The sequence below is a fragment of the Arachis stenosperma genome, chromosome 7, assembly GCF_014773155.1.
Source record: "Arachis stenosperma cultivar V10309 chromosome 7, arast.V10309.gnm1.PFL2, whole genome shotgun sequence".
In the NCBI taxonomy this organism is placed as follows: Eukaryota; Viridiplantae; Streptophyta; class Magnoliopsida; order Fabales; family Fabaceae; genus Arachis; species Arachis stenosperma.
This window is the reverse complement of record NC_080383.1, coordinates 40234482-40306570: the sequence shown is the minus strand read 5'-3', so window position 1 is coordinate 40306570 and position 72089 is coordinate 40234482. Positions and strand designations below refer to the sequence as shown.

At 36.0% G+C, this 72089-nt stretch overlaps 1 long non-coding RNA gene and 1 other non-coding gene across 2 annotated transcripts; both read right to left on the bottom strand.

The window, feature by feature from the left end:
- Positions 1-15051: 15051 nt before the first annotated feature.
- Positions 15052-17420, bottom strand: LOC130942021 (uncharacterized). The gene is made up of 3 exons (XR_009070756.1): positions 17117-17420; positions 15681-15813; positions 15052-15276 (listed from the first exon to the last, which is right to left on the bottom strand). It is a non-coding gene; the product is annotated as an uncharacterized LOC130942021 (long non-coding RNA).
- A 19371-nt stretch (positions 17421-36791) lies between these two features.
- On the bottom strand, positions 36792-36899 carry LOC130942615 (small nucleolar RNA R71). The gene has a single exon (XR_009071181.1). It is a non-coding gene; the product is annotated as a small nucleolar RNA R71 (small nucleolar RNA).
- Between the last annotated feature and the right edge of the window lie 35190 nt (positions 36900-72089).

The following is a 72089-nucleotide window of genomic DNA, read 5'->3' as shown; positions in this document are numbered from 1 at the left end:
GTTAGAGACTTCAGCTTGCCCATTTGTCTGTGGATGATACGGAGTTGCCACTTTGTGGCTAATTCCATATCTGACCATAGCAGAGTATAGCTGTCTATTGCAGAAATGAGTGCCCCCATCACTGATTAGTACTCTGGGAACACCAAACCTGTTGAAGATGTGTTTCTGGAGGAATTTCAGCACGGTCTTGGTATCATTAGTGGGTGTAGCAATTGCTTCTACCCACTTAGATACATAGTCCATTGCTACCAGAATGTAAGTGTTTGAGTATGATGGTGGGAATGGACCCATGAAGTCAATTCCCCATACATCAAACAATTCTATCTCTAATATCCCTTGTTCAGGCATGGCATATCCGTGAGGCAAGTTACCAGCTCTTTGGCAACTGTCACAGTTACGCACAAACTCTCGGGCATCTTTATAGAGAGTAGGCCAGTAGAAGCCACATTGGAGAACTTTAGTGGCTGTTCGCTCACTTTCAAAATGTCCTCCATACTGTGATCCATGGCAGTGCCATAGGATCCTTTGTGCTTCTTCTCTGGGTACACATCTACGGATCATTCCGTCTGCACACCTCTTAAAGAGATACGGCTCATCCCATAGGTAGTACTTGGCATCTGAAATTAATTTCTTTCTTTGCACTCTGCTGTACTCCTGTGGTATGAACCTCACAGCTTTATAATTTGCAATATCTGCAAACCATGGAGCTTCCTGGATGGCAAAGAGTTGCTCATTTGGGAAAGTCTCAGAAATCTCAGTAGAAGGGAGGGACGCCCCAGCTACTGGTTCTATTCGGGACAGATGATCAGCTACCTGGTTCTCTGTCCCTTTTCTGTCTCTTATTTCTATATCAAACTCTTGCAGAAGCAACACCCATCTTATAAGCCTGGGTTTTGAATCCTGCTTTGTGAGTAAGTATTTAAGAGCAGCATGGTCAGTGTACACAATCACTTTGGATCCCACTAGATAGGATCTAAATTTGTCAATGGCATAGACCACTGCAAGTAACTCTTTTTCTGTGGTTGTGTAATTCTTCTGTGCATCATTTAGAACACGGCTGGCATAATAAATGTCGTGCAGAAGCTTGTTATGCCTCTGTCCCAACACTGCACCAATGGCATGGTCACTGGCATCACACATTAGTTCAAATGGTAATGTCCAATCTGGTGCAGAGATGACTGGTGCTGTGACCAGCCTGGCTTTCAGGGTCTCAAATGCCTGCAGACACTGTGTGTCAAACACAAATGGTGTGTCAGCAGCTAGCAGGTTGCTCAAAGGTTTTGCAATTTTCGAAAAATCCTTTATGAACCTTCTGTAGAATCCTGCATGCCCTAGAAAGCTTCTGATTGCCTTAACATTGGTAGGTGGTGGTAATTTTTCAATTACCTCTACCTTTGCCTTATCCACCTCTATTCCCCTGCTTGAAATTTTGTGCCCAAGGACAATTCCTTCAGTCACCATAAAGTGACATTTCTCCCAGTTTAAAACCAGGTTAGTCTCTTGGCACCTTTTCAGGACAAGTGCTAGGTGATTAAGACAGGAGCTGAATGAGTCTCCATATACTGAGAAGTCATCCATGAAGACTTCCAGGAATTTCTCCACCATATCAGAGAAGATGGATAACATGCATCTCTGAAAGGTTGCAGGAGCATTACACAGACCAAAAGGCATCCTCCTGTAGGCAAACACGCCAGAAGGGCAAGTAAATGCTGTTTTCTCTTGGTCCTGAGGATCTACTACAATTTGGTTGTAACCTGAATAGCCATCCAAAAAGCAGTAATAATCATGACCAGCTAGTCTTTCTAGCATTTGGTCTATGAATGGTAAAGGAAAATGATCCTTTCTGGTGGCTGTATTGAGCCTTTTGTAGTCAATACACATACGCCACCCTGTGACTGTTCTTGTAGGAACCAGTTCATTTTTTTCATTATGAACCACTGTCATGCCTCCCTTTTTGGGGACAACTTGGACAGGGCTCACCCAGGGGCTATCAAAAATAGGATAAATAATCCCAGCCTCTAGTAATTTAGTGACCTCTTTTTGCACCACCTCCTTCATGGCTAGATTTAGCCTCCTCTGTGGTTGGACCATTGGTTTGGCATTATCCTCCAACAGGATCTTGTGCATGCATCTAGCTGGGCTAATGCCCTTAAGATCACTTATGGACCACCCAAGAGCTGTCTTGTGTGTCCTTAGCACTTGAATCAGTGCTTCCTCTTCCTGTGGATTTAAGGCAGAGCTTATAATCATTGGAAAAGTGTCACCCTCTCCCAGAAATGCATACTTCAGGGATGGTGGTAGTGGTTTGAGTTCAGGTTTGGGAGGCTTATCCTCCTCTTGAAGAATTTTCGAAAATTCCTTTGTTTCTTCTGGTTCTTCTTGATCAGGTTGAGCATCCTTGAAGATGTCCTCAAGCTCTGATTCTAGGCTTTCAGTCATATTGATCTCTTCCACCAAAGAGTCAATAATGTCAGCGCCCATGCAGTCATTTGGTGTGTCTGGATGCTGCATAGCTTTCACAGCATTCAACTTGAACTCATCCTCATTGACTCTCAGGGTTACTTCCCCTTTTTGTACATCAATGAGAGTTCGTCCAGTTGCTAGGAAAGGTCTTCCTAGAATGAGAGTTGCACTCTTGTGCTCCTCCATTTCCAGCACCACAAAGTCAGTTGGAAAGGCGAATGGCCCAACCTTGACAATCATATCCTCTATTATACCTGATGGATGTTTAATGGAGCCATCAGCAAGTTGGAGGCATATCTGGGTTGGTTTGACTTCTCCAGTCAATCCAAGCTTTCTGATAGTGGATGCAGGTATTAGATTGATGCTTGCTCCAAGATCACATAGGGCTGTCTTGGTGCAAGCACCTTCTAATGTGCATGGTATCATAAAGCTTCCTAGATCTTGAAGCTTTTCTGGTAAGCTTTTCAGAATAACTGCACTGCATTCTTCAGTGAGAAATACTTTTTCAGTTTCTCTCCAATCCTTCTTATGACTTAAGATCTCTTTCATGAACTTAGCATAAGAAGGTATTTGCTCAAGTGCCTCTGCAAACGGAATCTTTATTTCAAGAGTCCTTAGATAATCTGCAAAGCGGGCAAATTGCTTATCCTGCTCCGCTTGGCGGAGTTTCTGAGGATAAGGCATCTTGGCTTTATATTCTTCAACCTTAGTTGCTGCAGGCTTATTCCTTACAGAAGTGGTTGAAGAATCCTTTTTAGAGGGATTACTGTCAGCACTCTCAGGTGTCTGATCCTCCCTTGGCGTCTGAACGCCAGGAATGGGTGAAGATTGGGCGTTTAACGCCAACTTCTCCCCCTTTTCTGGCGTTTGAACGCCAGAACTGGGCAAGGAATGGGCGTTTAACGCCAGCTTTCCTTCCCTTTCTGGCGTTTGAACGCCAAAAGTATTCCTCTCTGGGCTCTTATTGTCCTCAGAGGGATTTTGGGCAGTGGCTTGGTTATCCTCTGTCAATTGTTCCTTATTTGACTTTTTGCTCTTTTGAGTGGTGTTGTTCAGTGTCTTCCCACTCCTCAGTTAAACTGCTTGACACTCTCCTGTTATCTGTTTAGATATCTGCTGTTTTGCTTGATTCAACTGCAGTTCTATGTTCTTGTTAGCAACTTTAGTTTCATGGAGCATCTCTTTAAATTCTGCTAACTGTTCTGTCATCAGGAGCAATTGTTGATTAAGCTCAATCATCTGTTCTTGAGGATTAGGATCAGTGACTACTGCCATGACTTCCTCTTTTGGAGAGAACTCATTGCTAGAGTATAAATATTGGTTTCTAGCAACAGTGTCTATAAGCTCTTGAGCCTCTTCAATTATCTTCCTCATGTGTATAGATCCACCAGCTGAGTGGTCTAAAGACATTTGAGCTTTTTCTGTAAGCCCATAATAGAAGATGTCTAACTGTACCCACTCTGAAAACATTTCAGAGGGGCATTTTCTTAGCATACCTCTATACCTCTTCCAGGCATCATAAAGGGATTCATTATCCTCTTGTTTAAAGCCTTGGATGTCCAGCCTTAGCTGTGTCATCCTCTTTGGAGGGTAAAAATGATTCAGGAATTTGTCTGATAACTGTTTCCATGTCTTTATGCTTGCTGTAGGTTGGTTATTCAACCACCTTTTAGCTTGATCTTTTACAGCAAATGGAAACAGTAATAGTCTGTAGACATCCTGATCCACCTCTTTATCATGTATTGTGTCAGCAATTTGTAAGAACTGTGCCAGAAACTCAGTAGGTTCTTCCTGTGGAAGACCAGAATACTGGCAATTTTGCTGCACTATGATAATGAGTTGAGGATTTAGCTCAAAGCTGCTTGCTTTGATGAGAGGTGTACAAATGCTACTCCCATATGCAGCTGTAATGGGGTTAGCATATGACCCCAGAGTCCTTTTGGATTGATCAATCCCACTTAGGTCCATAGTGGATAAAGGGAATTGATATGGATTGCAAACAGTTAAATTTTGTTTTTTTTTTTTTTTGAATTAACCGAAAAAAATAAAATAAAATAAAACAAAAGGAGAATAAAATAAAAAAAATTCGAAAATTAAAGGAAAATAAGATCAAAGCAAATTGAAAACTGAATCAATTAGTTAATTAAAAAGATTTTGAGATTAGCAATTAGAAAGATATGATTGAAAAATTTTTATGAAAAAGATTTGATTTTTGAAATGAAGAAAGAGAAAAACAACAAAATGACACCAAACTTAAAATTTTTAGAAAATTAAACACAATTTTTTGAAAATTTTAAAGGAAAAACACAAAGAGGACACCAAACTTAGAATATGAAACTAGACTCAACTAAAAGACTCTAAACCAACAAAAATAAAACAGTCCTAATCTAAGCAACAAGATAAGCCGTCAGTTGTCCAAACTCGAACAATCCCCGGCAACGGCGCCAAAAACTTGGTGCAAGAAATTGCAATCACACTTTTGCAATCCCGCACAACTAACCAGCAAGTGCACTGGGTCGTCCAAGTAATACCTTATGTGAGTAAGGGTCGATCCCACGGAGATTGTCGGCTTGAAGCAAGCTATGGTTATCTTGTAAATCTTAGTCAGGATATCAATAATTATCAGGATTGATTGTGAAAAGCAAAAGAACATGAAATAAGTACTTGTTTTGCAGTAATGGGGAACAGGTTGAGGCTTTGGAGATGCTCCATCTTCTGAATCTCTGCTTTCCTACTGTCTTCTTCTTCAAACACACAAGGCTCCTTCCATGGCAAGCTGTATGCAAGGGTTTCACCGTTGTCAGTGGCTACCTCCCATCCTCTCAGTGGAAATGTTCAACGCACCCTGTCACGGCACGGCTATCCATCTGTCGGTTCTCAATCAGGCCGGAATAGAATCCAGTGATTCTTTTGCGTCTGTCACTAACGCCCTGCCTTCAGGAGTTTGAAGCTCGTCACAGTCATTCAATCATTGAATCCTACTCAGAATGCCACAGACAAGGTTTAGACCTTCCGGATTCTCTTGAATGCCGCCATCAGTTCTAGCTTATACCACGAAGATTCTGATTAAAGAATCCAAGAGATATCTACTTAATCTAAGGTAGAACGGAGGTGGTTGTCAGGCACATGTTCATAGTTGAGAATGATGATGAGTGTCACGGATCATCACATTCATCCAGTTTAAGAACATGTAATATCTTAGAATGGAAGCAAGCATGATTGAATGAAAAACAGTAGTAATTGCATTAATCCATCAAGACACAGCAGAGCTCCTCACCCCAACCATGGGGTTTAGAGACTCATGATGTAAGAAGTACACAAAGAAACGTGTAAAGTGTCATGAGGTACAGATACAATGTCAAAAGATCCTATTAATAGTGAACTAGTAACCTAGGGTATACAGAAATGAGTAAATAACGTAAAAATCCACTTCTGGGTCCACTTTGTGTGTGCTTGGGCTGAGCATTGAAGCTTTCATGTGTAGAGACCTTTTCTGGAGTTAAACGCCAGCTTTCATGCCAGTTTGGGCGTTTAACTCCAATTTTTATGCCAGTTCCAGCGTTAAACGCTGGAAATTCTGAGGCTGATTTGCAACGCCGGTTTGGGCCATCAAATCTCGGGCAAAGTATGGACTATTACACATTGCTGGAAAGTCCAGGATGTCTACTTTCCAACGCCGTTGAGAGCGCGCCAATTGGGCTTCTGTAGCTCCAGAAAATCCACTTCGAGTGCAGGGAGGTCAGAATCCAACAGCATCCGCAGTCCTTTTCAGTCTCTGAATCAGATTTTTGCTCAGGACCCTCAATTTCAGCCAGAAAATACCTGAAATCACAGAAAAACACACAAACTCATAGTAAAGTCCAGAAAGGTGAATTTTAACTAAAAACTAATAAAAATATACTAAAAACTAACTAGATCATACTAAAAACATACTAAAAACAATGCCAAAAAGCGTATAAATTATCCGCTCATCACTAATCCTGAGACAAAGGTGGGTAAAAACATGGTTCAGGAATTCTACTCAAATATGTGGCAAACAGAGAGGCAGAGAATGACTGGAACCACTTTCTATACCTTTCGAACCATGGTCAGAGGGAAGATTATTTACTTCCACCTTGACAAAATAAGAGAGGTCTTCAAGCTGCCTCAACTACAAGATGATCCGGAATCCTTTAATAGGAGAATGGTGTGTGATGATAAGCGCTTAAACCAAATTCTAGAGGGGATCTCAAACCAGTTGCTAGGGGCTGGCTGGATTTCATTGGGCATTCCATACTGCCTACCAGCAACCGCTCTGAAGTCACTATCAAGAGAGCAGTGATGATCCATTGTATTATGAAAGGAAACGAAGTGGTGATTTATCATCTGATTTCTTGTGAGCTCTACACAATTGCAAATAAGAACTCCAAGGACGTCAAATTGGCTTACCCAAACTTGATTTCTCTGCTATGTAAAGAGGCTGGGGTGAAGATGGGAGTAGATGAGTTCATCCCAGTCGAACATCCAATCACCAAGAAGTCAACGGAGGGACAACAAGTACAAGAAAACTCCATCAAAAGGAGGGCGCAGAAGTTCCTCCCAGAAATCCCTCAGATTGACTACTGGACCCACCTAGAAGCATCTGTCACCAAGCTACAAGAAACTATGGATCAACTCAAGAAAGAACAGCAGAATAAAAATAGTATGATCTACAAACTGCTTAAGGAATAGGAGAAGCAAGGGCGTGAACTACAGGAGCTGAAGTGCCAGAAGCTTTCTCTTGAAGGTCCAGACAACCCACAAATTGAAGGAGCATCCATCTCCCAAAATAAAGGTTGTTGAGTACTAATCTTAACTCTGTGATAACTTCTGCTATTAGAAATCTATTTTAGGAGTCATATGAGTAGTAGTAGTTAGTATTTTTATTTTTATTTTTATCATCTTCGAGTAAGCTTTAATTTATTTTTCTCATCATCATTAAACATGAATGAAATAGCAGATATTTTTAGAATAAGGAGGCAAATTTTTCGAGTTCTTAATAAGAAAAATTCAAATTATTTATATGTGGTGGCAACACTTTTTGTTTTCTGAAAGAATGTTTAAATAGTGCATATTTTTTATCTTATTGTTTATGAATGTTAAAACTGTTGGCTCTTGAAAGAATGATGAAAAAGAGAAATGTTATTGATAATCTGAAAAATCATAAAATTGATTCTTGAAGCAAGAAAAAGCAGTGAAAAAAAAAGAGAGAGAAAAAGAAAAAGCAAGTAGAAAAAGCCAATAACCCTTTAAACCAAAAGGCAAGGGTAAAAAGGTTCCAAGGCTTTGAGCATTAAGGGATAGAAGAGCCAAAGGAATAAAATCCTGGCCTCAGTGGCTGAATCAAGTTGTCCCTAACCATGTGCTTGTGGCATGCAGGTCCAAGTGAAAAGCTTGAGACTGAGTGGTTAAAGTCGTGATCCAAAGAGTGTGTTTAAGAACTCTGGACACCTATAATTGGGGACTTTAACAAAGCTGAGTCACAATCTGAAAAAGTTCACCCAGTTATGTGTCTGTGGCATTTATGTATCCGGTGGTAATATTGGAAGACAAAGTGCTTAGGGCCATGTCCAAGACTCATAAAGTAGCTATGTTCAAGAATCATCATACTAAAATAGGAGAAGTAATAACACTATCTGAATTCTGAGTTCATATGCATGCCAATCATTCTAAACATCAAAGGATGAAGTGAGATGCCAAAACTGTTCAGAAGCAAAAAGCTACTAGTCCCGCTCATCTAATTAGAATTGAGCTCTATGTAAAACTCTGAGATTGCCTCTTGATCTTTGTGCTATCATATTTTGTTTATCTAGTTGCTTGGGGACAAGCAACAGTTTAAGTTTGGTGTTGTGATTAGCGCATATTTTATACGCTTCTTAGGGGTATTTTCATATAGTTTTTAATAGGATCTAGCTACTTTTTAGTATATTTTTATTAGTTTTTATGCAAAAATCACATTTCTGGACTTTGCTATGAGTTTGTGTATTTTTCTGTGATTTCAGGTATTTTCTGGCTGAAATTGAGGGACCTGAGCAAAAATCTGATTCAAAGGCTGATAAAGGACTGCTGATGCTGTTGGATTCTGACCTCCCTGCACTCAAAATAGAATTTTTGGAGCTACAGAAACCCAAATGGTGCGTTCTTAATTGTGTTGGAAAGTAGACATCCAGGGCTTTCCAGATATCTAATAGTCCATACTTTGTCCGCATTTAGATGATGCAAACTGGCGTTCAACGCCAGCTTTCTGCCTTATTCTAGCGTCAAACGCCAAAAACAAGTTGCAAGCTAGAGTCAAACGCCAGAAACAAGTTACAAACTGGTGTTCAACTCCAAGGAAGGCCTCTACACGTGAAAGCTTTAATGCTCAGCCCCAACACATACCAAGTGGGCCCCGGAAGTGAATTTCTGTACTATCTATCTTAGTTTACTCATTTTCTGTAAACCTAGGTTACTAGTTGAGTATAAAAACTACTTTTAGAGGTTTATTTTGTACCTCATGATATTTTACATCTGAATTTGTATCTTTGATGGCATGAGTCTCTAAACCCCATGTTAGGGGGTGAGGAGCTCTGCTGTGTCTCGATGAATTAATGTAATTATTTCTGTTTTCTATTCAATCACGCTTGTTTCTATTCTAAGATATTCATTCACACTTCAACATGATGAATGTGATGATCCGTGACACTCATAACCATTCTCAACCTATGAACGCGTGCCTGACAACCACTTTCGTTCTACCTTAGATTGAATGTATGTCTCTTGGGCTCCTAGCTCACAAGTTTGATTGCCTCTCCTGACAACAGAGCATTCAAATCGTGAGATCAGAGTCTTTGTAGTATAAGCTAGAATTAATTGGTAGCATTCCTAAGATTCGGAAAGTCTAAACCTTGTTTGTGGTATTCCAAGTAGGATCCGGGAAGGGATAACTGTGACGAGCTTCAAACTCATGAATGTTGGGCGTGATGACAGACGCAAAAGGATCAACGGATCCTATTTCAACATTAGTGAGAACCAACAGATGATTAGCCATGTACATGGACCCTTTTCACTGAGAGGACGGCTGGTAGCCATTGACAACGATGATCCACCAGCATACAGCTTGCCATGGAAGGAGACCTACGTGCGTGAAGTAGAAGACAGTAAGAAAGCAAAAATTCAAAGGAAAAAGCATCTCCAAAACTCCAACCCATTCTCCATTACTGCGTAACAAGTATTCATTTCATGCTCTTTCCCTTTTCACAATTAAAACTAAGAACCACTATTGATATCCTGACTAAGAATAATAAGATAACCATAGCTTGCTTCAAGCCGGCAATCTCCGTGGGATCGACCCTTACTCACGTAAGGAATTACTTGGACGACCCAGTGTACTTGCTGGTTAGTTGTGCGGAATTACATAGTGTGAGTGTAATTTTCGTGCACCACTGCACACATGACACTGAGCTAAAGCTTACAGGAAAAGAAAATGAAGAAAAGTAATTACCAAGGATAAGTAATAATAAGAGGTCATAGCAGTGTGTTAATTGATGCTCAAGAGAGATATTCTATGCCTAAATATAAAAAAGAAGTCAGCTGTTGCATTGTCTGCATAAAACCCCATGAGCTACTAATAATGCCTTGCTGATATGAACACCCTCTTCTGTTTCATTCATTCTTCTTAATAATTCAGTGCTTGCTTGGGGACAAGCAAGGTTTAAGTTTGGTGTTGTGATGCCAGGGCATCTTAGGCTAGTTTTACTAGCCTTTTTCTTTGTTTTTGATAGTTTTTATGCACTTTCTCGAGTTATAAGTAAGCCATTTGGGTAGAAATACATGTATGTCTGTATTCATTCAACCATGAGTAATTTGATGCAATTTCATGAGGTTTTATGCTATGATTATTTATATGCTGAGATTAATAAGAAGCCTCATGATTTTAGCATAGCTTTGATGCAATTGTTGGTTGATAACAGATAAGGAAAGGCATGGAGCAAGGTTGAAGAAAAGAGACTTGGAGAAGAGAAACAGAACATAAATTTGCTGATATTCACGTTTGAGGAAGAATTGGATATCCAACGTTAACCCCAACGTGGTGATGAAGAATTCAATTCTGGAGCTAAGGAATTTTGAGTGACGCGTACGCGTGAAAAAAACAAAAATTGATTTTCACGCGAAAGCGTGCGTCACGCGCAGCGTGGAATGGCAAAATGACCATTCACGCGTACGGGTGGGTCACGCGTACGCGTCAAAAAATATGACGTTGGGGGTCCAACATTAACTCAAATGTAGCCTCTAACGTCCACGATGCTCAGCCCAGAATTGAAATTTGAAAAAGTGGAATCGACGCGCATGCACCAAAGTGCACAGTACGCGCACGCGCAACAGTGCCAACGTTGGAGGGAACGTTTGAGGTCCAACGCTGAAGCCAACGTCACCCTTCACTAGTTCAAATTGGAAAATAGAATTCATGCATCCACGTGCAAGCGCAAAATGCGCGTACGCGTGGATCGGCGGACGTTGGCCCTCCAACGTTGGGTCAAACGCCAGTGACAGCTGCAGCTTCCCTTTTTGCTGGTTATTTTTACATGGCATTTGAGTCAACGTTGACACTCAAATGTTAACTCAAACTTGAAGCACAAGCATCCAATTCTCACCCAGATCTCTTCTCAAGATCAAGAGTAATCAATTGGAGCCATCTTCGACCCAATCTCAGCAAGGCCAAAACCCCAATTCAAGGCTTGAAGATCAAAAATAGAAAGTGTATAAATAGGAGTTAGTTTGATTTAGGAAGGAGCTTCGGTCATTATTTTTAGTTTGACTTTTGGCTCATTTTTAGTTTTTCATCTTTGAATTTGGGGAATTGGGATTAGATCTGAGTTTACTTTTTATTGTTCTTGCTTCTACATTTCTTACTTTTCGTTTTGAATCTTGGATTGAGAATTGAAGGATTTCTATTTCATTCTTGATCTGAGATTTCTCTTTGTCTACTTTCTGCATAATTCAGTAAATTGAGATTTGGATCTAAGTTTCCTTTATTGCTTTTATTTACATTTCTCTGAAAGTTCATTTTCTATTGGATCAAGGAAGGAATTGAGATCTAGACTTGTTTTCTAGTCTCATTGATCCCCTGAGATCCTCACTTGTTCTTTTAGATTTTGCAATTTAATGTTCTTGATGTTCTGATTCATATTCTAGTTCTCTGATTGATTGCACTTTGTGTTCTCTTGTTTAATTTGAAATTCCAGCCCCAATTCCTTTTACTCTTCCTGCAATTTTACATTTTGTGCACTTTAAGCTTCTACCATTTACATTTCTTGCAATCTAAGTTTCAGCCATTCACATTACTTGTTCTTTAAGATTCAGTTCTTTAATTCTCCTTCACTTTAATTTATAGTCAATCATCCCTCTCCCTTTTAAATTTCATGCAATTTAGCTTCTGTTGAATACAAATTACTTAAATCAACACTTGTTTGCCTGACTAAATCAACCACCTAACTAAAATTGCTCAATCCTTCAATTCCTATGGGATCGACCTCACTCATGTGAGTGATTATTACTTGATGCGACCTGGTACACTTGCCGGTGAGATTTGTGTTGGATTGTTTTCCACACATCAGTACCAAAAATGAAAAGAAAAGCAAAAGAAAAAAGTGTAAACAAAAGATTTTTTATATTTTAAAATAATTGAGAAAATAATGTAAATAATAACTAAAAATTTTTTAAGTTAAGGAAGAGGTTACAAAACTTCAAAGAATAAAGTGATACTTGATAATATGAAATTGGCATTAATAGTTGGAGTACGTTGCAAAATGATTCATCTTTGTAAAGAAGAAAAAAAAGTATAAATTTAAAATTAAAACTATGGGAAGATCAAAAATATTAAATAGGTAGATTAACAAATTTCACATACGAATATATTAGAACTCAAAATGAAGAGAAACATTAGAAATAGGAAAAACATCAAACAATAAGAAGAACTTAACTTTTTGTTATTATCTTTTGAACTTCTCTCATATTATTATGTTACATTTTAGTATGTTACCCTAAATTTAGCTTGCTAATCAAGATGATTACCAAAATTGACTACTATCTACATCTCACAACTTGGTAACAGAAAGCATAAACAAAAACAACTTAATAAGAATGATATATTGCACTCAAGCAAGTATGAAACATGCCCTGTTCTGAAAATCAACTGTTTCTTTCTTTCGATTTAAATTGGTAGCTAAGGTTTCATTGAATGATACATGCATCTCCAAATATATGACAATATCTTATAGTGGTTGACAATAAGATTCAGCACCATGTCAGGCCAACAGAAATACTACTTTTAGGAAGAAAAAATAATTAGAAAGCATATTTGAAGTTAGCACATTCACATAAGCTTATTAACTCAATATTTTCAGAACCCAAAACTTCACTTGATGAAATTAATAAAATGAAAGCTACCAAAAGTGAAAAGAAAAGCAAAAGAAAAAAGAGTAAACAAAAGTTTTATTATTTTTTAAAATAATTGAAAAAATAATGTAAATAATAACTATATTTTTTAAGACTAATGAAGAAATTACAAAACTTGAAAGAATAAAGTCATACCTGATAAGATGAAATTGAAATTAATATTTGGAGTACGTTGCAAAATAATTGATATTTGTAAAGAAGAAAACAAAAAGTTTAAATGTAAAATTAAAACCATGGGAAGATAAAAAAAATTTAAACAGGTAGATTAACAAATCCCACATACCAATATATTTGAACTCAAAATGAAGAGAAATATTAGAAATAGAAAAAACATCAAATAATAAAAGAACTTAGCTTTTTGTTATTTTCTTTTGAATTTCTCTCATGTTATTATGTTACATTTTAGTATGTTACCTTAAATTTAGCTTGCTAATCAAGATGATTCCCAAAATTGGCTCCTATCCACATCTCACAACCTGGTAACAAAAAGCATAAACAAAAAGAAGTTAACAAGAATGAGATCTTGCAGTCAACAAAATATGAGACATGCCTTGCTCTGGAAATCAAATGCTTCTTTTTTTCGATTTAAATTGGGAGATAAGGTTTCATTGAATGATACATGCATGTCCAAGACTTCAATTTATGAAATTAACAAAAAGAAAGCTACCAAAACTGAAAAGAAAAGCAAAAGAAAAAATAGTGAACAAAAGATTGCGTTGGGAGTTCAACAATTAGGGAAAAAGCTGAACTTGATTCTTCGATTTTCAGACAATTTACCTCAACAGCACGTCCCTTGTTAGTTGGACAAAGTATATAGTCTCGATCAATCAAGAGCCGAAGGAAAAGAACAATCTGCAGAAAAACTGCCAGAGATTTTTCTATCGGACGAATCGGAGGCACCAGGAGCCACTGCAGATGACGACAGCTTCGTATGTTGTAGCAGGATATAAAATTTAATCCTGGAAAAGTTCGATGGTGGAGTTTGTGGGTTGAGCGAGGTAAGACGTCAGAGAGAGAAGTAGGTGACGTTTGCTTTTTTATTTTTTGTTGGTAATTACTTCTGATCTTGTAAAAGATGGGAAAAAAATAAAAGAAGATAAAAATAAAAAATATTTTGATTTTTTTTAAAGAAAATTACACTGGACTGTTATGAAAAATTAATTATTAAAAAAGATTTTTAATATCACAATTGTGAAGAAGGATTAATTTTTTTTTAATATTTATGATAATTAAGAAGAAGAACTAAATCTTGAGAAAAATATATCGTTAATTATTTTTTTATTTATTTATGAGTTTTTTATATTAATAAATTTTATTTCTCTTAAAGTTTAAGTAATTTTCACATTTTTTTCATTTCTTTTTTATCGTTAATGAGCTTAAAAAAAGATGAAAAATCACAAAAATCTAAAAAAACAATCAATAAATAATTAATTAATGAAAATTTTACGCGATATAAAAATGATTAACATACAAATTATGAAAATTAAATGAAAAAATAATTAAAAATATATTTATTTTTTTATAAAAAGATTTTGACTTTCTTCTTATATGATACATGTTAAAAGAAAAATTGATTGTTGTTAATAATTTTGGTATTAAAAGTCCATTTAATAGGACTTAATTAATGATCTTGAGTTCAAGTAATAAAAATTGACCTTTTCTATTTTCAAGTTATTATCCTCTCTTTTTATTTAATTTTTTTTGGTATAATCTTGCAGTAGGATAACATTGAGATATTTTTATCAAATTTTAACCAACTCAACGAAAATTAGAACCAACTAATATTCACCATAATTATAGTTTGAAAAAATTAATACTTACTTTTTAAACACAAGTTCAATTATATATAACCCAAAAAAAACAAAAAGAAATCAAATAACCCCATAAGTGGATTTAAAGAGAATGAATGAAAATGAAACTAATATTTTATTTCATATATTTATAAATAATCAAAAAATAAATAAAATGCATAAATATTAAGAAAATAATGAGTCAAAGTTTTTTAGTTTATTCGAAAGTAAAAACCTAAATTAAAAAATTAGGCCGGTTATTTTTAAATGAAAGAATAAAAATGAGAGATGTATGGACAATGAAGCTGCTGGAAAATAATTTAAAAAAAAAAAAGAAAAAAGAAATAGGAATGAATTTGATTCTAAGTAAAAAGGGAAAACTTGTAATCCAAACATTATGTTTGTTACATGTACCAGAAAAATAACATTAGAATAAAAAAAAAGCTTTTCTTCAATCTGCAAGAAAGCTTCAGAGCAAGTCTTTTCAAATAGTTTCGTGGTAGCACTATCCACCAAAACAAACACACAGGGAGAAGTACCATCTTCAATAACAATTTTAATTTTATACCTACATAATGAAAATCAAAAGAGGAAGGCAAACAATAAGAATAATGAAAAGTAAAAAAATGTACTTCAAAAGAAAAAATGCAATATTTTTTAAATTTGGTAATCTCAAAAGAGATAAGAAAGAATATTACTTGACAACATGTTCCACAAATGAGCCATATACATGACAATGATACATATCATCATTTTCAACAACAGCATGACCACATACACAAGCATAATACTACCAGTCTGAGTCATCTACAACCTCTTTAATTATACCAATGATATAGAAAACACCAGCCTGACCAATTAATATAAGTAAATATAAAGCTGGTTTTATACAAAATAAAGTAAAATGAGTACAAATGGAATACTAATAATATGAGAAAGTATATACAATTATACAGGATACATTAAGGATACCTCACTATTTTTCTTTAGATGTTCAATTGTTCTAATAGCTTTCCAATCGAAGCATTCATCCTCAATTTTTGAAACTAATGAACCATTTTCAGTTGAATTGAGTCTTGAGAATTGATAAGATGCAATTTCAAACCTAAAAGGAAAAGTAAAAGAGAAATAAAGAAATGGTAGCATTCATTAATTCAATTTAATAATAAGAAAAACCATATACATAAATCCAGAAATTATGAATAAGTAATAAGTAACCTGTTTAGAAACTGAACACTCTCATGGATGTCAGGATTGATTAGAATTTTGGATATGTTAATCACGTTTTGCAAGCATACATGATCTAGGAAAAAAAGATTTACAATGAATCTACTCTTCAGAAGATACTTATAAATAAAAACAAATACTTAAAATAGAATATTATATGGCAACAATTTCCCTTTAACCATCAAACTAACCTCCAAGTACTTTAACTTTAAATGATTGAAGAATAACAACAGGAGGTCTATGGTATTTTTTGAAGGCATATAAATAAATTTTGTGATAGCAATAGCCCAAAATATTGCACTGAATTTTCTTCTTGAAAAATTTAAATGCAGCTATAGTAATAAATAGAGGAACACTACAAATACCGATAACTCCTTTAAAAATAAGAAGGCAAAGTATAATTTGAAATCTAAGTGAAGTAACAAACTAAACAAATTAATATCAGATGTCAATTTTCAAATTCGTTAAGAAATACCGATTAGAAAAAACTTAAAGTATGAGGACTTTGATCATTTTTTCATATGATTCAATCTCTAGTAATGATTCCAATGAAATCTATACATCACAATGAAAAGTATTTTAGTTACTCTAAATAACTGTATAAAAAATTAATCATTTTGTATTAACTAATTATATATATAAGGTAGTACACCAAAGGAGAATTATTTACCTATCAGAAAATAATCATCTGTTTTCTTATGCAAGATTTCATCTATTGAAGAGAAACTTAGTCCTGAATCACTTATATTAAACAAAGAGCCATGAGAATAAGCCAATCAAAATTTATAACTTAGTTAATTGTATTATCACTCTAGTATCAGATTCAAAGGAGTTCACGTCACCTTTGTAGCTATCTATGTTCCAAAGATGGAAATGCAAATGCAAATCAAAGAGCGAAAGTTACCACATTCCCAAAATCCCATCTTTTCCCTAAAATTTAGTCCAAATTCCAAATACTCCAGAAGCTAGAGCGACACATTGATGCCATAAATGCACTGTTTTTTCAATTCCATAGAACCAGGCAACCATCAATGAACCAAAATTGCTACAAACGGAAGAGCTGGTGCGATTATGTACATTACATACTACATAAATAAAATTTTTGTTGGGATAGAGAAGAAGGGAAAAACGTGGATTTGAAGGGAAGGGTCCAGAAAAGGACAAGGACAGCAATTACAAACCTTCAAAGTCTTGCCGCAACCAAGACAACTACGGGATGATAACGTAGCGACGGCGACATGAACCATCGACCACGAGCAGAGATGAGGCAACCACCGTCATGAGCGATGCTGGCAACTGCAGAACTGGGTGATGTAGAGAAGTAGGAATCTAGGATGAGGCTAGTCCGGCAGTGACATGAGGGTTCTATGAAATGCGACAAGGACCACAGCTTCTGGTCCACCGAAAGTAGTTCGGCAATGGAGAAGGCGGGGGTGGATGGTTGCTTTCTTTTCTCTGATGTGGAGGTGAGACTGGGTTTAGGATTTCAGGGTCAGTGGGTTATTGATTTGAAAGAATTTGTTTTGTTAATTATTTATTAATGATTATTATTAATATTAATTGTTATACATATTAATATTAATATTGGTAAGAATTTTTTTAATTTAATGTTAAAAAATGTGTATTAATATTAGAAAATTAATAATAAAATATAAAAATGATTGTTAAAAAATTTGCTAAAATTAGAATTTAATAAATAAAAAAATTATTGAAGAGTATATTAAGAAAAATAATTTACCAATTAAAAAAATAAATATATTTTCGTAAAAATACAATTTAGTGAATAAAAAAATAATTTGTTAAAACGTATTTGAATAAATAAACTGAATCTTATAAAATAGGTTGACATTCTAATTTATCTTTATATTTAATACAATAAAACAATATCATTAACAAAAATAACCACCACATAAAATAACATTAATAGAAAAACAAAACAAAAAAAAATTATCAAACTTAAAACACACCATAACTTATATTAATATCTGAATAATAAAAAAAAGTAACACCATATCAAAGTAGACTCATAAGATATAAGATATAGCAATCATTCAGGATGTTAATTAACACTATAATTAAAAATAAAAACAACATATTAATTTGACTGTTAACACAAAAAGAAAAAAGATAACCATATAGTTGACATTTGCTTACAGCAATTGTTCACATCTGATATCAAAAAGTACATAGGTTAACCAAGAAGTTCACATCCCTTACATATTTTGAATTTTAGACCATGAAAAATCTAGGGTCCAAAATAAAATACATATCCCAAAACTAACACAAGAAAGTCTCCAATCAGCTGAATAATTACTTTCTAATCACAGAAACCTAAATACATGATATTCTTTTGAAACCCTGCTAAATACACATAAATATCCGGATCTAAGTTTATGCATTTTCACAAAATCTTTCCATTTATGACCAATTTTATACTCTCGTTTCCTACCTTTACTTTTCAAGACATGCATTGCAAAGGTTTCAGCAATCTCTGAGTCCATAACAATAAACTTTCAATGTTCCGATCCTCCACTATTAAGTAGTAACCTAGCAAACTCATAGGGAATATACTGTGTAAAAAAGGAAAAGTTAGAAATATTCCATAAAAAATAAAGTAACCAATAAGTATGAAACAATAATTATACAAACTTACAAATTGATCAGCTTTCACATCATACTTAGTCAACCTCTTGCTGTGATGTCCAGCAATATATCTATATATTTCAATGTTAATTTATAGGAAAAATATAAGGAAACTAAAAATGATAACAATAAAAAATGTAAGATAAGCTTATACTGAATATTGTGAAATAAAAATTGATTCGTGAAATCAATACACTTTGAATGTAACAAACTTATCAACCAATTAGGTTATATCAAGAGTGACAAAATAAATAACACATGTAACACCAATCTAATATTAAACCAGAAAAAAAAATCAACATACCTTTTTTTTGTTATTGATCTCTTCTTGACAGTAGTTTCATTGAAATTGTTCTTCCCAATTCTTTGCACACCAGAACTACAAGTGTAATTAACAAAAAAAATTGAACAAATTAAAAAACAATGAAAAAATAGATAGACAATAGAAGAAGCAAATAATAACATTATATTACACAATGAATTATAGATATATTTTGAAATAAATATGTTAATAAATACAGTAATTGAAATACAAGATGTATAAAACTAACAATAATTAAGAATAAAAAAACTGTAAACTCTAACCTTTTCATATTCCCATGGATCCCATTATCTTCTATACCATATGCAATATCATCCAATCCATCAAAGTAATTCAACCCCAACTTATCTTGGATTACTTTTTACAAAGATATACCAATAATACCTTTAATATAGTAAGATGCATAAAAATTCATATAGATTAAATTATTTTGCTTATCCATAGGAGCCACAAAAAATATGCCACTTGTGACATACATTAAACCGATCTTGACCATGCTTTTGAAATTATAGAAAGCAAATAACTTGTCTATCTCATCTGAAGGTATCCATATTTTTTTCCTTGGTTTTTTATTTTAAGCTTGATACAATTATCACAGAGATCAATTAGGACAATTTCATGTTTCAGCTCGGCACCATATCTAGCAATTATTATATTTGAAACTAACACATCATCCTAAAAACAAAAAGAGATTTATCACATACATTAAATTTTTTATCATAAATTTTATTAATTCGGTTATATATAATTTATCTATTGATCACATGGTTATTAAAAAAAAGCCACAAATTATATATTAATCTAAAGTTGTACCCGTTCTTTGTATGCGCGAAATATAATTCTTGATTCTTTATCATTTCGCCAATGCTCTCTTGTGCCAAAGAAACGCCTAAATCAACTCAATTCAGTATGTTTACAACATATATAACAAGAAATCATTAATAGAAAACAAAAACAATATAATATCGACCTTTTGCGGTCATTTCTACATGCAACAAGACTCATTGTAGGAAAATAGTGTGTAAAAAACCCGTTTCAGCTATCTGCAAACAGATACACAAAAAAAAGACTAAGAGTATTGCTTGAAAATATATAATCCTGTAGACTGGGAAGAATCAGAAAAGGGAAAAAAAATAATGATGCATGATAATAAAAAGAGTAACCAGGTATAAATCTTAAGATATTGCACAATCTTTAGTTACAAAGGTTTTGACTAATGAGCTGCCTAATAGTTCCAAATTAGTATCTTTTGTTCGTTGATAGAACATATTGTCAAGAAGGGTTATCATGAGAGATAATCAAGTACAATATATTCTATAAAGTCATCGATATGGTCAACAATATAACTAAAGTGGCTCTAGAACCTTGAAACTTTCTCCTACCTTTAGGATGATTTTATTTAGTGTTAAAAATGTATTAAATTATTTGTTCAATATTTTTTCTTTTTGGATACAATATAGTAATACCAAATTAGTGAATTTCACACGGCCAATACAACCTTAGTGAAACAGAATTAATCAACTTGGTAAAAAAATTAATAAAGAAATATCTTTTTGTTATTATCTTTTGAACTCCTCTCATCTTATTATGTTACATTTTAGTATGTTACCTTAAATCTAGCTTGCTAATCAAGATGATTACTAAAATTAGCTCATATCCACATCTCACAACCTGGTAACAAAAAGCATAAAAAAAAGTTAATAAGAATGAGATGTTGCACTCAACCAAGTATGAGACATGCCTTGTTTTGGAAATCAAATATTTCTTTCTTTCTTTTTAAATTGGGAGCAAAGTTTTCCTTGAATGATACATGTATGTCCAAATATATGATGATATCTTATATTGGTTCACATTAAGATTCAGCAACATGTCAGACCAATAGAAATGCTACTTTTAGGAAGAAAATAATCAGAATGGATACTTGAACTTAGCACATTCACATAAACTTATTAACTCAATATTTTTAGAACCCAAAACCTTACTTGATGAAATTACCGAAATAAAAACTACCAAAAATGAAAATAAAAGCAAAGGAAAAAAGAGTGAACAAAAGATTGTGTTAGGAGTGCAATGGTTAGGGCAAAAGCTTAACTTGTTCTTCAGTTTTCAGACGATTTACCTCATCATCACGTCTCTTGTTAATTGGATGAAGTATATAGTCTCGATCTCTCAAGAGCCAAAGGAAAAGGACTATCCGCCGAGAAACTGCCGGAGATTTGTCTGTTGAACGAATCAAAGGCGTCGGGAGACACTACAGATGATGATAGCTTTGTATGTTATAGGAGGATATGGGGTTTAACCCTGAAAAAGTTGGGTGGTGGGGTTTCTGGGTTGAGTGAGGTGAGACGCCAGAGAGAGATGACGGACGGTCACTGGGTTAGCTCTTGTGACGTTTTTTTTTTTTGCGTGTAGGGGGAGAGGATGGAGTGACCTTTGGTTTTTTATATGTTGTTGGTGATTCGTTCTGATCTTGTTAAAGATGGGAAAAAAATTGATAGAAGATAAAAATAAAAATTATGTGGATAGTTTTTTTAAAATAAATTACACTAAAGAACTGTTATGAAAAATTAATTATTAGAAAAGACAACTAATTACACAATTATTAAGAAGGACTAATTTTTTTTAATATTTATGATAGCTAAAAAAAGAACTAAATATTGAGAAAAATATATTATTATATAATTTTTTTATTTATTTATGAGTTTTTTATATCAGTAAATTTTATTTCTCCCAAAGTTTAAGTAATTTTCACAATTTTTTCATTTTTTTGCTATTGATAATCAGAGGGAAAATGCTGGAAAATCACAGAAAATAAATAAATAAATAAATAAATAAATAAATAAATAATGAAAATGTTAGTTAATATTAAAAAGATTAACATAAAAATTATGAAAAATAACTAAAAAAATAATTAAGAATATATTTATTTTTTATAAAAAATTTGGTCCTTCCTCTTAAATATGATACATGCTAAAAGAAAAATTAATTATTGTTAATAATTTTGGTATTAAAAGTCCTTTTTAATAATTAAATCTTCCTAATAATCTTTTAAAGTAATTTTTCATTTTTTCTTATATCTACCAGATGAATAATTTTTATAACATAAAAAAAGGTAAACTTGATCTAGATGATAATTATTTATATGTATTCTAGAATAAAGTTTCTAATTAACCCACAAACAAAAAAAAAAAGAATTAAATATATGAATTATTTAATTAACCAAACAAAAGCAATATCCACTGTTAATAACTATCACAAAGAAAAAAAATCAGCAACGCAGCAATTAATTTGAATAAATTGGTAACCATGAGGAAAGTGAACTCGTATTTACAGCACAAAAAAATCAAAAAAATTAACCTGGAAAAATAACAACTAACGTTAAGACTTAAACTGAAGAAGAAATGAAGAGGAGGCTCGATGATAACCTAAGTGACACCGGATAAGAACAGCGACAATCTAAACGCTAGTGGGGACCTGTTCTTTCGGCGATGGAGAGATCTACGGAGGGAGTTATGCCAGAAAGGGAGTGATGCAAAGGGGGAACAACCCATCCTGATGCCAAGAACAGCATAACATGGATAAATAAAGATGGACAGGGAATAACCCATGCGCTATGTGAAAGTCATATTGCAAGGGGAACAGCACCACTACCTACAACAGAGTACATCGCGTATGCAAAGAGGCGCGTGGGGAAAGAGAAAAGAGAATGGTAGGGCTCAGGTCTCCGTAAAGAAGGAGAAAGTGATGAGGAACATGAGTTCTGATGTTTCAGTGAGGAGCGAATAAGATAATTAAACCAAAATAAAGCAATACTAAATATTCCAACATTATTATAGTGGATAAGATTAATTTAATATTATTGTAATTAAAAGGAAATAAAACTAGCAACAATGAAAGTTAACTTTATATTTAAATTTCAATTTCAAATGTTATGAATTTTTAAATGAACACAAGATATATATTTTTTTAATAACAATTAAATTTAATCTTAGGTTGAATACATTTAAAAATGGCAATGAAAACCATTTTATTAACCACGATCTATATCTTTTTGCCCGATTATCTTTTTTTTTTTGGTACTGATTAACAATTAATTAATTATTGCACCAATTCATTTCAAATTGGTAAAATAAACTCGTATTTTCTTTTCTTGTAATTAAAAAGAAATTTTATTAAATACATAGATATCATAGTTATATCCACAATAGAATTCAAAACATACTAACATTGTATTACAAATCAAATAATATTTTAAAGTAGTATCTGAACATATTAAACTAAAAAGCATGCAGATCCTCCACATCCTCATGATCGCTTCCACATTGGCTGAAAGTATCTTCAACTTCAGGTATAGAATCAACCAAAACATGAATCTGAACAAATTATAAACACTATACACAAGACCTTATGCTCATTCATTTCAGCAGCAGCCTCAAAAATATTAATAACGGAGGCATCATCCCAAATTTATTGAATAATATACACTGATCGATTCATCTCATAATCCACAGGCCTAGCATCAATCATGAATACAACTTTTTTGTGCAAAAGACTTGAAATGAGTTTCAATGGAACAACTTTGCAATAAGATCCCTAAGAAAAAAAGAAAAACAAAATAGTTAACAAATAGCATAATAATAATTTATGTTTTCCTTAGGAATGTCAAAAGTTACAAACTAACTATATCTATATCTATATACTAATTAAAACCACAATTACATGATAACCTGATTCAACTCTGGGTGATTATCCAAAAAACTCGAGCATCTTGTCTTTATTATTTGCACAACCTCACGATCTTTAAGAACAAATATATTGTTGCCATTTGTATGAGACACTACAATCTTTAAGCAGAATCTTGAAAGTCGTGAGAAAATAAGGAAAATTTTAGTAAACATTGAAATAATAATTAGTTACCAAAACAGAATAAAATTAAAGAACAAAAACACCTTGGGACAGCATCAATGCATTGAAGCTGACATAGATCACATGATAAAATATTTTTATTAGCTGACACAAGAGAACCACATAAACAAGTTAAGAACCACCACTTATGATTCTTCAAAATAGATGATATAGTTCCCAGAATAAAAACGAAACCACCCTGCCAGCAAAGAAAAAATGATTACAGCATTTCAAATTTCAAATAATTTACAAAACTTTCATTTACTAACTTTTCAGGGTATCATATAACAAGAATAACAAAATTGAATGATCTAAGAGATTTTATTGGAAATGAGAAAAAGAATATACATTCTCAGCATCAGAATAGCAGTGATTGGGTGAAATAAGATCAGTAATAATATCTTTAATAGTTTCTGATTGAATAGAATTATCACACACTACTTGAGTCTTGTAATCTTCCCCAGTTGCATACTGCAAATAGGTATCATAGATTGGTGGAAAAATGGGACCGTGAAGGCTTACCTGGGATAATTTGGTTAGAATAACTATCTAATGCATTGATTGACAAAAAAATTTAAAAAAATGCATGAACATGCTCTAAAATAGGGTGAGGAATCATACATTAATATAATCATCAGTTACAGTTGGTTTCAGATTATGACTAAAGACATTTACAATTTTAAAGCACCTGGAGTAACCTCAATGAACTCCAGAATGAATTTCAACCTTGAAAATTTTCTCCACTCCAACAACATCATCAAACATATGTGAAGAATATGACCGACGGACCTTGGGATATTAATATAAAAATATCAAGAAACTTGAACACAAAAAAAATATAATAAAGATTAAATGAGGTTCACTATGAAAGAGTTCATACTGCAAACACATTAGGATCAATAGGAAATTCTTCTTCTATCCTGAGAAATGCTTCAGAACTGGTTTTTCCAAATAGTTTTGTTGCCACATTATCAAGCAGAACAAACAAAACAGCACACCCACCATCGTGAATCTTTACCCGAACCCCATATCTAACACAATTAACAACCAAGAATAACAACTAAAACTAAGAAATCTTCTTAACAACACAAAGAGTTGTGCAAAATAAAGAACTAAAAAAAATCCAAAAGATTGATACTTAATCTATTCCATAATAGAGTTACATATGAAGCTTACTTGACCATAACATGTTCAATACATGAACCACAAGAATCACAAACGTAGAGATCCTCGTGCTCAACAACGGCATGACCACATACGCATGAGTAGTACCACCAATCTGGTTCATCCATAACTTCCTTAATTGTCCCAATAACGAAGTAATGAGCACCCTGTAAAATTTTAAAAACAATGATATACTATATAATAATGATTAACAAACTAGATTACGAAAACTGACACACATGTTTAATAAATTCAAGTTTAAATATTAAATGGAGAGTTTGCCAATCTAAAATAGTACCCCGTTATCTGCATGAAGATCTTGAATATTACTGATCTCTTTGGGATTGAAATAATCATCATCAACTTTAGAAACTAAGTGTCCAAGCTCAGTGGTCATAAGTATTGACAATCCATAACTGGCAACACTAAATCTACATACAAGATACAATAACTAATCTTTATAATACAAAACATATACATGAATACATGAATACCAACAAAATAAGCATAGCAGATTGTAGCTTTACAATTTTTTTATCACAACTAACCTGCTTAGAAACTCAACAGACTCAGAAATGTCGGGATTCATGAATAACCTAGAGACATTCATCACATTCTGTAGGATTATCCCACCTACATGCAAGAATCCTATTCTATTAACCTTAAATCATATTTAAATTAAAAGGTTAAAAAATAAAAAAGTAACCATTAGAGTAAAAATTCACTGTATATGTATGAAACTAACCTTCAATTGCTTTGATTTTTAAGGACTCAAGAACAATCAGCGGAGATCTTGGATACTTTTGTAAGTTATCATATTCCAACAGATCACAAGCATTTCCAAACACATTGCATTGTACCTTTTTGCTAAACAAATAAGTTTCAAAAGATCAAAAGAACTATATATTTATTATTATAAACATAAAGGCTGGAACAAAAAAAATAGAATTAATAGAAGATAACTAATGATATGGGAGAAAGTGAGAGAGATAATACCTATCAGAAAAAACTTCTAGCACAACTGCTTTGATCATCTTGCCATATGATGCTACATCTCTTTCTTTTCGAACACAAGTAATGATCCCAACAAATTCTAATAATTTGATTGAAACATATACAAATTTGAATCAGAAACCACACTTTTTAAAACATAATACTATGTTTCTAAGAGGAAAGAGCAAGAAACTTGTACGAACCAATGAGGAAATCGTCGTCCTTTGTCCTTTGATCAATTTCATCTATTGATGTAAAACACAAACCCGAATGAGGTATCCTTACAGATACCACAGAAACAACAGAGGTCTTGTATTGGAACAAAAGTCTGAATCGATGTTTCGTCACTTTATTCAAACCAGTGTTTGGTACAATTGTAAACTGGGTCATCAAGTACACATCTCCTTCAGTTAAAGACATAGCAAAATTTGGTATAAGCTATTCTCTAATAGTTGCTTGGATCTTGTGTAACTGCAGTTGAAAAAAATGCTTCATATTTTGAGTTATTTAACTTATTTAGGTATCCAAACACCATAAAGACATTTGATTAAAAAAATAAAACAACAAAAAGATATCACTTTGCAACAAAAAAAATTCCTTTATGCATATTAAAAAAAGTTGCAACAACTTAAAGAGATGCTAGCATCAAATAAACCTGACCTTCTTATCCATTAACACCATATGCAACAGATTTTGAGATCGATTCAAAGCAGGATTCTTGTGATACCACAACTTCACAACTTTAACATGCACTTTCCATTATTCTCTCCACGGAATGATTTTCTCCACCAGATCAACACGGTTATTTATTTCCAACATATATAGAATAAGAACACCAAAAGGAGAAAATATGGAGAGAAAAATTCAGAACTAAGATGAGAAGAAAAACAGATGAGTTGGAGTTATAAACTCCTAAAGTTAACAAACGCTAAAACTTACAATGTAAGCCTCACATATGGGACAGAGATAGACTAATAGGAATATATAGACTAATATGGTTACACACATAATTTAGGAAGATATCACAAGTAACCAAATTCTCATGGGAAAAGAGCAAAAATAGTATGGGAAGAGGCATCTTTCAAATTACCAAATACCTAACACATATAGTTGACTTGTCAATTAACAATAAAGCAAAAACAAAATTTTATCAGTCAACTATACCTACCACTATAGTTAACTTCAGTCCAATAGGTTTGAATATTGGAAGAGAACAGGAGACAGAGAAAACACATCACACTGTACTCAATACTGGAAAAACCAAATTTATTAAAAATATATATAACATACATAATATATAACTTATAATCAGCAAACCCCCCAACAAAAAAAATTATTTCACACTAACATCAAGAGCACAAAGGTAGGTGATGAGCGGATATTTTATATGCTTTTTGGGGGTAATTTCATGTAGATTTTAGTATGTTTTAATTGGTTTTTAGTAGAATATTATTATTTTTTAGGCAAAAATCATATTTCTGGACTTTACTATGGGTTTGTGTGTTTTTCTGTGATTTCAGGTATTTTCTGGCTGAAATTGAGGGAGCTGAGCAGAAATCTGAGTTAGGCTGAAAAAGCACTGCTCATGCTGTTGGATCCTAACCTCCCTGCACTCGAAATGGATTTTCTGGAGCTACAGGAGTCCAATTGGCGCGCTCTCAATGGCGTTGGAAAGTAGACATCCAGGGCTTTCCAGCAATATATAATAGTCCATACTTTGCGTGAAGATAGATGACGTAAACTGGCGTTCAACGCCAGTATCATGCTGCTGTCTGGCGTCCAGCGCCAGAAACAGGTTACAAGTTGGAGTTCAACGCCAGAAACAGGTTACAGCCTGGCGTTGAACGCCCAAAACAGCCCCATGCACGTGAGAAGCTTAAGTCTCAGCCCCAGCACACACCAAGTGGGCCCCAGAAGTGGATTTCTGCATCATCTATCATAGTTTACTCATTTTCTGTAAACCTAGGTTACTAGTTTACTATTTAAACAACTTTTAGAGACTTATTTTGTATCTCATGACATTTTCAGATCTGAATTTTATACACTTTGACGGCATGAGTCTCTAAACTCCATTGTTGGGGGTGAGGAGCTCTGCAGCGTCTCGATGAATTAATGCAATTGTTTCTATTTCACTCAAACGTGTGTGTGTTCCTATCTAAGATGTTTATTCGCGCTTAATTATGAAGGAGGTGATGATCCGTGACACTCATCACCTCCCTCAATCCATGAACGTGTGCCTGACAAACACCTCCGTTCTACATCAGACTGAATAAGCTTCTCTTAGATTCCTTAATCAGAATCTCCGTGGTATAAGCTAGAATTGATGGCGGCCACTCTTGAGAATCCGGAAGGTCTAAACCTTGTCTGTGGTATTCCGAGTAGGATTCAAGGATTGAATGGCTGTGACGAGCTTCAAACTCGCGATTGCTGGGCGTGATGACAAACGCAAAAGGATCAATGGATCCTATTCCAACATGATTGAGAACCAACAGCTGATTAGCCGTGCTGTGACAGAGCATCTGGACCGTTTTCACTGAGAGGATGGGAGGTAGCCACTGACAATGGTGACACCCTACATACAGCTTGCCGTAGACGGGCTTTACAAACAATTGAGTTGAATATTACATTGCAGAAATTCAGAGGACAAAGCATCTCCAAAACTCCAACATATTCCCCATTACTGCACAACAAGTAACGATTTTATTCTCTTTTATTTTTCCAATCTAATAATTCCCATTGATAATTTTGATTGATATCCTGACTAAGAATAATAAAATAAACATAGCTTGCTTCAAACCAATAATCTCCGTGGGATCGACCCTTACTCACGTAAGGTATTACTTGGACGACCCAGTGCACTTGCTGGTTAGTTGTGCGAAATCATAAGAAATCTTGATTTTGATATTGAGATATTAATTTCGTGCACCAGTAGGAGAGAACCATTGATTTACAAAAATAAGTAACAATTACGATGATTAAATCAGAAACCAAACAATTCAAAATTAAAGGATGAATACAGAAAAAAGTTACAATTAACACAAAAAAATGAAACTGGAAAAGGAATCAAGGAAGGGATTGAAAAGCAGAAGAATGGAACGATAGCTCACATATACCTCTTGAATGGCAGTGGCAACATGTTCTATCCAAAATGGAGAAATCGAGATGGAGAATGAAGTATGATGGAGAGAGAGAGAGGCACGTTGGGGAGAAGGAACAGAGGCGACTAATCGAACAAGACCCTCATGGTGGGATCGAACAGAATCGCGGATGTACCCATAGTTTCTGTGCATATGGCCAACGCCGAGGAGAGAAGCGGAAGGATCAGTTGAGGCTAAAACTGGGGTGGCGACATGTTGGGCCAGATGGAAATTGGGTTAGGGATGGAGGAGATGGGGATGAGCTAATAACATGGTTTACCGATCCCTAATCAAGTGAAACTGATGAGTTTTGTAAAATATTTAGAATAACTCAGATTATCTCACTTTAATTACGTTTATGGTTGAATTGAGATGATTATATTAAAAAAATCCTTCAACCAAGTGTTTTTAAACTGATAGTAGAAAAAATTATCAATACTTATAGATATTTAATTTTTTAATTTTACACGGATTCAATCTATTAAAAAAACAATTTGAATTGATTTTTTTAAGAAACAAAAATTTTGTTCATCTGTTTAAAAATATACGTTTTAAATAAAAAAATAAAAAGAACAAAATCAATTGAGATCTGGATAAATTCACAAAAACTAAATTTGAAATACTAACAATATATTTTCTTTCTTTTTTTTGGAAAAAAAAATATTAGATTTAAAAAAACAAATAATCAAGTTTTTTAATAAAATTAAATATTTCCAAAAAGATATAGTCAAGTAACTTTTTTATATTGGATAAAATAACTGTATTTAAAAAATTGCTTTTTAAACGAAAAAAAAAAGAAATCAAAGAAAAATATGAAAATATAAAAATATAAACCATCAATTCTATTCACTAAAAAAGAGGATGTCTTAAATAAGCACAGCAATGATGTACTTATAGAATATGCCATATTTATATAGACCATCATATTATATTACATAGAAATCAAAGGTTAATATAAAAGAAGAACATTGATAGACTCTAATAAATACAGAATATTTTAGTACATAATTAAGTACTTTAAATGATAATACTTTAATACAAAATCTTTTAAATAGTAATATAATCTTTTATTTTGAAATAATTACATATAAAATATATAAATACAAAATATATGAGTATTTTTTATTCATTAACATTAATTATTATGGAAAAAATTTTATAATATCAAAAAATTATATTAAAATAATATTTTAAACTGTAACATAAAAATATAAAATAATTAAAATTTTATTTTATATTATTTGACAAATAATTAGATTATTATATTCAAAATTTATTAATTAACTACTTTTGTTAAAGATATTATTATATAATATAATTTTTCATCAAAATATTTTAAAAATATAATTCATTTAAAATATTAGATATAATACATGAAAATATTAACTTTTTTATTTTTTTCAACTCTTTTTAAAAAAATAGAATAAATAATGTAATTCTAAATAAATATCTATTACATTATGTATTTGAAAAATTATTAGATATTTCCTGAAAAAATGGAACATGATATTCCATGGTACTATCAGGTTACCCAGAGTATTCACAATTTAGTTGATTTTGGAGTACTGATGATTGATTGTTAGTTGTTTGAGATATCTTATACAAAAAAATATTACAAAAAAAGTTTTGGTTATTATGCTTTTCTAATACAAAGAATTTGTGTCAAATTTAAGAGTGAAATAATATTAAACTCGTCTAAAATTTTTTTGAACTAAAATAAAATATTTAAAATATTAGAGATCAAATTAAAATTTGGCCTAAATATTAAGACCAAAATAATAATAAAAAAATAAAAGACGGAAGGGACCAAGAAAAATTGATACATGTAACCTGGATGATCATTTTTAAATAATTATGATTGATGATATTTTTTCTTAACGGGTAATTATTAAATTATTTTTTAATAAATTTTTACATGTTCAATTATTAAAAATTAAATTAAAAAGGTACATTGTAACTTCTATTTTTTTATTTCTTACAAATTATGTAAACACGTGCTAAGAAAAATTGATATATGACATTATAAAAAAGTTACTACTAATATATATTATTTAAATATATATTTTAGAAATAACAAAAATAAATAAAATTTTATAGATAGAGTCTAATCCAGATTAAAATCAAATTTTTTTATGATAAATTAAAATCAAATTTGCATTGGTATCATCTGACTTTTGTTTATATAAAAACAAAAATAATTATTTTTTATTAATAAAATGCTCATATTTTATTTTTAAAATATTTTTTATTTTTATTTTTTTATATTATGATAAAATTTACCAATTACAATATTAGATGAACACTGAGAGAGTGACAAGTGATATTCCTATTATATTACCGTAAATAAGATTCTTTTTTATGTATTTCACGATCACGAAAAAAATTTTCCTTCCATGAATATAAAACATGGCTAACCCAACAAAATAGCTTGGTTTTAAACGTTACTCCTTCAAGCAGCCACCTTTCATTGCACATGAAAATATTACACATTTTTTCAAATATTATATAATAATTAATTTTGTTAAATTAATATTATATATACTATTTTGAATAAAGTGTATGTTTACAAATATATGAATAAAAAATTATGTTATATAATAATATATTTTTAATAAAGGTAACTATTAGTAAATATTTTCTAATAAATAATCTAATTATTTTTTAATAATATAAAATAATTTAATTATTTTCAAGTAATATAAAATAATTTAATTTTTTACATTATATTATTAAAAATAGTACAATATAATAATTAATTTTAATAAATAAAAAATATTTTTATATGTATTAATATGTTTTATATTTATTTCATAAATTAAAATATTATACTTGCAATTTTTTAAATATTCTGTATTAAAATGTATTTATGTATATATATACTAATATATTCTATATTTATAAATTCTATAAATACTCTTCTTTCATAACATCCTTTGATTTTCATTTAATAAATTTTAATGGTTCATAAAAGATGGTGCATCTAATGCTCATAAAATGGTTGAGATAATTTTAGACATACCCTAAAGAAGATGTCCCTCTCTAAAGAAAACGTAGACCAAAATAAAACTATAAACTACACAGATAAGATTGAAAAATATAACAAAAAATTACATTATATCTTATAAAAAACTTCCTTAAATACAACATTTTCAGTCGTGGTAGGATCTAATCCTTCATCACAAAGTAAAATCTTAAGACCATTTTTATTTCCAACTCGGGAAAGAGCTACATAAAGTTGACCGTGACAAAACACAGGACGATGCAAGAACAAACCGACTATTGATAATGTCTGACCCTGCTTTTATTGATTGTCATCACAAATGACAAAGAAACCGGAAATTGTCGGCATTGGAATTTAAATGGTATAACCGTATCACTGGGAATTAAATTCATTCTGGTGATAAAAACTTTATCCCCAACATTGCTACCAGAAACAATATCTGCACCGATCACATTTGTCCCTAGATCTCACACAATAAGTCGAGTCCCATTACACAAATCCCCAGCTAGATCAATATTCCTCAACAAAATAATAGGCACGCCTATTTTCAACTTCAACGAATGATTAAGTAGACCAGAACACCTAATCTGATTCAAGAATTCAACATTTATCCAATCAACATCAACATCAAAATAGGCATCACTACCACATATCGAATCAGCACTGAGATAATTTTTCTCCTTATTGGACAATAAGTCAACTATATAATTATTTATCTTTTCAACATTCTCGACAGTCGGAGCCAGTATTGCCCTATCCTTAAAAAAACTTGGATCACGAAAATTCTGAACCAAATTCAGATAGATTGTATTTATAATATCTTCCACTGGATTTTCCAAAACATGAATGATTAGATTAGAAGGAATATCAACAAAAAGTTTTTCATTGACCACAGTTCCACATTGACCTTCATCGATTTAAAGTATCCAATCTGAAAATGACCTTAACTCCTGAGCAGTTGATTGTTCCAATCCACTTGCTAACCTCATATTTTTTGTTAATTACAAAACTTCGCAATATTTCCAGAGGACAGAAGAATTTATGGAAGTGATGAGCGGATAATTTGTACGCTTTTTGGCATTGTTTTTAGTATGTTTTTAGTAGTTTGAGTTGAGTTTTTAATATATTTTTATTAGTTTTTAATTAAAATTCACTTTTCTGGACTTTACTATGAGTTTGTGTATTTTTCTGTGATTTTAGGTATTTTCTGGCTGAAATTGAGGGACCTGAGCAAAAATCTGATTCAGAGACTGAAAAGGACTGCAGATGCTGTTGGATTCTGACCTCTCTGCACTCGAAGTGGATTTTCTGGAGCTACAGAAGCCCAATTGGCGCGCTCTCAACGGCGTTGGAAAGTAGACATCCTGGGCTTTCCAGCAATATATGATAGTCCATACTTTGCCCAAGATTTGATGGCCCAAACCAGCGTTCAAAGTCACCTACAGAATTTCCAGCGTTAAACGCCGGAACTGGCACCAAAATGGGAGTTAAACGCCCAAACTGGCATAAAAACTGGCGCTTAACTCCAAGAAGAGTCTCTGCACGAAAATGCTTCATTGCTCAGCCCAAGCACACACCAAGTGGGCCCGGAAGTGGATTTTTATGTCATTTACTCATCTATGTACACCTTAGGCTACTAGTTTTCTATAAGTAGGACCTTTTACTATTGTATTTAAATCTTCTGATCTTTGGAACCTTTTTCTTGAGATCTTTTGATCACTTTGGGAGGCTGGCCATTCGGCCATGCCTAGACCTTGTTCTTATGTATTTTCAACGGTGGAGTTTCTACACACCATAGATTAAGGTGTGGAGCTCTGCTGTACCTCGAGTATTAATGCAATTACTATTGTTCTTCTATTCAATTCCGCTTGTTCTTTGTCCAAGATATCACTTGTTCTTCAACTTGATGAATGTGATGATCCGTGACACTCATCATCATTCTCACCCATGAACGTGTGACTGACAACCACCTCCGTTCTACCTTAGATTGGGTGAATATCTCTTGGATTCCTGATACACGATGCATGGTTGATCGCCTGACAACCGAGTGCTCGCCTGACAAACGAGCCAGCCATTCCGTGAGATCAGAGTCTTCGTGGTATAGGCAAGAACTGATGGCGGCATTCAAGAGAATCCGGAAGGTCTAACCTTGTCTGTGGTATTCTGAGTAGGATTCAATGATTGAATGACTGTGACGTGCTTCAAACTCCTAGCAGGCGGGGCGTTAGTGACAGACGCAAAAGAATCACTGGATTCTATTCCGACCTGACCGAGAACCGACAGATGGATAGCCGTGCCGTGACAGAGTGCGTTGAAAATTTCCACTGAGAGGATGGGAGGCAGCCACTGACAACGGTGAAACCCTTGCATAAGCTTGCCATGGAAAGGAGTAAGAAGGATTGGATGAAGACAGTAGGAAAGCAGAGAGACGGAAGGGAAGGCATCTTCATACGCTTATCTGAAGCTCTCACCAATGATATACATAAGTATCTCTATCTTTATCTTTATGTTTCATTCATCATCTATACCCATTTGAGTCTGCCTGACTAAGATTTACAAGGTGACCATAGCTTGCTTCATACCAACAATCTCCGTGGGATCGACCCTTACTCGCGTAAGGTTTATTACTTGGATGACCCAGTGCACTTGCTGGTTAGTTGTGCGAAGTTGTAGTGATCACGATTTCGCGCACCAAGTTTTTGGCGCCGTTGCCGGGGATTGTTTCGAGTATGGACAACTGACGGTTCATCTTGTTGCTTAGATTAGGTATTTTTCTTCAGAGTTCTTAAGAATGAATTCTAGAGTTTCATGATGATCTGCTGAAATCTGGCTGGCTGTGAAGCCATGTCTAATCTTATTGGACCGAGGTTTCAACTGATCATCACAAGAGCTTGTTGATCTCTATCAATCTTGCTATTGGAGCAATGATCTGCTAAGGCTTGGCTGGCCATTGGCCATGTCTAGTGTTTTGGACCGGAGCTTTCTTTGAAAGCTTGGCTGGCTGTGAAGCCATGTCTAATTCTTGGACCGGAGTCTTAGACTAGCATTGCAATGATTCCTGGAATCCAAACTGAGAATTCTGAAACCTTTATTTTCTTTTTTCATATAATTTTCGAAAAAAAAAGCACAAAAAAATTACAAAACCATAAAAACCAAAAAAATATTTTATGTTTCTTGTTTGAGTCTAGTGTCTAATTTTAAGTTTGGTGTCTTGCATGCATTGTTTATTTGATCTTGGTTCTATTTTCAAGTCAATAGTACAGGGAACTGAAGATTCAGAACATGCAACAGAGGAATTACACAGAAAAAGCTGGGCGTTCAAAACGCCCAGTGAAGAAGGACAGACTGGCGTTTAAACGCCAGCCAGGGTGCCTGGTTGGGCGTTTAACGCCCAAAAAGGTAGTGCATTGGGCGTTAAACGCCAGAATGTGCACCATTCTGGGCGTTTAACGCCAGGATGGCACTAGGGGGAGGATTTTGTTTTCAAAATCAATTTTTTTCAAGTTTTCAAAGTTTTTCAAAATCAAATCTTTTTCAAATCATATCTTTTCAATCAAATGTTTTCAAAATCAATTTCTTTCCTTTTTCAAAGATACTTGCTAACAATTAATGATTTGATTGAACATTTCAAGTTTGTTGCCTTTTCTGTTGAGAAAGGTTTAAATGTTTGAATCATATCTTTTCTTGTTAGGCAAGTCATCAATTTTTAAAAATCAAATCTTTTTAAAATTGTTTTCAAATCAAATCTTTTCAATCATATCTTTTTAAAACCATAACTTTTCAATCAAATCTTTTTAATCACATCTTTTTCAAAATAGTTTTCAATCATATCTTTTTGATTTCTAATTTCAAAATCTTTTTCAAAAATCACTTGATTTCTTTTCCACTTTTAGTTTTCGAAAATTATCAATCAATTTTTCAAAATGTTTTTAAAATTTTTTAATTAATTTTCGAAAATTCTCTTCCCCTCTTCTCACATCCTTCAATTTATGGAGTACCACTCCTTCTCAATGCACAATTCGAACTCTACCCCACTAAGTTCGAATTCTCTACTTCTTCCTTCTAATTTTCTTTTCCTCTGACACCTCAAGGAATCTCTATACTGTGACATAGAGGATTCCATATTTTCTTGTTCTCTTCTCTTTCATATGAGCAGGAGCAGAGACAAAGGCATTCTTGTTGAAGCTGACCCTGAACCTGAGAGGACCTTGAAGCGAAAACTAAGAGAAGCTAAGGCACAACTCTCTGTAGAGGACCTAGCAGAATTCTTCAAAGAAGAAGAACCCATGGCAGCCGAAAACAACAACAATGCCAACAATGCAAGGAAGGTGCTGGGTGACTTTACTGCACCTACTCCCGACTTCTATGGGAGAAGCATCTCTATCCCTGCCATTGGAGCAAACAACTTTGAGCTTAAGCCTCAATTAGTTTCTCTAATGCAACAGAATTGCAAGTTCCATGGACTTCCATTGGAAGATCCTCATCAGTTCTTAGCTGAATTCTTGCAAATCTGTGACACTGTTAAGACTAATGGGGTTGACCCTGAGGTCTACAGACTTATGCTATTCCCTTTTGCTGTAAGAGACAGAGCTAGGATATGGTTGGACTCACAACCTAAAGAGAGCCTGGACTCTTGGGAAAAGCTAGTCAATGCCTTCTTGGCAAAGTTCTTTCCACCTCAAAAATTGAGTAAGCTTAGAGTGGAAGTCCAAACCTTCAGACAGAAGGATGGAGAATCCCTCTATGAAGCTTGGGAAAGATACAAACAACTGATCAGAAAGTGTCCATCTGATATGCTTTCTGAATGGAGCATCATAGGTATTTTCTATGATGGTCTCTCTGAACTATCCAAGATGTCTTTGGATAGCTCTGCTGGAGGATCTCTTCATCTGAAGAAGACGCCTACAGAAGCTCAAGAGCTAATTGAAATGGTTGCAAATAACCAATTCATGTACACTTCTGAAAGGAATCCTGTGAACAATGGGACAAATCAGAAGAGAGGAGTTCTTGAGATTGATACTCTGAACGCCATATTGGCTCAGAACAAAATATTGACTCAGCAAGTCAATCTGATTTCTCAAAGTCTGTCTGGAATGCAAAATGCACCAAGCAGTACTAAGGATGCTTCATCTGAAGAAGAAGCCTATGATCCTGAGAACCCTTCAATGGAATAGGTGAATTACCTAGGAGAACCCTATGGAAACACCTATAATTCTTCATGGAGAAATCACCCAAATTTCTCATGGAAGAATCAAGAGAGGCCTCAACAAGGTTTCAACAACAATAATGGTGGAAGAAACAGGTTTAGCAATGGCAAGCCTTTTCCATCATCTTCTCAGCAACAGACAGAGAATTCTAAGCAGAACCCCTCTGACTTAGCAACCATGGTCTCTGATCTAATCAAAACCACTCAAAGTTTCATGACTGAAACAAGATCCTCCATTAGGAATTTGGAGGCACAAGTGGGACAGCTGAGCAAGAAAGTTACTGAACTCCCTCCAAGTACTCTTCCAAGCAACACAGAAGAAAATCCAAAAGGAGAGTGCAAGGCCATCAACATGGCCGAATTTGGAGAGGAAGGAGAGAAAGTGAACGCCACTGAGATGGCCGAATTTGGAGAGGAAGGAGAGAAAGTGAACGCCACTGAGGAAGACCTCAGTGGGCATGCACGGACCTCCACTGAGTTCCCCAATGAGGAACTATGGGAATCTGAGGCTCAAAATGAGACCATAGAGATTCCATTGGACTTACTTCTGCCCTTCATGAGCTCTGATGAGTATTCTTCCTCTGAAGAGGATGAGTATGTCACTGAAGAGCTAGTTGCCAAATACCTTGGAGCAATCATGAAGCTAAATGACAAGTTATTTGGAAATGAGACTTGGGAGAATGAACCTCCTTTGCTCACCAAAGAACTGGATGACTTGTCTAGGCAGAAATTACCTCAAAAGAGACAAGATCCTGGGAAGTTTTCAATACCTTGTACCATAGGCACCATGACCTTCAAGAAGGCTCTGTGTGACTTAGGGTCAAGTGTAAACCTCATGCCTCTCTCTATAATGGAGAAGCTAGGGATCTTTGAGGTGAAAGCTACAAGAATCTCATTAGAGATGTGATGAGCGGATATTTTATACGCTTTTTGGGGGTAATTTCATGTAGATTTTAGTATGTTTTAATTAGTTTTTAATAGAATTTTATTAGTTTTTAAGCAAAAATCATATTTCTGGACTTTACTATGAGTGTGTGTATTTTTCTGTGATTTCAGGTATTTTCTGACTGAAATTGAGCAAGCTGAGCAGAAATCTGACTTAGGCTGAAAAAGGACTGCTGATGCTGTTGGATCCTGACCTCCCTGCACTCGAAATGGATTTTCTGGAGCTACAGGAGTCCAATTGGCGCGCTCTCAACGGCGTTGGAAAGTAGACATCCAGGGCTTTCCAGCAATATATATAGTCCATACTTTGCGCGAAGATAGACGACGTAACTTGGCGTTGAACGCCAAGTACACGCTGCTGTTTGGAGTTAAACGCCAGAAAAACGTCACGATCCGGAGTTGAACGCCCAAAACACGTCATAACTTGGAGTTCAACTCCAAGAAAAGCCTCAACTCGTGGATAGCTTTAGTCTCAGCCCCAGCACACACCAAGTGGGCCCCAGAAGTGGATTTCTGCACCAATTATCTTAGTTTACTCATTTTCTGTAAACCTAGGTTACTAGTTTACTATTTAAACAACTTTTAAAGACTTATTTTGTACCTCATGACATTTTCAGATCTGAATTACATACTGTTTGACGGCATGAGTCTCTAAACTCCATTGTTGGGGGTGAGGAGCTCTGCAGCGTCTCGATGAATTAATACAATTCCTTTATTTTCCATTCAAACACGCTTGTTCTTATCTAAGATGTTCATTCGCGCTTAATTATGGAGAAGGTGATGATCCATGACACTCATCACCTTCCCCAACCCATGAACGTGTGCCTGACAACCACCTCCGTTCTACATCAGACTGAATGAGTATCTCTTAGATTCATTACGCAGAATCTTCGTGGTATAAGCCGGATTGATGGCGGCATTCATGAGAATCCGGAAAGTCTAAACCTTGTCTGTGGTATTCCGAGTAGGATTCTGGGATTGAATGACTGTGACGAGCTTCAAACTCCTGAAGGCTGGGCGTTAGTGACAGACGCAAAAGAATCAATGGAATCTATTCCAACCCGATTGAGAACCGACAGATGATTAGCCGTGCTGTGACAGAGCATAGGAACGTTTTCACTGAGAGGATGGGAGGTAGCCATTGACAACGGTGACACCCTACATAGAGCTTGCCATGGAAGGGACTTTTCGTGTGTTGAAGGATTTTAAGGAAGAGTTGAAGTTCGAAGGACAAAGCATCTCCAAAACTCCAACATATTTCTCATTACTGCAAAACAAGTAACGCTATTATTCTCTTTTATTTTTATAATCAAATCTAGTAATTTCACTTATAATCCTATTGGCCTCCTGACTAAGAATAATAAAATAAATATAGCTTGCTTCAAACCAATAATCTCCGTGGAATCGACCCTTACTCACGTAAGGTATTACTTGGACGTTGGCTTAGTGAAGTCACCAAGCATTCTCCTTGCATCATTATTATTATTTTCGGCCATCACCTCTTGTGCTAATGTTTCTGAAAGGTTGTTTCTCTTAAAGATGTTTTTGGATTGTTGTAATTTAGCTTCTCTTAATCTTCTCTTCAGAGTCCTTTCAGGTTCTGGATCAATTTCAACAAGAGTGCCTTTATCCTTGTTCCTGCTCATATGAAAGAGGAGAAAACAAGAAAAGAAAAAGGAATCCTCTATGTCACAGTATAGAGATTCCTTTATGTTAGTAGAAAAAGAAGGGGGGTTAGAAGAAGAATGAATTCGGTTTTATGGATGAAGAGAGGTGAAGAGAAGTGTTAGTAATTAAATAAATAAATAGAATAAGAAAAGAGAAGAGGAATTTCGAAAATAATTTTTGAAAAGGAGTTAGTGATTTTCGAAAATTAGAGATAAAATGTAATTAAAATTAAAACATGGAACAATTAATTAATTAAAAAGAATTTTTGAAAAAGAGGGAGATATTTTCGAAAATTAGAGAGGGAAAAGTAGTTAGGTGGTTTTGAAAAAGATAAGAAACAAACAAAAAGTTAGTTAGTTGATTGAAAAAGATTTGAAATCAAGTTTGAAAAAGATAAGAAGATAGTAAGTTAGATAAGATATTTTGAAATCAAATTTTGAAAAAGATAAAAATTTTTGAAAAAGATCAAATAAAAGATAAAAGATTTAATTTAAAAATAATTTGAAATTAATTACTTCACTAACAAGAAACTACAAGATAAGATTCTAGAACTTAAAGATTGAACCTTTCTTAACAAGAAAGTAACAAACTTCAAATTTTTGAACCAATCACATTAATTATTAGTGAATTTTCGAAATTACATATAAAGATAAGAAAAGATTTTGAAAATAATTTGAAAAAGATTTTTGAAATTTTCGAAAAAATAGAAAAAATTGAAAAAGATATGATTTTTGAAAAAGATTTTGAAAAGATAAGATTTTTAAAATTGAAATTTTGACTTGACTTGTAAGAAACAACTAATTTTGAAAATTTTTGACCAGTCAACCCAAAATTTCGAAATTTTGGAGGGAAATAAGGAAAAGATATTTTTTTGATTTTTGAATTTTTAAAGAAAACACAAAAATGACCCAAAACATGAAAATTTTGGATCAAGACACAAGATGCATGCAAGAATGCTATGAATGTCAAGATGAACACCAAGAACACTTGAAGATCATGATGAACATCAAGAACACATTTTGAAAAATTTTTGATGCAAAGAAATATGCAAGACACCAAACTTAGAAATTTTTTTAATGCATGAAAATATGAATGCAAAAATGCACATGAAAAACAAGAAACAACAAAAACAAAAATCATCAAGATCAAACAAGAGCACTTATCAAGAACAACTTGAAGATCATGAAGAACACTATGAATGCATGAAATTTTCGAAAAAATGCAAGAAAAATTTTAAAAGCATGCAATTGACACCAAACTTAAAAATTAACACAAGATTCAAACAAGAACACAAAATATTTTTGATTTTTATGATTTTCTAATTTTTTTTTATTTTTATTTAATATTTTCGAAAATAAAATTTTGAAAAACGAAAAATAAAAAGAAAATTTTTGAAAAAGTTTTTGAAAAGAAAAGTACCTAATCTGAGCAACAAGATGAACCGTCAGTTGTCCATACTCGAACAATCCCCGGCAACGGCGCCAAAAACTTGGTCGACGAAATTGTGATCACTGTTCTTTGATCTGATTCATTGTAATTGGATTTATTCAATAATTGTCCTTATTTGAAGTCACAACTCCGTTCAACTAACCAGCAAGTGTACTGGGTCGTCCAAGTAATAACCTTACGTGAGTAAGGGTCGAATCCACAGAGATTGTTGGTATGAAGCAAGCTATGGTCACCTTGCAGATCTCAGTTAGGGAGATTAAAATTGGATTATGGGTTTAAATAAAATAGAAAGAAGTTAATTAAAAAGGGATAGAAATACTTATGTAGATTCATAGGTGGGAATTTCAGATAAGCGGAATGGAGATGCTGTAGAGCTCTCGGACGCCTGCCTTCCTACTGCTTCTACTCAATCCTTCTTACTCCTTTCCATGGCAAGCTTTGTATAGGGGTTCACCATCAGCTGTGGCTACTTTCAATCCTCACGGGGAAATATCCTATGCAGCTGTCACTCGCATAGCTAACCAGTCTGGAGGCATCACCCATGGTTGATAGCTACATCCCATCCTCGCAGTGAAAGCTAATGCTCACGCACTCTGTCACAGTACGGCCAATCACCGGTTGGTTCCCTCCCCTACTGGAATAGAATCCCTCTTTTGCGTTTGTCACTAACGCCCAGCAGGTTACAGGTTTGAAGCACGTCACAGTCATTCATGAACGGAATCCTACTCGGAATACCACAGACAAGGTGAGACTTTCCGGATTCCCAGGATCCTACTCGGAACACCACAGACAAGGTTGGACTTTCCGGATCCAGACAAATGCCGCCATCTATCTAGCTTATACCACGAAGATTCTGTTGGGGAATCTAAGAGATACACATTCAAGCTTGTGTTGCATGTAGAACGGAAGTGGTTGTCAATCACGCGCGTTAATCAGTGAGAATGATGATGAGGGTTATTAACTCATCATCATTCATCATATTCTTGAGTACGAATGAATATCTTGGAATAAGAATAAGATAGAGAATTGAATAAAAGAAAATAGAACTTCATTAATCTTTGAGGTACAGCAGAGCTCCGCACCCTTAATCTATGGTGTGCAGAAACTCCACCGTCGAAAATACATAAGTAAAAGAAGGTTCAGGCATGGCCGAATGGCCAGCCCTCTCCCTGATCAAGTGACCGAATGAATAAAGAGTTTAAAGTGGTCAAAAGATGTCTAATACAATAGATAAATGTCCTATATATACTAGACTAGCTACTAGGGTTTACATGAGTAAGTAATTGATGCATAAATCCACTTCCGGGGCCCACTTGGTGTGTTCTTGGGCTAAGCTTGATCTCTCCACGAGCTGAGGCTTCTCTTGGAGTTGAATTTCGAGTTATGATGTGCTTTGGGCGTTCAACTCCAGATTATGACGTTTTTCTGGCGTTTAACTCCAGAAAGGAGCGTGTACTTGGCGTTCAACGCCAAGTTGCGTCGTCATTCTTCGAATAAAGTATGGACTATTATATATTGCTGGAAAGCCCTGGATGTCTACTTTCCAACGCCGTTGAGAGCGCGCCATTTAGAGTTCTGTAGCTCCAGAAAATCCATTTCGAGTGCAGGGAGGTCAGAATCCAACAGCATCAGCAGTCCTTTTTGTCAGCCTTTTTCAGAGTTTTGCTCAAATCCCTCAATTTCAGTCAGAATTTACCTGAAATCACAGAAAAACACACAAACTCATAGTAAAGTCCAGAAATGTGAACTTAACATAAAAACTAATGAAAACATCCCTAAAAGTAGCTCAAACTTACTAAAAACTATATAAAAACAATGCCAAAAAGCGTATAAAATATCTGCTCATCACAACACCAAACTTAAATTGTTGCTTGTCCCCAAGCAACTGAAAATCAAATAGGATAAAAAGAAGAGAATATACTATAAAGTCCAAAATATCAATGAATATTAATTTAATTACATGAGCGGGACTTGTAGCTTTTTGTTTCTGAACAGTTTTGGCATCTCACTTTTTCCTTTGAAATTCAGAGTGATTGGCATCTCTAGGAACTTAGAATTTTGGATAGTGTTATTGACTCTCTTAGTTAAGCATGTTGATTCTTGAACACAGTTACTTATGAGTCTTGGCTGTGGCCCTAAGCACTTTGTCTTCCAGTATTACCACCGGATACACAAATGCCACAGACACATAACTGGGTGAACCTTTTGAGATTGTGACTTAGCTTTGCTAAAGTCCCCAGTTAGTGGTGTCCAGAGCTCTTAAGCACACTCTTTTGCCTTGGATCACGACTTTAACCACTCAGTCTCAAGCTTTTCACTTGGACCTTCATGACACAAGCACATGGTTAGGGACAGCTTGGTTTAGCCGCTTAGGCCTGGATTTAATTTCCTTGGGCCCTCCTATCCATTGATGCTCAAAGCCTTGGATCCTTTTTACCCTTGCCTTTTGGTTTTAAGGGTTATTGGCTTTTTCTACTGCTTCTTCTTTTTCTATATACTCTTTTTAGATCCCCCTTTTTTTTTTCACTGCTTTTTCTTGCTTCAAGAATCAATTTCATGATGTTTTTCAGATTATCAATAACATTTCTCTTTGTTCATCATTCTTTCAAGAGCCAACAATTTTAACACTCATAAACAACAATATCCAAAGACATATGCACTGTTCATTCATTCATTCAGAAAACAAAAGCATTGTCACCACATCAATATAATTAAACTAAATTCAATAATAATTTCGAAAATTATGTACTTCTTGTTCTTTTGAATTAAAACATTTTTCTTTTAAGAGAGGAGAAGGACTAATGGATTTTATTCATAGCTTTAAGGCATGGTTACATACTAATGATCATGAAATAAAGACACAAAACATGGATAAACACAATAATTAAAAACCGAAAACAGAAAGAAAATAAAGAACAAGGAATGAATCCACCTCTAGTGGCGTCTTCTTCTTGAAGGACCAATGATGTTCTTCAACTCTTCTATGTCCCTTCCTTGCCTTTGTTGCTCCTCCCTTATTGCTCTTTGATCTTCTCTTATTTCTTGGAGAGTGAGGGCGTGTTCATGGTGTTCCACCCTTAGTTGTTCCACATTATGGCTCAAATCTTCCAAGGAGGTATTAAGTTGCTCCCAATAGTTGTTGGGAGGAAAGTGCATTTGAGGCATTTGTTGATGGTGAACCTCCTCTTGTTCTCCTTGAGGGCCGTGAGGAACTTCCCTTGTTTGCTCCATCTTTTTCTTGGTGATGGGCTTGTCTTCTTCAATGGAGACATCTCCATCTATGATAACTCCGGCTGAATAACATAGATGGCATATGAGGTGAGGGAAGGCTAGCCGTGCCATGTATGAAGGCTTGTCAGCTATTTTGTAGAGTTTATTGGATATGACTTCATGAACCTCTACTTTCTCTCCAATCATGATGCTATGAATCATGATGGCCCGATCCACAGTAACTTCAGATCGGTTGCTTGTAGGAATGATGGATCTTTGGATGAATTCCAACCATCCTCTAGCTACAGGCTTGAGGTCCAGTCTTCTTAGTTGGACTGGATTACCTTTGGAGTCAACTCTCCATTGGGCGCCTTCCACACAAATGTCCATTAGGACTTGGTCCAACCTTTGATCAAAGTTGACCCTTCTAGTGTAGGGGTGTTCATCACCTTGCATCATAGGTAAATGAAACGCCAACCTCACATTTTCCGGACTAAAATCCAAGTATTTCCCCCTAACCATTGTGATATAATTCTTTGGATTCGGGTTCATACTTTGATCATGGTTCCTAGTGATCCATGCATTGGCATAGAACTCTTGAACCATTAAAATTCCAACTTGTTGTATGGGGTTGGCTATGACTTCCCAACCTCTTCTTTGAATTTCAAGTCGGATTTCCGGATACTCATTCTTCTTGAGTTTGAAAGGGACCTCATGGATCACTTTCTTCTTTGCCACAACATCATAGAAGTGGTCTTGGTGGCTCTTGGAGATGAATCTCTCCTTCTCCCATGACTCGAAAGTGGAAGCTTTTGCCTTCCCTTTTCCTTTTCTTGAGGAAACTCCGGCCTTGGGTGCCATTGATGGTGAATGAAAAATAAAAAGCTTAGGCTTTTTACCACACCAAACTTAAAGTTTGCTCGCCCTCGAGCAAAAAAAGAAAAGAAGAGTAGAAGAAGAAGAAGAGAATAGTGGAAGAGAAGGAGAAGAGTGGTTTCGGCTATATGGGAGAGGAAGGTGTTTGTGTTGTGTGAAAATGATGAAGAATGGAGGGGTATTTATAGTGAGGGGGGAGGGTATAGGTTCGGCCAATTTGGGTGGGGATGGGTGGGAAATTGAATTTGAAAGTAGTGGGGGTAGGTGGGGTGTATGGGAAAAAGGAGGTTGATGTGAATGGTGAATGGGGTAATTGGGAAGAGGAATTGAGGTGATTGATGAAGGGTGTTGGGAGGTGTGATATTGAGAATGAGATTTGGATTAGAAGAGTGTGATTAGGATTAAAAGAAATGTGGTAGGTGGGGATCCTGTGGGGTCCACAGATCCTGTAGTGGGGATCCTGTGGGGTCCACAGATCCTGAGGTGAAAACAAATACCATTCCTTCACCATATAGGCATGTAACATGCCTTCATGCATCATTCTGGCATTTAAACGCCCATTGATGCACGTTCTGGGCGTTAAACGCCCATGTTATGCATGTTTCTGGCGTTGAACGCCAGTTTCATGCTTGTTTCTGGCGTTCAGCGCCAGATTTTCCTCTGTGTGCGCAACCTGGCGTTAAACGCCAGGTTGTTGCTTGTTTTGGGCGTTCAGCGCCAGAATGGTGCTCTGTTCTGGCGTTGAACGCCAGCCAGATGCTCCTTACTGGCGTTGAACGCCAGTCTGTGCTGCCTCCAGGGTGAAAAATTTTTTTCTTCTGTTTTTGACTCTGTTTTTAATTTTTTTGATTTTTTCGTGACTCCTCATGATCATGTACCTAATAAAACACAAAAATAACAAAGAAACAAAATAAAATAAAATTAGATAAATAAAATTGGGTTGCCTCCCAACAAGCGCTTCTTTAATGTCAATAGCTTGACAGTGGCTCTCATGGAGCCACATGGTGATCAGGTCAATTTAGTGTGTAGCATTCCCAACACCAAACTTAGAGTTTGGATATGGGGTTTGAACACCAAACTTAGAGTTTGGTTGTGGCCTCACAACACCAAACTTAGAGTTTGACTGTGGAGGCTCTTCTTGACTCTGAACTGAGAGAAGCTCTTCATGCTTACTCTCTTCTGTCACAGAGGGATGGCCATGTGCTTGAAACACAAGGTAGTCCCCATTCAATTGAAAGACTAACTCACCTCTGTTGACATCTATCACAGCTCCTGCTGTGGCTAGGAAAGGTCTTTCTAGGATGATGCATTCATCATCTTCCTTCCTAGTATCTAGGATTATGAAATCAGTAGGGATGTAAAGGCCTTCAACCTTGACTAGCACGTCCTCTACTAACCCATAAGCTTGTCTTATGGACTTATCTGCCAATTGTAATGAGAACAAGGCAGGTTGTACCTCAATGATCCCCATCTTCTCCATTACAGAGAGTGGCATAAGATTTATCCCTGACCCCAGGTCACATAGAGCTTTTTCAAAGCTCATGGTGCCAATGGTACAAGGTATTAAGAACTTGCCAGGATCTTGTTTCTTTTGAGGTAGAGTTTTCTGAATCCAAGTATCTAGTTCACTAATGAGCAAGGGAGGTTTACTTTCCCAAGTCTTATTACCAAACAGTTTGGCATTCAGCTTCATGATAGCTCCTAAATATAGAGCAGCTTGCTCTCCAATCACATCTTCATCCTCTTCAGAGGATGAATATTCTTCAGAGCTCATGAATGGCAGAAGGAGATTTAATGGGATCTCTATGGTCTCTAGATGAGCCTCAGATTCCTCTGGATCCTTAATAGGAAACTCCTTGATGCTTGAAGGACGTCCCAGGAGGTCTTCCTCACTAGGATTTCCGTCCTCCTCCTCCTTTGTGCATTCGGCCATTTTGATCACATCAATGGCCTTGCACTCTCCTTTTGGATTTTCTTCTGTATTACTTGGGAGAATACTGGGAGGAGTTTCAATGACTTTCTTACTCAGCTGGCCCACTTGTGCCTCCAGATTTCTAATGGAGGATCTTGTCTCATTCATGAAACTAAAAGTGGCCTTTGATAGATCAGAGACTATATTAGCCAAATTAGAATTATTTTGTTCAGAGTTCTCTGTCTGTTGCTGAGAAGATGATGGATATGGCTTACTATTATTCAGCCTTGCACGTCCACCATTGTTAAAACCTTGTTGAGGTTTTTGTTAATCCTTCCAGGAGAAAATTGGATGATTTCTCCATGATGAGTTATAGGTGTTTCCATAAGGTTCACCTAAGTAATTAACCTCTGCCATGGCAGGGTTTTCAGGATCATAAGCTTCTTCAGAAGCTGCCTCTCTAGTACTGTTGGATGCATGTTGCAGTCCATTCAGATTTTGAGAGATCATGTTGACCTGTTGAGTCAACACTTTGTTCTGAGCCAGTATGGCATTCAGAGCATCAATTTCAAGAACTCCTTTCTTCTGAGGTACCCCATTGTTCACGGAATTCCTCTCAGAGGTGTACATAAACTGGTTGTTTGCAACCATGTCAATGAGTTCTTGAGCCTCTTCAGGCGTTTTCTTCAGGTGAATAGATCCACCTGCAGAATGATCCAATGACATTTTCGAAAATTCAGAGAGACCATAATAGAATATATCTAATATGGTCCATTCTGAAAACATGTCAGATGGACATCTCTTGGTCAGCTGCTTGTATCTTTCCCAAGCTTCATAGAGGGATTCACCATCTTTTTGTTTGAAGGTTTGAACATCCACTCTCAGCTTGCTCAGCTTCTGAGGAGGAAAGAATTTATCCAAGAAGGCAGTGACCAGCTTATCCCATGAGTCCAGGCTATCCTTGGGTTGTGAATCCAACCATACTCTAGCTCTGTCTCTTACAGCAAAAGGGAAAAGCATGAGTCTGTAGACTTCAGGATCAACCCCATTCGTCTTTACAGTCTCACAGATCTGCAAGAACTCAGTTAAAAACTGGTAAGGATCTTCAGATGGAAGTCCATAAAACTTGCAGTTTTGTTGCATTAAAGCAACTAGTTGAGGCTTAAGCTCAAAGTTATTGGCTCCAATGGCAGGAATGGAGATGCTTCTTCCATCAAATTTGGACGTTGGCTTAGTGAAGTCACCAAGCATTCTCCTTGCATCATTATTATTATTTTCGACCATCACCTCTTGTGCTAATGTTTCTGAAAGGTTGTTTCTCTTAAAGATGTTTTTGGATTGTTGTAATTTAGCTTCTCTTAATCTTCTCTTCAGAGTCCTTTCAGGTTCTGGATCAATTTCAACAAGAGTGCCTTTATCCTTGTTCCTGCTCATATGAAAGAGGAGAAAACAAGAAAAGAAAAAGGAATCCTCTATGTCACAGTATAGAGATTCCTTTATGTTAGTAGAAAAAGAAGGGGGGTAGAAGAATGAAGAATGAATTCGGTTTTATGGATGAAGAGAGGTGAAGAGAAGTGTTAGTAATTAAATAATTAAATAGAATAAGAAAAGAGAAGAGGAATTTCGAAAATAATTTTTGAAAAGGAGTTAGTGATTTTCGAAAATTAGAGATAAAATGTAATTAAAATTAAAACATGGAACAATTAATTAATTAAAAAGAATTTTTGAAAAAGAGGGAGATATTTTCGAAAATTAGGGAGGGAAAAGTAGTTAGGTGGTTTTGAAAAAGATAAGAAACAAACAAAAAGTTAGTTAGTTGATTGAAAAAGATTTGAAATCAAGTTTGAAAAAGATAAGAAGATAGTAAGTTAGATAAGATATTTTGAAATCAAATTTTAAAAAAGATAAAAATTTTTGAAAAAGATCAAATAAAAGATAAAAAGATTTAATTTAAAAATAATTTGAAATTAATTACTTCACTAACAAGAAACTACAAGATAAGATTCTAGAACTTAAAGATTGAACCTTTCTTAACAAGAAAGTAACAAACTTCAAATTTTTGAACCAATCACATTAATTATTAGTGAATTTTCGAAAATTACATATAAAGATAAGAAAAAGATTTTGAAAATAATTTGAAAAAGATTTTTGAAATTTTCGAAAAAAATAGAAAAAATTGAAAAAGATATGATTTTTGAAAAAGATTTTGAAAAGATAAGATTTTTAAAATTGAAATTTTGACTTGACTTGTAAGAAACAACTAATTTTGAAAATTTTTGACCAAGTCAACCCAAAATTTCGAAATTTTGGAGGGAAATAAGGAAAAGATATTTTTTTGATTTTTGAATTTTTAAAGAAAAACACAAAAATGACCCAAAACATGAAAATTTTGGATCAAGACACAAGATGCATGCAAGAATGCTATGAATGTCAAGATGAACACCAAGAACACTTTGAAGATCATGATGAACATCAAGAACACATTTTTGAAAAATTTTTGATGCAAAGAAAATATGCAAGACACCAAACTTAGAAATTTTTTTAATGCATGAAAAATATGAATGCAAAAATGCACATGAAAAACAAGAAACAACAAAAAACAAGAAATCATCAAGATCAAACAAGAGCACTTATCAAGAACAACTTGAAGATCATGAAGAACACTATGAATGCATGAAGTTTTCGAAAAAATGCAAGAAAAATTTTAAAAGCATGCAATTGACACCAAACTTAAAAATTAACACAAGATTCAAACAAGAACACAAAATATTTTTGATTTTTATGATTTTCTAATTTTTTTTTATTTTTATTTAATATTTTCGAAAATAAAATTTTGAAAAACGAAAAATAAAAAGAAAATTTTTGAAAAAGTTTTTGAAAAGAAAAGTACCTAATCTGAGCAACAAGATGAACCGTCAGTTGTCCATACTCGAACAATCCCCGGCAACGGCGCCAAAAACTTGGTCGACGAAATTGTGATCACTGTTCTTTGATCTGATTCATTGTAATTGGATTTATTCAATAATTGTCCTTATTTGAAGTCACAACTCCGTTCAACTAACCAGCAAGTGTACTGGGTCGTCCAAGTAATAACCTTACGTGAGTAAGGGTCGAATCCACAGAGATTGTTGGTATGAAGCAAGCTATGGTCACCTTGCAGATCTCAGTTAGGGAGATTAAAATTGGATTATGGGTTTAAATAAAATAGAAAGAAGTTAATTAAAAGGGATAGAAATACTTATGTAGATTCATAGGTGGGAATTTCAGATAAGCGGAATGGAGATGCTGTAGAGCTCTCGGACGCCTGCCTTCCTACTGCTTCTACTCAATCCTTCTTACTCCTTTCCATGGCAAGCTTTGTATAGGGGTTCACCATCAGCTGTGGCTACTTTCAATCCTCACGGGAAATATCCTATGCGGCTGTCACTCGCATAGCTAACCAGTCTGGAGGCATCACCCATGGTTGATAGCTACATCCCATCCTCGCAGTGAAAGCTAATGCTCACGCACTCTGTCACAGTACGGCCAATCACCGGTTGGTTCCCTCCCCTACTGGAATAGAATCCCTCTTTTGCGTTTGTCACTAACGCCCAGCAGGTTAAAGGTTTGAAGCACGTCACAGTCATTCATGAACGGAATCCTACTCGGAATACCACAGACAAGGTGAGACTTTCCGGATTCCCAGGATCCTACTCGGAACACCACAGACAAGGTTGGTCTTTCCGGATCCAGACAAATGCCGCCATCTATCTAGCTTATACCACGAAGATTCTGTTGGGGAATCTAAGAGATACACATTCAAGCTTGTGTTGCATGTAGAACGGAAGTGGTTGTCAATCACGCGCGTTCATCAGTGAGAATGATGATGAGGGTTATTAACTCATCATCATTCATCATATTCTTGAGTACGAATGAATATCTTGGAATAAGAATAAGATAGAGAATTGAATAAAAGAAAATAGAACTTCATTAATCTTTGAGGTACAGCAGAGCTCCGCACCCTTAATTTATGGTGTGCAGAAACTCCACCGTCGAAAATACATAAGTAAAAGAAGGTTCAGGCATGGCCGAATGGCCAGCCCTCTCCCTGATCAAGTGACTGAATGAATAAAGAGTTTAAAGTGGTCAAAAGATGTCTAATACAATAGATAAATGTCCTATATATACTAGACTAGCTACTAGGGTTTACATGAGTAAGTAATTGATGCATAAATCCACTTCCGGGGCCCACTTGGTGTGTGCTTGGGCTAAGCTTGATCTCTCCACGAGCTGAGGCTTCTCTTGGAGTTGAATTTCGAGTTATGATGTGCTTTGGGCGTTCAACTCCAGATTATGACGTTTTTCTGGCGTTTAACTCCAAAAAGGAGCGTGTACTCGGCGTTCAACGCCAAGTTGCGTTGTCATTCTTCGAATAAAGTATGGACTATTATATATTGCTGGAAAGCCCTGGATGTCTACTTTCCAACGCCGTTGAGAGCGCGCCATTTAGAGTTCTGTAGCTCCAGAAAATCCATTTCGAGTGCAGGGAGGTCAGAATCCAACAGCATCAGCAGTCCTTTTTGTCAGCCTTTTTCAGAGTTTTGCTCAAATCCCTCAATTTCAGTCAGAATTTACCTGAAATCACAGAAAAACACACAAACTCATAGTAAAGTCCAGAAATGTGAACTTAACATAAAAACTAATGAAAACATCCCTAAAAGTAGCTCAAACTTACTAAAAACTATATAAAAACAATGCCAAAAAGCGTATAAAATATCCGCTCATCAAAGATCCTTAAGACACATGAATGAATGCATGCAATTGACACCAAACTTAAGATGAGACACTAGACTCAAGCAAGAAACATCAAATATTTTTGGTTTTTATGGTTTTTGTGAATTTTTTTTGTGATTTTCGAAAATTAAGTGGAAAAAGATATCAAAATTCTTAATGAGAATTCCAGGAATCAGTGCAATGCTAGTCTAAGACTCTGGTCCAGGAATTAGACATGGTTTCACAGCCAGCCAAGCTTTCAAAGAAAGCTTCGGTCCAAAACACTAGACATGGCCAAAGGCCATCCAAGCTTTAGCAGATCACTGCTCCAAAAGCAAGATCAACAAGCTCTTGTGATGATAAGTTGAAACCTCGGTCCAATGAAATTAGACATGGCTTTACAGCCAGCCAGATTTCAGCAAATCATCATGAAACTCTAGAATTCATCTTCAAGGATTTCGAAAAAAAATAAATGCCTAATCTAAGCAACAAGATGAACCGTCAGTTGTCCATACACAAGAACAATCCCCGGCAACGGCGCCAAAAACTTGGTGCACGAAATTGTGATCAATACTTTTTAAAACATAAACAATCCCTAGTAATGGCTCCAAAGACTTGGTGCTCAATACCATGGCATAAACACAACTTCGCACAACTAACCAGCAAGTGCACTGGGTCGTCCAAGTAATAAACCTTACGCGAGTAAGGGTCGATCCCACGGAGATTGGTGGTATGAAGCAAGCTATGGTCATCTTGTAAATCTCAGTCAGGCAGACTCAAATGGGTATAGTGGTAAACGAATAAAGCAATAAGATAAAGATAGAGATACTTATGCATATCATTGGTGAGAGCTTCAGATAAGCGTATGAAGATGCCTTCCCTTCCGTCTCTCTGCTTTCCTACTGTCTTCATCCAATCCTTCTTACTCCTTTCCATGGCAAGCTCATGTAGGGTTTCACCGTTGTCAATGGCTACCTCCCATCCTCTCATTGGAAATACGTCCCTGATGCTCTGTCACAGCATAGGCTAACCATCTGTCGGTTCTCAATCAGGCCGGAATAGAATCCAGTGATTCTTTTGCGTCTGTCACTAACGCCCCGCCCTCAGGAGTTTGAAGCACGTCACAGTCATTCAATCATTGAATCCTACTCAGAATACCACAGACAAGGTTAGACCTTCCGGATTCTCTTGAATGCCGCCATCAGTTCTTGCCTATACCACGAAGACTCTGATCTCACGGAATGGCTGGCTCGTTTGTCAGGCGAGCACTCGGTTGTCAGGCGATCAACCATGCATCATGCAATCAGAAATCCAAGAGATATTCACTAAGCCTCAAATGCTTGTAGAACAAGAATGGTTGTCAGTCACCTTGCTCATGAGTGAGAATGATGATGAGTGTCAATCATCACCTTCATCAAGTTGAAGAACAAGTGATATCTTGGACAAAGAACAAGCGGAATTGAATAGAAGAACAATAGTAATTGCATTAATACTCGAGGTACAGCAGAGCTCCACACCTTAATCTATGGTGTGTAGAAACTCCACCGTTGAAAATACATAAGAACAAGGTCTAGGCATGGCCGAATGGCCAGCCTCCCAAATGATCTAAGATAGCATACAATGAGAAGATAGCTACCAAGATGTCAAATACAATAGTAAAAGGTACTACTTATAGCAAACTAGTAGCCTAAGGTGTACAAAGATGAGTAAATGACATAAAAATCCACTTTCGGGCCCACTTGGTGTGTGCTTGGGCTGAGCAATGAAGCATTTTCGTGTAGAGACTTCTCTTGGAGTTAAACGCCAGCTTTGGTGCCAGTTTGGGCGTTTATCTCCCATTTTGGTGCCAGTTCCGGCGTTTAACGCTGGAATTTCTTGAGGTGACTTTGAACGCCGGTTTGGGCCATCAAATCTTGGGCAAAGTATGAACTATCATATATTGCTGGAAAGCCCAGGATGTCTACTTTCCAACGCCGTTGAGAGAGCGCCAATTGGGCTTCTGTAGCTCCAGAAAATCCACTTCGAGTGCAGGGAGGTCAGAATCCAACAGCATCTGCAGTCCTTTTCAGTCTCTGAATCAAATTTTTGCTCAGAACCTTCAATTTCAGCCAGAAAATACCTGAAATCACAGAAAAACATACAAACTCATAGTAAAGTCCAGAAAAGTGAATTTTAACTAAAAACTAATAAAAATATACTAAAAACTAACTAGATCATACTAAAAACATACTAAAAACAATGCCAAAAAGTGTACAAATTATCCGCTCATCACCTTACTCACGTAAGGTATTACTTGGACGACCCAGTGCACTTGCTGGTTAGTTGTGCGGATTACAAATTTGTGCACCAAGTTTTTGGCGCCGTTGCCGGGGATTATTCGAGTTTGAACAACTACAAGTTTATTTTATTTCTTAGATTAGGAATAATTTATTTTTATTTTTATTGTTATAGAGTCATTAAAGCTTGATAGGATAGTTTCTTTTCAAAAATTTCTTTTAAAAATTTATTATTTTTCTTTTAATTAATTGCTAATTTTCGTGAGTTTAGTGTCTTCTTCCAAAAAACTTAATTGGAATATTTAGAACAAGTGTTACATTTATTCCCAATTGGCTAGAGTATTGGTTTATATTCTTGATAATTGGGTATACGCTTTGGAACCTTTTTCAAAAATAATTTTTCTCGATTTAATCTTGTGCCAAACTTTAAGTTTGGTGTTTTCTTGTTAGTCTTTCATAATTTTCGAAAATTTTATTAAAGTTTTCTAAAAATTTTAAGTTTGGTGTTCTTTCTTTTGTTCTTGGTGTTCTTGTGAATCTTCAAGGTGTTCTTGAGTTTTTCTTGTGTCTTGATCTTAAAATTTTTAAGTTTGGTGTTCCTTGGTGTTTTCCCTCCAAAAATTTTCGAAAATAAGGAGCATTAGATCTAAAAATTTTTAGTCTTGTGTCTTTTGTGTGTTTCTCTCTTTCATCACAAAATTCAAAATTCAAAAAAATTTATATTTTCTAACCAATTTTGAACCTCTCTTTTCGAAAATTTTATATAAAAATTCAAATTTCAATTTCAAATATTTCCAATTTCTTTTATTTATTTCGTTTTTATTTTATTAATTTTTATAAAATAAATAATATCAACATATATACCATCTCTTTTATTCCAACATGGAACTAAGTGGGAATGAACAGTCCAAGAGGACTCTGGGGTCATATGCTAACCCCACTACTACTTCATATGGGAGTAGTATCTGTATACCCTCCATTGGAGTTAGTAGCTTTGAGTTGAATCCTCAGCTCATTATCATGGTGCAGCAAAACTGTCAGTATTCTGGTCTTCCACATGAAGAACCTACAAAGTTTCTGGCACAATTCTTGCAAATTGCTGACACAGTACATGATAAGGAAGTGGATCAGGATGTCTACAGATTATTACTGTTTCCATTTGCTGTAAGAGATCAAGCTAAGAGGTGGTTAAATAACCAGCCTAAGAACAGCATAAAAACATGGAAGCAGCTGTCAGAAAAATTCCTGAATCACTATTTCCCTCCAAAACGGATGACACAGCTAAGGCTAAGCATCCAAGGCTTCAAACAAGGGGATAATGAATCTCTTTATGATGCCTGGGAAAGATACAGAGAGATGCTGAGAAAATGCCCTTCTGAAATGTTTTCAGAATGGGTGCAATTAGACATCTTCTACTATGGGCTTACAGAAAAAGCTCAGATTTCTCTAGACCACTCAGCTGGTGGATCTATACATATGAGAAAAACAATTGAAGAGGCTCAAGAGCTTATTGACACAGTTGCCAGAAATCAACATCTGTACCTAAGCAGTGAATCTTCCATGAAAGAAGAAGCTAAAACAGTAACTGCTGAACTCAGTCCGGTGGATTAGGCTAATGAATTCAATCAGCAATTAGACTTTCTAACTCAGCAGCTAGCCAAATTCAAGGAAATATTACAGGAAACAAGAATGGCTAACAGGAACATGGAAGTACAATTAAAGCAGACAGAAAAGCAACTGTCAAAACAAATAACAGAAGAATGCCAAGCAGTTCAATTAAGAAGTGGGAAAACATTAAATACCTCACTTCAAAGCAGCAGGAAACCAAGAAATGAACAGGTGGATACTCAAAATCCCTCTGAGGACAATCAGAGCCCAGAGAGGAATAAAGCTGGCGCTGAACGCCCAGACCATGCTCATTCCTGGCGTTCAACGCCAGAAACAAGCATGAATCCGGCGTTGAACGCCCAAAGGGAGCATGGTTCTGGCGTTCAAACGCCAGTAACAAACAAGGAAGTGGCGTCTAACGCCACTCTAGCTTCCACCTCTGGCATTCAAATGCCAGTGGGGGATCAGTCACATACAAGTGCTGATAAAAATCCTTCTAAAAAGGCTTCCCAACCCACTTCTGTAGGTAATAAACCTGCAGCAACTAAGGTTGAGGAATACAAAGCCAAAATGCCTTATCCTCAAAAACTCCGCCAGGCAGAACAGGATAAGCAATTTGCCCGCTTTGCAGACTATCTCAGGACTCTTGAAATAAAGATTCCGTTTGCAGAAGCACTTGAGCAAATACCCTCTTATGCTAAGTTCATGAAAGAGATCTTAAGTCATAAGAAGGATTGGAGGGAAACTGAAAAAGTTTACTTCACTGAAGAATGCAGTGCAGTCATTCTGAAAAGCTTACCTGAGAAGCTTAAAGATCCTGGGAGCTTTATGATACCATGCACATTAGAGGGCACTTGCACCAAGCAAGCTTTATGTGATCTTGGGGCAAGTATCAACCTAATACCTGCATCTACTATCAAAAAGCTTGGTTTAACTGAAGAAATCAAACCAACCAGGATATGTCTTCAACTTGCTGATGGCTCCATTAAATACCCATCAGGCGTGATTGAGGACATGATTGTCAAGGTTGGGCCATTTGCCTTTCCTACTGACTTTGTGGTGCTGGAAATGGAGGAGCACAAGAGTGCAACTCTCATTCTAGGAAGACCTTTCCTAGCAACTGGCCGAACCCTCATTGACGTCCAAAGAGGGGAAGTAACCTTGAGAGTCAATGAGGAGGAGTTCAAGTTGAATGTTGTCAAAGCCATGCAACATCCAGACACCCCAAATGACTGCATGAGTGTTGATATTATTGACTCTCTGGTAAAAGAGGTCAATATGGCTGAGAGTCTCAAATCAGAGCTAGAGGACATCTTTAAAGATGTTCAGCCTGATCTGGAGGAGTCAGAGAAAATAGTAGAACCTCTGAAAATCCCTCAGGAAGAGGAGAAACCTCCTAAACCCGAGCTCAAACCATTACCACCTTCCCTAAAATATGCATTCTTGGGAGAAGGTGATACCTTTCCTGTAATCATAAGCTCTACCTTAGAGCCACAGGAAGAGGAAGTACTAATTCAAGTGCTAAGGACACACAAGACAGCTCTTGGGTGGTCCATCAGTGATCTCAAGGGCATTAGCCCAGCTAGATGCATGCACAAAATCTTACTGGAGGGTGACGCCAAGCCAGTGGTTCAACCACAAAGGTGGCTGAACCCAGCCATGAAGGAAGTAGTGCAGAAAGAGGTTACTAAATTACTAGAGGCTGGGATTATTTATCCTATTTCTGACAGCCCCTGGGTGAGCCCTGTCCAAGTCGTCCCTAACTAGGTGGCGTATGTGTATTGATTACAGAAGGCTCAATACAGCCACCAGAAAGGATCATTTTCCTTTACCATTCATAGACCAGATGCTAGAAAGACTAGCAGGTCATGAATACTACTGCTTCCTGGATGGATATTCAGGTTATAATCAAATTGCAGTAGACCCCCAGGATCAAGAGAAAATGGCGTTCACATGCCCATCTGGAGTGTTTGCATACAGAAGAATGCCATTTGGCCTGTGCAATGCACCTACAACCTTCCAGAGGTGCATGCTCTCAATTTTCTCTGATATGGTGGAAAAATTTCTGGAAGTCTTCATGGATGACTTTTCAGTGTTTGGAGACTCATTCAGCTCCTGCCTTAACCATTTAGCACTTGTTCTAAAGAGATGCCAAGAGACCAACCTGGTTTTAAACTGGGAAAAGTGTCACTTTATGGTAACTGAAGGAATTGTCCTTGGGCACAAAATCTCGAACAAGGGAATAGAGGTGGATCAAGCTAAAGTTGAAGTAATTGAAAAATTACCACCACCCACCAATGTTAAGGCAATCAGAAGCTTTCTGGGGCATGCAGGATTCTATAGGAGGTTTATAAAGGATTTTTCAAAAATCGCCAAACCTCTAAGCAACCTGCTAGCTGCTGACACACCATTCATCTTTGATAAAGAGTGTCTGCAGGCATTTGAGACCCTGAAAGCTAAATTGGTCTCAGCACCAATCATCTCTACACCAAACTGGGCATTGCCATTTGAATTAATGTGTGATGCCAGTGACCATGCCATTGGTGCAGTGTTGGGACAAAGGCATGACAAGCTTCTGCACATCATTTACTATGCCAGCCGTGTTTTAAATGATGCACAAAAAAATTACACAACCACAGAAAAAGAGCTACTTGCAGTGGTTTACGCCATTGACAAATTCAGATCCTATTTAGTAGGATCAAAAGTGATTGTGTATACAGATCATGCGGCTCTTAAATATCTACTCACAAAGCAGGATTCAAAACCCAGACTCATAAGATGGGTGCTGCTTCTGCAGGAGTTTGATATAGAAATAAGAGACAGAAAAGGAACAGAGAATCAAGTAGCAGATCACCTGTCCCGAATAGAACCAGTGGAAGGGGCGTCCCTCCCTCTCACTGAGATCTCTAAAACCTTTCCGGATGAGCAACTCTTTGCTATCCAGGAAGTGCCATGGTTTGCAGACATTGCAAACTACAAGGCAGTGAGATTTATACCCAAAGAGTACAGTAGACAGCAAATAAAGAAGCTGATCACGGATGCAAAGTATTATCTTTGGGATGAGCCGTATCTCTTTAAGAGATGTGCAGACGGAGTAATCCGTAGATGTGTGCCTAAGGAAGAAGCACAGAAGATCCTATGGCACTGCCATGGATCACAGTATGGAGGATATTTTGGAAGTGAGCGAACAGCCACAAGAGTCCTCCAAAGTGGCTTCTACTGGCCTACTCTCTATAAAGACTCCCGAGTGTATGTACTTAATTGTGACAGTTGCCAAAGTGGCTGTTGACCGTCTTGGAGTGAGAAACAGGAATGAGAATGAGCATGGGGAAGATAGTAGGAATGATGAGAACAACTTAGGGCATCCTGAAAGACCTATGACCCTTGCGACCTTTCTAAAGGTTAACCCGCCTAAGTTTAAAGGTACACTCGTTGCGACCGATGCTGACAACTGGTTTCGAGGTATCGAACGATCACTGCGAGCGCAACATGTTCCGGAAGGCCAACACGTGGAGTTCGCTACTTATATGCTGGAAGGAGAAGCAGAGCATTGGTGGCAGGGGATACAGCGACTACTGCAACAGAATGAAAATGACATTCCTTGGGATACCTTTAGGGATGAATTTTATAAGAAGTATTTCCCGAGAGCAGCACGTGATGCCAAGGAGATGGAGCTTATGCAGCTGAAACAAGGGGATATGACTATTGCTGAGTATGCCCGTAAATTCGATGACTTGTGTCGTTTCTCCAAGATTTGTCAAGGGAACCCAGCAGACTTTGAGGAATGGAAGTGTTTAAAGTTTGAAGAAGGACTCCGAGAAGAACTGATGAATTCTGTTGTTCCGCTAGAAATACGAAATTTTGCTGAACTAGTGAATAAAAGTAAACTAGTGGAAGAATGTTCAAAGAAGTTGGCGATAGCTCGAGCAAGTCGTAGGGAGGATTTACAAAGAGACTTTGTTCAGAATTTAGCCCCTCAAGGTCGCAACTTTAAAGCCATTGGTCAATTCCAGCATTGGAATGGAAACCACCGAGCTGTCAGCCTTCTAACTTGCAATAATGGTAGTGACAATAACCGTGACATTCGACAAGGACGAGTGTTTGCTATCACTATTGACAATGTTATGCAATCGAACACCCTCATTCAAGGTCAGGCTATGTCAAGAATCGATTTCTAACTGTACTGTATGATTCGGTTGCATCGCATTCTTTATTTCTCTAATTATTGCTCACGAGTTAGGATTATATTTCTTTAAATTGAATTTTTACTTGATTTTCCATACAACTGCATCCCAAAATGCTTTGACCAGTTTAGTGTGCCTGCAAGTACCATTCACTACTAGGAACAGAACTTTTATACATGATCTAATCTGTTTGCCTCTATGTGGTTTAGAAGTTATTCTAGGGTTAGATTGGTTATCTAAGTATCATGTTTTCCTTGATTGCTTTGAAAGAACTGCTGTTATTCCGTCTGATAGTTTAGATATTAAACCATTTTTGTCATATACCTTATATCTGAATTCTGTAAGAGTTACCTTAAACGGGAGTGATTGTGAGGGGTACGTTCTGTTAGCGGCTAGCTCAAATGACAGTGAAGTAAGCTTAGAACAAATTCGAGTGGTGAAGGAATTTCCTGATGTTTTCCCGGACGACATACCTGAGTTTCCTCCTCAGCAAGAGATAAAATTCAGCATTGATCTAGTACCTGGAACCGGACCGATTTTCATAGCACCGTACCGGATGTCACCATTGTTTGCAGAGCTGAAGCAGCTATGAGATAGGATCGTAGTGGCCTATGGAGGTACAAGAACAGAATTTGTGTGCCTAACTCTGGAGAATTGCAACAAAAGATTCTTACAGAAGCTCATCGAAGCAGACTTTCTATGCACCCTGGAGTGACAAAGATGTATTGAGACTTGAAACAAATGTTCTGGTGGCCGGGTTTAAAGAGAAAAGTAGCTGATTATGTCTCAAGATGTTTAACCTGCTGGAAGGTGAAGGTGGAACACCAAAAGCCGTCAGGAACCCTGCAACCCTTAGAAATACCACAATGGAAATGGGATACCTTCGTAAATTGTTTCAGATTGAGATCCGAGGTTTACTTCCAGATTCTGTGGAGTTTTCCAGAAAGCTTTAGGAACAGAATTGCATATGAGTACATCATACCATCCTCAGACAGACGGACAATCAGAGCGAACAATCCAAACATTGGAATACATGTTAAGATCTTGTGGGATGGATAACCAGGGCAGTTGGGATAAGTGTTTGCCATTGGTCGAGTTCGTCTACAACAACAGTTACCAACAAAGTATCGGGATGGCACCATATGAAGCTCTCTATGGAAAAAGATGTCGGACACCATTGTGTTGGAATGACGATGGAGAAGCTAGTGTCTTAGGACTAGACTTAGTGTAAGAAACTACTGAGAAGATAAAGGAGATTCGTCGGAAGATCCAGACAGCACAGAGTCGTCAAAAGAGCTATGCCAATAATAGACGTAGACCCTTAGAGTTTAGTGACGGAAACCGTGTCTTTCTAGAAGTAACTTCGATTACTGGAATAGGTAGAGCCCTTAAGACTAAAAAGCTTAACCCACGATACATAGAACCTTTCCAAATACTTAAAAGAGTCGGTCTAGTAGCTTATCAAATAGTCCTTCCTCCTTATATATCAAACCTTCATGATGTTTTTTTTATGTCTCGCAACTTAAGAAATATATTCCCGACAAGAGTCACGTTTTACAACCAGAAACAGTACAGTTACGAAATGATTTGACATATCAAGCATCACCGGCTCAGATCGTAGAAAGAAGTGATAAGCAGCTAAGAGGCAAGACTGTTCGCTTAGTCAAAGTAACATGAAAACCAAGGGGAGAAGAAGAGCACACTTGGGAACTGGAAGGTAAGATGAAAGCTAATTACCCGCATCTATTCCTAGGTAACTGAAATTTTGAGGGCAAAATTTTCTTTTAGGAGGGTAGAATGTAACAACCCTGATTTTCGAGTACGCGAGATCTTTTCTGAAAGTACGAATTTCTCCGGAAGATCAGTAAAGGGAACACCTCTGTTATATCATCAAGCATCTCAATCCTCATTGTCATTATGACATCTTTAAGCCAAAACCTCTTTTGAGGCAAACTTGACAACACAATCACGAGGAACCTATTTTTGAACCGTATCGGTTGGGAGTTTTGATTCTGATTTTCGTAAATAGTCTCTATTTGACGAACCGGACTCGATTCATGAGAGGAGAGAGATAATAGTATAATATTATCATTATATTAGTATTAGAAAATGCTTGAATGATATTATAAGGTTACCTGGTCTATTTTTGTTAAAAATAGAAAATCGGTTTAACCGGATTTACGGTTTACTGGTGCAGCTTAGCACCAGCACTCTCTGATGACTTTAGCAATGCTAAGGCCTCATTATACATGTTCTATTCTCATAATAAATATGTTACTAGTGTCATTTATGCTAGTAGCTCATAAAATAATTTTTAGAGATGTTTTTGCAAGTGTTCCAATACATCTAGTTTTAGTAGTTATACACTTGGGATATTTTAATATTATTTTAATCCACCTTCAAGCCAACCAATCACAACTCTCCTTACACCCCCAAGACACTCCAAGGCTGGTCATTTACTCCCTTTGGCCGAAAATGTGAAGAGAGAAAAGAGAGAAACTTTCATGACCCTTTAATCTTCAAAGCTTGATTTCTTCTGAACTAAAACTCAAATCAAAACTCCGATTTCACCAAAATGATCCTCTCTTCTTCCTCTACATAACCATGTGACTTATCAAGGATGGAAATAAGGTGAGATGGCTGTCTCCTTCCCTCTTCAATTCGGTTTTCAAGGAAAACCATGTAAACATGTGTTTTCTTGATGTTTTTCCTTAGGAATCATGCTTAACTTGACTTGAGGGCCAAGAAACGTGACTTTCCAGAAAGTATAAGGTTAGAAATCACTTCTTAACATGCTGAGTGAGATTTGGTTAGTTGAGGATTTTTGGATTCAAAGTTGTTCTTGATGTGATTTAGGAAGAAAAAGTGCTTAAGGACCACCTGAAAGAGTAACCGGATTTGAAGTAGCAAATCAAGGTAGGGTGTAACGAAATTAATCTTGAATAATTGTGTTTGAGTTGTGTGAATGTTGTATGATTTGGCTGTGCTAAAAAGTGGTTGCATATATGATTGATTCTTGGTGAAAATTTGGTGAAATTTTGATAAAATTTGATGAAATTCAAGCTATGAATGTGCGTTCTTGTGGCTGCTGGAAAACGAAACCCTATGCCCTAAATTGGGGTTCAATTTGTGTTAAAATCATGTAGAAAAGATGGGGTTTTAGTGGCTGGGAATTTATTTTGAATTTTGGTAAAAATCGGTTGCTGAAAAGACTGAAAAACGGGTAAAAACAGAGAAAGAATTTGAAGAATATACGAAGAACATGAAGAACACTTTGAGTGTGGTGAAGAACATTGAAGAACAGGCCTTAGATCTGAAAAAGGGCAAGGAAGTAAAATTTTTGGTGTTTTAGGGGTTGTTTAGTAATTTCTGAAAGTTAGGGTGGTTAAAGTAGAAATATTAAAAGTTACGGGTGGTAAAAAGTGAATTTTAAAGGTTAAAAGTAAAAGGTAAGTTAATTTTCGAAAATATATTAATAATATAATAAATAATAATAAAATATTAAATAATAATATTTAATTAAAAATAATATTTTAATAAAAATAATAAAATAATGCGAAAAAGGCAGTTTTCTGTAAAAGCTTTAGAAAGACAACTTTAAGTGCAGAATCTCATAATTACCTTCATAAAACACTTAGGGAGTGGTAATAGCATGTTAGTGAGGCAAAGATAAAAGAAAGATAAAAAGTTGAAGAAAAGATAAAAGTCGAAGAAAAAGTCTGTAATGTTTTAATGGCAGAAAAACAGACAGAGATTAGTGAACGAACTAGGGCAACATAGTTAGTCCTTGAGTTGCGACTAGGGTTAGGTATTGTATGAAAAGTTAAACTGTTTCAGTATAGACTTAATGAACCTATACTTGGGACAGGCAAACTATTCATACCGAGATTTACATAAGCTTTAAATACTTACGTTAAGCAGAGAAAAGAGTAACCAGAATAGAGAAAAGAGATCAAGAGAAAAGAGTAATTTGATAAAGATGGTTTGAATTAAGATGTTGTAAAAATGAAAGATGTAAAGTTTGTACAGAATGATTGAACAGAGAAAGAAAGAGGTACTGCATAAGAATGTGAGAATGATGATGAATGATGATAATGAGAATGATTATGTGATGATCTGTTGCTTGAGGCAACCCAAGATATATTTATTTGTTGCTTGAGGCAACCCAAGAGATGTGTTTATTCATTTGTTGTGTTAAGGCAACTCCAGATATACTTGTATGATCATCTGCTGCAGTGAGGCAGTCAGATAGATAATGGTGTGATCACTGAGAACGCTTTCCTACGGTACAGATCCATATTTTATTTCTGTAAGGCAGAGGGGTTATTTCCTGCTACAGAAGTACCGTGACCACCTATTCCATTTCTGTAGTGGCAGAGGGGTTATTTCCTGTATACAGAAGGTGTGTCGGCGTACATCCCTGCAATGGCAGATGTGTTATTTCCTGCGTGCAGTGGACCCTGTGGTGGCAGAGGGGTTATTTCCTGTACACAGGGGTATAGCCAATAGGAAAGCCTTATCCAGACAGAGGTTGCTGGATAACGTCGGGAGCGGGTTAGTAACCGACGGATGAGCTCATTACCTGCACTAGGGCCAGACATGCATCATACTTGGTTGCGCATTTCCTTTGTTGTGTTTGTGGTATGAATGTATGCTTTCCTTGTTTGTATTCTATTCTCTGTGTTTGTGTCTGTGTTTTACTTTCTTGTATTCTTCTGTTTGTGTTCTGCTATCTGTTTTCTCTATCTTTTCTACTTATCTGTGTTTTCTAATTACTGCTTCCTTGTATTCTGCTAATAGTCTGCTAAACAACATAGAATTAATGAACGTAACTAATAACCCCGACCCTACTAAGAACTCCCCAGTTCTTACCCCTTCTCTCTCCCTTTCCCCTTCAGATGGAAGTAAGAGTACCTTACAGAAGTTCGCTGATGACCGTTCGCAAGAAGAGGATTCTGCTCTAGATAGTTTTCTGAGTCTAGGGTGAATATCGTTCTCTGTTTATATGTATATACTGTGAAACCAGCCAACGTCTACACCCCATTCGTATACGCACTTTAACCTATATCCTGTGTACGAGACTCCTGTTGTGTGGCTATTTGACGAGGTACCAGAGGGACGTCCTATGGCAATGTCTGATCGTGCAGAGGAATAGCAGATGAGGTCCTACCTTTGGTGACGTTCACCTGACTTGAGTTTTGAAGACTTAGAACGTACTTTCCCTCGCTTTAGTAGTTTAGAGGGACTAGGTGAGTATAGAGTCTAGGCTAGCCTAGGTGCCAGCTTAGGGATCTCTTGAATAGGTCAGGACCTGGGATGTTGTATGTATATATATGTATATAGTTATTATCTAGCTATATCTAGGGGTGTTCTAACTAAAAGTCTATACTTAAATAGAAGTTGGATCACTGAATGTTGTTGACTACTTGTGATGTATTTATGTGTAGTTATTTATAACCGTTTTATCTGTTATCAGTTGTGAATTGATTATGTATGATTCTGACTATTAACCCAAATGTTTTCAAACAAAAAAAAAATAAAAATATACCTCGCAAATTAACCACGTTTTTAACAACGAATCAGGCTCATATGATAAATAATAGATAATAATTAGGAAGACAAATTGGTAGCGCTCAGTTTCCGGTATGATCTAGACATATTGAAAATTGGGTCGTTACAATTTGGTATCAGAGCAGTTCGTTCCCAGTGGAGCCTGGGGAGTGGACTGACTATGCTTCATTGCATACTCTGTTGTGTGTCTCATGCATATAGGATATCCTAGTGATATATGTTGCATGATTGTTTCTGTGTTTTCATTCTGGGAATGTTCACACTTGACTTGAAGTGTTAAGACTGATCACCTTAATAATGATTGTTTGGTGTGAACGGGACCACGATGGGTTCACAGAGACAAGGTGTACGGGAAGGAATTCCTAATGTTAACTACGAGAGGGAATAGGAAACGTTTATGGCTACCATGAACGCTGTAGCTGAGGCAGTGCGTGAGGCTGCAGTTGCAGCGGCTAGGGCTGTTGACCGTCTTGGAGTGAGAAACAGGAATGAGAATGAGCATGGGGAAGATAGTAGGAATGATGAGAACAACTTAGGGCATCCTGAAAGACCTATGACCCTTGCGACCTTTCTAAAGGTTAACCCGCCTAAGTTTAAAGGTACACTCGTTGCGACCGATGCTGACAACTGGTTTCGAGGTATCGAACGATCACTGCGAGCGCAACATGTTCCGGAAGGCCAACACGTGGAGTTCGCTACTTATATGCTGGAAGGAGAAGCGGAGCATTGGTGGCAGGGGATACAGCGACTACTGCAACAGAATGAAAATGACATTCCTTGGGATACCTTTAGGGATGAATTTTATAAGAAGTATTTCCCGAGAGCAGCACGTGATGCCAAGGAGATGGAGCTTATGCAGCTGAAACAAGGGGATATGACTATTGCTGAGTATGCCCGTAAATTCGATGACTTGTGTCGTTTCTCCAAGATTTGTCAAGGGAACCCAGCAGACTTTGAGGAATGGAAGTGTTTAAAGTTTGAAGGAGGACTCCGAGAAGAACTGATGAATTCTGTTGTTCCGCTAGAAATACGAAATTTTGCTGAACTAGTGAATAAAAGTAAACTAGTGGAAGAATGTTCAAAGAAGTTGGCGATAGCTCGAGCAAGTCGTAGGGAGGATTTACAAAGAGACTTTGTTCAGAATTTAGCCCCTCAAGGTCGCAACTTTAAAGCCATTGGTTAATTCCAGCATTGGAATGGAAACCACCGAGCTGTCAGCCTTCTAACTTGCAATAATGGTAGTGACAATAACCGTGACATTCGACAAGGACGAGTGTTTGCTATCACTATTGACAATGTTATGCAATCGAACACCCTCATTCAAGGTCAGGCTATGTCAAGAATCGATTTCTAACTGTACTGTATGATTCGGTTGCATCGCATTCTTTATTTCTCTAATTATTGCTCACGAGTTAGGATTATATTTCTTTAAATTGAATTTTTACTTGATTTTCCATACAACTGCATCCCAAAATGCTTTGACCAGTTTAGTGTGCCTGCAAGTACCATTCACTACTAGGAACAGAACTTTTATACATGATCTAATCTGTTTGCCTCTATGTGGTTTAGAAGTTATTTTAGGGTTAGATTGGTTATCTAAGTATCATGTTTTCCTTGATTGCTTTGAAAGAACTGCTGTTATTCCGTCTGATAGTTTAGATATTAAACCATTTTTGTCATATACCTTATATCTGAATTTTGTAAGAGTTACCTTAAACGGGAGTGATTGTGAGGGGTACGTTCTGTTAGCGGCTAGCTCAAATGACAGTGAAGTAAGCTTAGAACAAATCCGAGTGGTGAAGGAATTTCCTGATGTTTTCCCGGACGACATACCTGAGTTTCCTCCTCAGCAAGAGATAAAATTCAGTATTGATCTAGTACCTGGAACCGGACCGATTTTCATAGCACCGTACCGGATGTCACCATTGTTTGCAGAGCTGAAGCAGCTATGAGATAGGATCGTAGTGGCCTATGGAGGTACAAGAACAGAATTTGTGTGCCTAACTCTGGAGAATTGCAACAAAAGATTCTTACAGAAGCTCATCGAAGCAGACTTTCTATGCACCCTGGAGTGACAAAGATGTATTGAGACTTGAAACAAATGTTCTGGTGGCCGGGTTTAAAGAGAAAAGTAGCTGATTATGTCTCAAGATGTTTAACCTGCTGGATGGTGAAGGTGGAACACCAGAAGCCGTCAGGAACCCTGCAACCCTTAGAAATACCACAATGGAAATGGGATACCTTCGTAAATTGTTTCAGATTGAGATCCGAGGTTTACTTCCAGATTCTGTGGAGTTTTCCAGAAAGCTTTAGGAACAGAATTGCATATGAGTACATCATACCATCCTCAGACAGACGGACAATCAGAGCGAACAATCCAAACATTGGAATACATGTTAAGATCTTGTGGGATGGATAACCAGGGCAGTTGGGATAAGTGTTTGCCATTGGTCGAGTTCGTCTACAACAACAGTTACCAACAAAGTATCGGGATGGCACCATATGAAGCTCTCTATGGAAAAAGATGTCGGACACCATTGTGTTGGAATGACGATGGAGAAGCTAGTGTCTTAGGACTAGACTTAGTGTAAGAAACTACTGAGAAGATAAAGGAGATTCGTCGGAAGATCCAGACAGCACAGAGTCGTCAAAAGAGCTATGCCAATAATAGACGTAGACCCTTAGAGTTTAGTGACGGAAACCGTGTCTTTCTAGAAGTAACTTCGATTACTGGAATAGGTAGAGCCCTTAAGACTAAAAAGCTTAACCCACGATACATAGAACCTTTCCAAATACTTAAAAGAGTCGGTCTAGTAGCTTATCAAATAGTCCTTCCTCCTTATATATCAAACCTTCATGATGTTTTTTTATGTCTCGCAACTTAAGAAATATATTCCCGACAAGAGTCACGTTTTACAACCAGAAACAGTACAGTTACGAAAAGATTTGACATATCAAGCATCACCGGCTCAGATCGTAGAAAGAAGTGATAAGCAGCTAAGAGGCAAGACTGTTCGCTTAGTCAAAGTAACATGAAAACCAAGGGGAGAAGAAGAGCACACTTGGGAACTGGAAGGTAAGATGAAAGCTAATTACCCGCATCTATTCCTAGGTAACTGAAATTTTGAGGGCAAAATTTTCTTTTAGGAGGGTAGAATGTAACAACCCTGATTTTCGAGTACGCGAGATCTTTTCTGAAAGTACGAATTTCTCCGGAAGATCAGTAAAGGGAACACCTCTGTTATATCATCAAGCATCTCAATCCTCATTGTCATTATGACATCTTTAAGCCAAAACCTCTTTTGAGGCAAACTTGACAACACAATCACGAGGAACCTATTTTTGAACCGTATCGGTTGGGAGTTTTGATTCTGATTTTCGTAAATAGTCTCTATTTGACGAACCGGACTCGATTCATGAGAGGAGAGAGATAATAGTATAATATTATCATTATATTAGTATTAGAAAATGCTTGAATGATATTATAAGGTTACCTGGTCTATTTTTGTTAAAAATAGAAAATCGGTTTAACCGGGTTTACGGTTTACTGGTGCAGCTTAGCACCAGCACTCTCTGATGACTTTAGCAATGCTAAGGCCTCATTATACATGTTCTATTCTCATAATAAATATGTTACTAGTGTCATTTATGCTAGTAGCTCATAAAATAATTTTTAGAGATGTTTTTGCAAGTGTTCCAATACATCTAGTTTTAGTAGTTATACACTTGGGATATTTTAATATTATTTTAATCCACCTTCAAGCCAACCAATCACAACTCTTCTTACACCCCCAAGACACTCCAAGGCTGGTCATTTACTCCCTTTGGCCGAAAATGTGAAGAGAGAAAAGAGAGAAACTTTCATGACCCTTTAATCTTCAAAGCTTGATTTCTTCTGAACTAAAACTCAAATCAAAACTCCGATTTCACCAAAATGATCCTCTCTTCTTCCTCTACATAACCATGTGACTTATCAAGGCTGGAAATAAGGTGAGATGGCTGTCTCCTTCCCTCTTCAATTCGGTTTTCAAGGAAAACCATGTAAACATGTGTTTTCTTGATGTTTTTCCTTAGGAATCATGCTTAACTTGACTTGAGGGCCAAGAAACGTGACTTTCCAGAAAGTATAAGGTTAGAAATCACTTCCTAACATGCTGAGTGAGATTTGGTTAGTTGAGAATTTTTGGATTCAAAGTTGTTCTTGATGTGATTTAGGAAGAAAAAGTGCTTAAGGACCACCTGAATGAGTAACCGGATTTGAAGTAGCAAATCAAGGTAGGGTGTAACGAAATTAATCTTGAATAATTGTGTTTGAGTTGTGTGAATGTTGTATGATTTGGCTGTGCTAAAAAGTGGTTGCATATATGATTGATTCTTGGTGAAAATTTGGTGAAATTTTGATGAAATTTGATGAAATTCAAGCTATGAATGTGCGTTCTTGTGGCTGCTGGAAAACGAAACCCTATGCCCTAAATTGGGGTTCAATTTGTGTTAAAATCATGTAGAAAAGATGGGGTTTTAGTGGCTGGGAATTTATTTTGAATTTTGGTAAAAATCGGTTGCTGAAAAGACTGAAAAACGGGTAAAAACAGAGAAAGAATTTGAAGAATATACGAAGAACATGAAGAACACTTTGAGTGTGGTGAAGAACATTGAAGAACAGGCCTTAGATCTTAAAAAGGGCAAGGAAGTAAAATTTTTGGTGTTTTAGGGGTTGTTTAGTAATTTCTGAAAGTTAGGGTGGTTAAAGTAGAAATATTAAAAGTTACGGGTGGTAAAAAGTGAATTTTAAAGGTTAAAAGTAAAAGGTAAGTTAATTTTCGAAAATATATTAATAAAATAATAAATAATAATAAAATATTAAATAATAATATTTAATTAAAAATAATATTTTAATAAAAATAATAAAATAATGCGAAAAAGGCAGTTTTCTGTAAAAGCTTTAGAAAGACAACTTTAAGTGCAGAATCTCATAATTACCTTCATAAAACACTTAGGGAGTGGTAATAGCATGTTAGTGAGGCAAAGATAAAAGAAAGATAAAAAGTTGAAGAAAAGATAAAAGTTGAAGAAAAAATTTGTAATGTTTTAATGGCAGAAAAACAGACAGAGATTAGTGAACGAACTAGGGCAACATAGTTAGTCCTTGAGTTGCGACTAGGGTTAGGTATTGTATGAAAAGTTAAACTGTTTCAGTATAGACTTAATGAACCTATACTTGGGACAGGCAAACTATTCATACCGAGATTTACATAAGCTTTAAATACTTACGTTAAGCAGAGAAAAGAGTAACCAGAATAGAGAAAAGAGATCAAGAGAAAAGAGTAATTTGATAAAGATGGTTTGAATTAAGATGTTGTAAAAATGAAAGATGTAAAGTTTGTACAGAATGATTGAACAGAGAAAGAAAGAGGTACTGCATAAGAATGTGAGAATGATGATGAATGATGATAATGAGAATGATTATGTGATGATCTGTTGCTTGAGGCAACCCAAGATATATTTATTTGTTGCTTGAGGCAACCCAAGAGATGTGTTTATTCATTTGTTGCGTTAAGGCAACTCCAGATATACTTGTATGATCATCTGCTGCAGTGAGGCAGTCAGATAGATAATGGTGTGATCACTGAGAACGCTTTCCTACGGTACAGATCCATATTTTATTTCTGTAAGGCAGAGGGGTTATTTCCTGCTACAGAAGTACCGTGACCACCTATTCCATTTCTGTAGTGGCAGAGGGGTTATTTCCTGTATACAGAAGGTGTGTCGGCGTACATCCCTGCAATGGCAGATGTGTTATTTCCTGCGTGCAGTGGACCCTGTGGTGGCAGAGGGGTTATTTCCTGTACACAGGGGTATAGCCAATAGGAAAGCCTTATCCAGACAGAGGTTGCTGGATAACGTCGGGAGCGGGTTAGTAACCGACGGATGAGCTCATTACCTGCACTAGGGCCAGACATGCATCATACTTGGTTGCGCATTTCCTTTGTTGTGTTTGTGGTATGAATGTATGCTTTCCTTGTTTGTATTCTATTCTCTGTGTTTGTGTCTGTGTTTTACTTTCTTGTATTCTTCTGTTTGTGTTCTGCTATCTATTTTCTCTATCTTTTCTACTTATCTGTGTTTTCTAATTACTGCTTCCTTGTATTCTGCTAATAGTCTGCTAAACAACATAGAATTAATGAACGTAACTAATAACCCCGACCCTACTAAGAACTCCCCAGTTCTTACCCCTTCTCTCTCCCTTTCCCCTTCAGATGGAAGTAAGAGTACCTTACCGAAGTTCGCTGATGACCGTTCGCAAGAAGAGGATTCTGCTCTAGATAGTTTTC